Source organism: Suncus etruscus, chromosome 15 (assembly GCF_024139225.1).
Source record: "Suncus etruscus isolate mSunEtr1 chromosome 15, mSunEtr1.pri.cur, whole genome shotgun sequence".
Classification (NCBI taxonomy): Eukaryota; Metazoa; Chordata; class Mammalia; order Eulipotyphla; family Soricidae; genus Suncus; species Suncus etruscus.
The window spans coordinates 90,209,100-90,271,945 of NC_064862.1; the positions used below are offsets into that span (position 1 = coordinate 90,209,100).

At 58.2% G+C, this 62,846-nt stretch overlaps 5 protein-coding genes across 7 annotated transcripts in view; 4 read left to right on the plus strand and 1 right to left on the minus strand.

Moving 5' to 3' along the window:
- The first annotated feature begins 1,356 nt into the window (after nucleotides 1–1,356).
- C15H19orf38 (chromosome 15 C19orf38 homolog) lies at nucleotides 1,357–10,489 on the plus strand. The gene is made up of 7 exons (XM_049788347.1): nucleotides 1,357–1,387; nucleotides 2,177–2,485; nucleotides 4,997–5,089; nucleotides 5,701–5,728; nucleotides 6,812–6,855; nucleotides 8,538–8,575; nucleotides 10,355–10,489. Exons 1-7 carry the CDS (start codon nucleotides 1,357–1,359, stop codon nucleotides 10,487–10,489), a joined length of 678 nt encoding a protein of 225 aa, XP_049644304.1.
- Nucleotides 10,490–11,223: 734 nt separating this feature from the next.
- Nucleotides 11,224–30,516, plus strand: CARM1 (coactivator associated arginine methyltransferase 1). Its single transcript, XM_049788348.1, has 16 exons — nucleotides 11,224–12,223; nucleotides 21,485–21,610; nucleotides 23,753–23,859; nucleotides 24,687–24,791; nucleotides 25,055–25,165; nucleotides 25,651–25,828; nucleotides 26,977–27,067; nucleotides 27,222–27,303; nucleotides 27,862–27,947; nucleotides 28,134–28,223; nucleotides 28,357–28,494; nucleotides 28,590–28,679; nucleotides 28,749–28,861; nucleotides 28,958–29,053; nucleotides 29,272–29,340; nucleotides 29,452–30,516. The coding sequence occupies exons 1-16, from the start codon at nucleotides 11,224–11,226 to the stop codon at nucleotides 29,592–29,594; spliced, it is 2,625 nt and encodes an 874-aa protein (XP_049644305.1). The 3' UTR covers nucleotides 29,595–30,516.
- On the minus strand, nucleotides 29,869–33,843 carry YIPF2 (Yip1 domain family member 2). The gene is made up of 9 exons (XM_049789282.1): nucleotides 33,661–33,843; nucleotides 32,997–33,151; nucleotides 32,807–32,887; nucleotides 32,187–32,274; nucleotides 31,737–31,853; nucleotides 31,492–31,658; nucleotides 31,027–31,209; nucleotides 30,668–30,799; nucleotides 29,869–30,592 (listed from the first exon to the last, which is right to left on the minus strand). The coding sequence occupies exons 1-8, from the start codon at nucleotides 33,689–33,691 to the stop codon at nucleotides 30,686–30,688; spliced, it is 936 nt and encodes a 311-aa protein (XP_049645239.1). The 5' UTR covers nucleotides 33,692–33,843; the 3' UTR covers nucleotides 29,869–30,592; nucleotides 30,668–30,685.
- Nucleotides 33,844–34,082: 239 nt separating this feature from the next.
- On the plus strand, nucleotides 34,083–35,542 carry TIMM29 (translocase of inner mitochondrial membrane 29). Its single transcript, XM_049788754.1, has 2 exons — nucleotides 34,083–34,176; nucleotides 34,274–35,542. Exons 1-2 carry the CDS (start codon nucleotides 34,083–34,085, stop codon nucleotides 34,969–34,971), a joined length of 792 nt encoding a protein of 263 aa, XP_049644711.1. The 3' UTR covers nucleotides 34,972–35,542.
- Nucleotides 35,543–42,597: 7,055 nt separating this feature from the next.
- The window catches only part of SMARCA4 (SWI/SNF related, matrix associated, actin dependent regulator of chromatin, subfamily a, member 4), a 22,774-nt gene continuing 2,525 nt past the window's right edge, over nucleotides 42,598–62,846 (plus strand). Inside the window, exons 1-30 of one of the 3 annotated variants that reach the window (XM_049789058.1) lie at nucleotides 42,598–42,740; nucleotides 46,689–46,938; nucleotides 47,129–47,261; nucleotides 47,359–47,739; nucleotides 47,828–47,926; nucleotides 48,227–48,485; nucleotides 48,775–48,901; nucleotides 49,268–49,441; nucleotides 49,568–49,741; nucleotides 50,983–51,150; nucleotides 51,236–51,286; nucleotides 51,848–51,978; nucleotides 52,072–52,129; nucleotides 52,920–53,041; nucleotides 53,211–53,361; nucleotides 53,508–53,671; nucleotides 53,963–54,029; nucleotides 54,686–54,796; nucleotides 54,879–55,121; nucleotides 55,437–55,550; nucleotides 55,652–55,759; nucleotides 55,978–56,064; nucleotides 56,172–56,218; nucleotides 56,543–56,709; nucleotides 57,276–57,439; nucleotides 59,335–59,562; nucleotides 59,862–59,960; nucleotides 60,244–60,321; nucleotides 61,210–61,428; nucleotides 62,276–62,529. In XM_049789058.1, the coding sequence (XP_049645015.1) occupies nucleotides 46,717–46,938; nucleotides 47,129–47,261; nucleotides 47,359–47,739; nucleotides 47,828–47,926; nucleotides 48,227–48,485; nucleotides 48,775–48,901; nucleotides 49,268–49,441; nucleotides 49,568–49,741; nucleotides 50,983–51,150; nucleotides 51,236–51,286; nucleotides 51,848–51,978; nucleotides 52,072–52,129; nucleotides 52,920–53,041; nucleotides 53,211–53,361; nucleotides 53,508–53,671; nucleotides 53,963–54,029; nucleotides 54,686–54,796; nucleotides 54,879–55,121; nucleotides 55,437–55,550; nucleotides 55,652–55,759; nucleotides 55,978–56,064; nucleotides 56,172–56,218; nucleotides 56,543–56,709; nucleotides 57,276–57,439; nucleotides 59,335–59,562; nucleotides 59,862–59,960; nucleotides 60,244–60,321; nucleotides 61,210–61,428; nucleotides 62,276–62,529 (4,400 nt within the window). In that variant the 5' untranslated portion in view covers nucleotides 42,598–42,740; nucleotides 46,689–46,716. Of the gene's footprint in view, nucleotides 42,741–46,688; nucleotides 46,939–47,128; nucleotides 47,262–47,358; nucleotides 47,740–47,827; nucleotides 47,927–48,226; nucleotides 48,486–48,774; nucleotides 48,902–49,267; nucleotides 49,442–49,567; nucleotides 49,742–50,982; nucleotides 51,151–51,235; nucleotides 51,287–51,847; nucleotides 51,979–52,071; nucleotides 52,130–52,919; nucleotides 53,042–53,210; nucleotides 53,362–53,507; nucleotides 53,672–53,962; nucleotides 54,030–54,685; nucleotides 54,797–54,878; nucleotides 55,122–55,436; nucleotides 55,551–55,651; nucleotides 55,760–55,977; nucleotides 56,065–56,171; nucleotides 56,219–56,542; nucleotides 56,710–57,275; nucleotides 57,440–59,334; nucleotides 59,563–59,861; nucleotides 59,961–60,243; nucleotides 60,322–61,209; nucleotides 61,429–62,265; nucleotides 62,530–62,846 lie in introns of all 3 variants that reach the window. The other 2 variants (XM_049789057.1, XM_049789056.1) reach the window with 2 other exon arrangements.

Consider the following 62,846-nt stretch of genomic DNA (forward strand, 5'->3'; position numbering starts at 1 on the left):
GTGGTTCAAATCTCGGCATCCCATAAGGTCCCCCGAGCCTGCCAGGAGCGATTTTTGAGTGTAGAGCCAGGAGGAACCCCTGAGTGTGCCGGGTATGACCCAAAAACAAACACAAAAGTCCCCAACACACACAGACACACACATTCACACACACACACACATACACACACACTTGTCTAGTCCCACAAAAGCATATGGACATAAATTCACACACACACATTCACTCACAAACACCCACACACACTTTCTGTTTCTTCTCACGATTACATTTCCTCAATTCCTGGATGTTATCATCGCCCCATTCTTTTTGGAGGGGGGTTTGTGTGGGACATCCAGCAGTGCTCAGGGGTTATTCTGGCTCTACACTCAAGAATCACTCATGGAGGGACCAGAGAGATAGCATGGAGGTAGAGTGTTTGCCTTGCATACAGAAGGTCAATGGTTCGAATCCCGGCATCCCATATGGTTCCCTGAGCCTATCAGGAGCGATTTCTGAGCCTAGAGCCAGGTGTAAGCCCTGAGTGCCATAACGACCGGTATTGAACACACTCACAGGGTGTGACCCAAAAACCAAAAGCCAGAGTGACAGCAGAGCCGTAAGGGCATTTGCCATGTATGCAGCTGACCTGGATTTGAACCCACACATTCTATAGCCTCCCCCCAGCCTGCCAGAGCCAGGAGTAACCCCTGAGTGCTGTCAGGTGTAGCCCAAACCCCCCACTAAAAACATATATCACTCATGGTCGATTCAGGGACCCTAAGAGGAACCTGGGCTTGAACCCGAGTCACCTGTATGCTAGGCGAGCGCCCTCCCTGCTGTTCAATCTCCCCACCCCTTTGCTCCCCATTCTAAAGAGCAGCAGAAGGAGGTTCCCGAAAGGGGTGGGTCTCCCCAACACCTTACTCAGATCCGGAGCAGGCAGGCACACCCTCCACCCACTAGCCCGCCCTTGGTGAACACCCAGGCTTTGGGCGTCACTCGCTGCCCAAGTCTGCTGCCAGTGAATCCATTCAGGGTTGTAAAGAAAAAAAAAACGCAAAACAAATCCCCTCCCCAGCCCTGGCATCCACCCTCCTCCCTCCCCCCTGCAAGAACGTGCCTACTTGGGTGCAGAGGAGGATGTGATACGTGGAAGGATGGGGAGAGCGGGTGGGAGCCCCTCTAGTGCCCAGATGTATGTGTGTGTGTGTCTGTGTGTGTCTGTGTGCAACTTCCTGTGGGTGAGGAAATCACTCGTATCACTCAAGCTTCTCCTTTCCCCTCTCAGACCTTGCAGAGTAACTTGTCGGCCGGCCGGCCAGCTGGGGGCCACGCTGGCCCCCCAAAAACACTCCCTGACCTGCTCCGACAGGGACATGTCCTGGGTATTCCTGCTTCTGGCAGCCGGTAAGCCTGGTTTCCCCCCTTTGCACCCCAAGTCTCCTCGGGGCCACAGGAGGACAGAAGGAGGCTGGTCCCTAAAGAAGTCTTGGAAATGTCCCTCAGGAGCCCTGATTTCTCAGGTGGGCTCTGTGCCATCAAAACGAGCACTCCAGTGACAAGAAAGGGACCCACGCCTAATGGCTCAGCAAGGGGGGTGTGCTCTGCTGGGGGTCGGGGAGGCTGGGCTAGGGGCCACAGACTCTCAGCTCCACCCTACCAGACCTCAGCACACACATAGATTCGCACGCGCGTGAACGAACACACACACACACACACACACACACACACACGTAGACTCCACATCCTTCCCTCCTTGCCCATGGCAGACTCATCTCCTCCATCTGCCATGTCTCAGCTCTCCCCCTCTTTCGTAAGGCACCTCTATGAACGCCCCAGGCTCCAAGCAACTTCACCTCCTCCCTGTTCTCCACTTGGAATGTGTTTCCCAGCATTTTCCTGGTCACCTCCTTAAGGAAGTCCTCCAGGGCTGCTGGGTGATGAATACAGAACATGTGGGTGGGTAGATCTGCCTACCCTCTTCCTCCCAGGAGCTAAAATCGCACCCAAGTACTCATTCTTGTGCTCAGCGGGAGGGGGGGCCTGAACCAGCCATCACCACACTCCTGCAGCACTGGGCACTCAACCCCTTACCCTAGCTCTGCATCATGGGGGCGAAGGGGGCAGTGATAGCCATTTCATTTTCTGGGTCCTCTCTCAAAGCTTCGCTCCTGCATCACCTGTCTACACCCACAGGCTCTCTGGCCATTCCCGCGCCCTCGATACACCTGGAGAGACCACACCCCACCAGCCCTGAGGACCCCATTCACATCACCTGCGCGGCCCCCCAGGGCTTCCCTGGGGCCAATTTTACGCTGTACCGTGGCAGGCAGGTGTTGTACCTGGTGCAGGCTTCTGCAGACCAAATCCAGGTGACCTTTAATATCAGTGGGGGCGGCCTCAGCGCTGCGGGGGGCGAGTTCCAGTGCCAGTATGGGGTGCTTGGAGAACATGCACAGCCGCAGATATCCGACCTCAGCGACCCGGTACGCGTGTCCTACCCAGGTAAGACATCCCCCCCCAGGTGGGGGAGAGACTCCCCTTGGGGACAGCACAAACCTATTCCTGTTTTGGGTTTGGTTTGCTTTTCACCACACCCCTAGGTGCTCTGGCAGAGCTTGAGGGGTTGGGGGGACTTGGACTCAGATCGACCGCCATGCAAGGCAAACTTCCTCCCAGAGAATATATTTATTAATTTACTTTTGGTTTGGGGGCCACACCCAGTGGTGCTCAGGGGTTCCTCCTGGCTCTGCTCTCAGAAATCGCTCCAGGCAGGCAGACTTGGGGGACTATATGGGATGCTGGGGAACCAACCCAGGTCCGTTCCAGGTTGGCTGTGTGCAAGGCAAATAAATGCCCTACCGCTGTGTTATCGCTCCAGCCCCAGAGAATATCTTTAATTGGTTTTGTTTTATTGGTATCAGGGCTGAGAGATAGCCAGGAGGTTTATCCTGTTCTGTTCTGTTTTGTTTTGTTTTGTTTTGGGGGTTTGGGGTCACACCCCTTGGTGCTCAGGAGTTTGTTACTCCTGGATCTGTGCTCAGAGATAACTCCTGGCGGTGCTCAGGGGATGCTAGGCACTGCCAGGGATCGAACCCGGGTCTACAGCTTGCAAGGCAAAGGCCTTCTCAGCTGGGCTCTGGCTCCCTTCTGCCCAGGCTGCCTATCCTGGTCTTTCCAGCAAAGGGCGTTGCTGGGTCTCAGAATACAGGGGCCCCCAAGGGGAGGGACCCCTCCAGGTAGAGCATCTCATGGCTGGAACTTTCCTGCTGCCAAGAGAACATTATGTGGCCATCAGGCGCCTACTGTGTAGACAGAGCCGCCTCTGTGCTGACCCATCAATGGCCTCTTCTCTGCCGTGGGCTCCTGTGGTCTCCTGCGGGGAGTAACAGGCGTTGCTCCTGGTCCACAGGAATGTGGGGAAACGGTGTCCCGGCAGCTACCTCTAGCTTAACCAAGAGCCCCTTCCCAGCTCCCCAGAGAGAACCCCTCTTTCTCCAGTGAGGCTCCACCAGGGTTTCTTGAGGTAGGGGTCTCATCATGGAGTGTGTGTGTGTGTGTGTGTGTGTGTGTGTGTGTGTGTGTGTGTGTGTAAAGAGAGAGAGAGTCACAGAGACAGAAATAGTCACACAGAGTCACAAAGACAGACAGACAGAGCAAGAGTGAGAGAGAGAGAGAGTAGGTAGGGAGAGAGAGAGAAGAGAGAGGGAGAGAGAGGGAGAGAGAGGAGAGAGGAGTGAGAGGAGAGAGGAGTGAGAGGAGTGAGAGGAGAGAGGAGAGAGGAGAGAGGAGAGAGGGAGAGAGAGAGGAGAGAGGGAGAGAGAGAGGAGAGAGAGGAGAGAGAGAGGAGAGGAGAGAGAGAGGAGAGGAGAGGAGAGAGAGAGACAGAGACAGAGACAGAGAGAGAGAGATCTGTCTGTCTCTGGGTGAAGCAAGTAAAATGCTTCCACCTACAAATATCTGAAAATTTCACTCAAACTGGCTTCCGCACACACAGATTTACAAATTTGTTTCATCATCTGTGTCAGTTCAGAAGTTTTACTTCAGGTACGGTTTGATCCAGCTTTCAGAGGTCATCAGAAACTTTGGTTGTTGTTGGTGGTTTGCTTGCCACTTTCTCAGCTCTTGGTTCCTCCTCCTGTGTCTTTTTTTTTTTTTTGGTTTTAGTTTTGGTTTTAGTGCTCAGGGGTTACTCCTGCCTCTGTGCTCAGAAATTACACCTGGCAGGCTCATGGGACCATACAGGATGCTGGGAATCGAACCCGGGTCCATCCAAAACAAGGCGAACACCCTACTGCTGTGCTATCACTCTGATACCCTCCTGTGTCTTACTATGAGACAGGCCTTCCCCTTCATGGTGGCAAAATCATGCCCAGCAGTTTCTGATGTTTCAACTTCCTTTTATGTGATGGTTCTTTTTTTTGGGGGGGGGGCACACCCTCCCTGTGTTCAGGGCTTACTTCTGGCTCTGTGGTCCATCAGGGGCATGAACCCAGTTTGCTCTTGAAAAAGGCAAGCACCCAAACCCATCTGTATCAGCTCTCCAGACTTCTGAGGCATATTTTTGGCCTTCATAATCCAAAAAAAAAAAAAAAAAATCCCAGAGTTCTCTCTCATTGGCTCAGTATTGGTCATGTGTTCCGCCTTCAAACAATCATAGTAGCCATGGGATGGGATATGCGAATGATCTTGCTACATCCCCAGGGGAACTTGAGGGGAATCTGGGGTCACTGATGGGTGTTGGTGCCCAAGCCTTAGCACAGTGGTAGGGCATTTTCCTTGCATGCAGCCCACCCGGGTTTGATCCCCGGCATCCCATATGGTCGGTCCCTCAAGCCTGCCAGGAGCCATTTCTGAGTGCAAAGCCAGGAGAAACTCCTGAGCACTGCTGGGTGTGGCCCCAAAACAAAACAAAAATTAGTGATAAGTGATAACCTGGAGAAGCATCTTTGCTCCCTCTTTTTTCTGCCCCCCAACTCCCTGACCTGTCCACTCTCTCGTCTCATTTTCTTGTAGTGCCCTCCTGGATCGTGGCCCTCTGCGCGAGCTTGGCAGGCAGCGTTCTGCTGGTGGCCGGGCTGGTGACCTTGGTCGTGGTGATTAGGAAAGGTAATTACTGAGCCTGAAACAACCTATTGACTGGGGCCTGGGGATTCTGAGTCATTGGGCTTCTGGTTTGGCCTAGGGGCCCAGAGAACCACTTGTGGCTTAGCTGCATGGGTCCCAGAGCTCAAAGATGAGCTACCAGAGGACAAGCCGGCCAAATCCACAGGCGCTGGGAGCAGGGTGGGCAGTGCTGGGATGGAGTTCAGGGTCTGGGGAAGATAGAACCCCCGCTGGCATTCAGGGGCGGCTGACTCGGTGCTCAGAGTTTACTCCTGGAAGGCTTGGGGACCATATGGAATTCGGGGAATCAAACCCGGGTTGGCTGCATGCAAGGCTAACAGCCTCACAGCTGTGCTATCCCTCTGGCCCCTGGAACCCCCTCCCCCCCTTTTTTTGGTCCACGCCCAAACGTGCTCAGAGATTGCACCAGTCTCTGTGCTCAGAAGTGACCCCTGGCAGTGCTCTGAGCGGTGTTTGATTTCAAACACCTGTTGTTTGGGGGGTGCACTCTAGTTGGCACCCTCTCTGTTTGTGTGTATATGGGGATGACTTTCTAAATCTGACACCCATGACCATAAATCTAACCAGTGCTTATTCCTTTCTCTCTTTTCTAGTTAAAATAAAAAATTTGCAGAAGAAAAGGTGAGACTCTCTCGGACCACCCTCCCGGGATGTTCTAGGGGCGGAGTGGCTTAGTGCTTATGTTCCAGTTACTGAAAGTCCTTTTTTGGTTTTGTTTTGAGGCCACACCGAGCAGGGCTCAGTGATTACTCCTGGCTCTGTGTTCAGAAGTTACTCCTGGCAGGCTCTGGGGGACCATATGGGGTGCCAGGGATCGAATCCGGGTCTGTCCCAGGTCAGAGGCGTGCAAAGCAAACACCCTCCCCACTGTGCTAACACTCCTGGTTCCTGAAAATCCTTCTTTTTTTTTTTTTTTGTTTTTGGGTCACACCTGGAGGTGCTCAGGGTTTACTCCTGGCTGTCTGCTCAGAAATAGCTCCTGGCAGGCACGGGGGACCCTATGGGACACCGGGATTCGAACCAACCACCTTTGGTCCTGGATCGGCTGCTTTGCAAGGCAAATACCACTGTGCTATCTCTCCGGGCCCTGAAAATCCTTCTTAAGCTGTGGAGCAAGAATTGCACAGCCTGGAGTGCACTTGCCTTGCACGGAACCAACCCGGGTTCAATCCCCATCATTCCATAAGGTCTCTGAGAACCACCAGGAGTGACCCCTGAGCACCGCCGGGTTTACCCTCCTCCATTGAGCCCCTAAAAAGAAGAAAGTAAATCTAAGTTGTCATTGTAGTCAAATTGCTGGTACTGCAGGGGAGGCAGGCACAGTTCTGAGTCTGGCTTGAGTCTGGGGTCCCTGGAGCTCCTCTGGGGTTGTTGGAATCCGTCTAGAAATCCCCAGTGGTGCTCCCCTGCTCACCCCAGACCCTTTGCAGCCTCCCTCGGCTGGAGTGTGCTCCTGCCAGAAAAGTTCTTTGCAATTTGCTGAGTGCGGTGGAGAATTCAGTTCAGGAGGGTGTGTTGTGTATGTGGGTTCAGGCTTGGCTCTGCCCAACAGCCCCAAAGCTTAGAGGAGATTTCTGTAGCAAATGGGGGGCCGGCATTGGGCTTACTCGGGGGGGGGGGTGGGCTTGGAAGACAGGATTTTCTGACCAGTGGGAATATCCCATCCAACCTGTTCTTTCTTCCCTTTGGAAAATCTCTTTGCAGGGAGCGTGAATCCTGCTGGGCTCAGATTAACTTCGCAAACACAGGTGTGTGCCCCCCCACAAAAAAATAAGGGGAGATTTGCCCCTGAAGTGCCACTGGGCTCACTCACAAATCTGCTATGCAAATGTCTCTGGATGATGGAAAGAAAATCCTCTGGGTAGGGGTCCTGCTTCTCCCCCCACCCTAGCAATTTCATTTAGCACCTTCTCTCTCAGCTTCTTCTGGTGGGGACAAAGGGTAGTAGATCTCTCCCCTCCTCCCTCCTTCATTAAAGGCCACCTCCTCCAGGAAACCTTCCTAGGATGTGCATTTTACTGGGATCTTTAACATGGACATTTTCCTTAACCCTCATTTGAAACATAAGTAATGTCATTCTTTGTTTTTTGTTTTTTGTTTTTGGGGGGCCACACCCCACGGTGCTCAGGGGTTACTCCTGGCTGTCTGCTCAGAAATAGCTCCTGACAGGCCCGGGGGACCATATGGGACACCGGGATTTGATGTGCTGTTTCTTTTTTTTTGTTTGTTTTTGGGCCACACCCGGCGACGCTCAGGGGTTACTCCTGGCTATGCACTCAGAAGTCGCTCCTGGCTTGGGGGACCATATGGGATGCCGGGGGATCGAACCGCGGTCCATCCTAGGCTAGCGCAGGCAAGGCAGGCACCTTACCTCTTGCGCCACCGCCCGGCCCCCTGGGACACCGGGATTTGAACCAACCACCTTTGGTCCTGGATCAGCTGTTTGCAAGGCAAACGCCGCTGTGCTATCTCTCCGGGCCCAGAGCTTGTCTTTTTGTAATGTCATTCTTGACATTTTTGTTTTTGGGGAGTTGGTTACACCCAGCTATGCCCAGGGCTTACTCCTTGCTCTGTGTGGATCCTCTGCGTGGTGCTGGAGTTCGAACCCAGGTCAGCTGTGTGCAAGTCAAGTCGAGTGCTCTGCTCGCCCTGGGAAGTTGACTGAGGTGATCCTAGCTTCTTCCATGCTGGTAGACACTCCTGGGTTTCAAAGGAATTCCCCGTAGTCCAGAGTGTCATCCTGCTGTTTCCCACCAGGGGGCAGCGTTTGCCTGTCTGTGCTCTGAGCTGCTGGGCTGGAGGTGGCAAGAAGGGCCCCCCTCATCTGCAACCCGCACTCAACTGTGTTATGATATGGGGTGGAGGGTCACACACCACAGGACAGTTGCCTCTGACAGCAGCAAGCCGGGACCTTTTTAGGAATTAGGAGATGGGGTGTTGTCCACCCAGGAAGCAACATTTAAAGAGAAAAACTAGGGTTCTTCCTGGGCATCTTAGTGAGTGGAACAAAAATTGAGTGTTTGGGGGGCCGGTGAGGTAGCGCTAGAGGTAACGAGTCTGCCTTGCAAGCGCTAGCCAAGGAAGGACCGCGGCTCGATCCCCCCACGTCCCATATGGTCCCCCTAAGTCAGGGGCAATTTCTGAGCGCTTAGCCAGGAGTAACCCCTGAGCATCAAACGGGTGTGCCCCCCCCCCAAAAATTGAATGTTTGGGAAGTGGCAGTAAAAGGGAAGTACAGAGGCTGGACACCTGTCTTTTGGGGGAGATGCTTGTGGCGGGGAGGCACCCTGAGGATGGAAAGGTTTCAGTGAAGATCAACAGTGACCCGCTGTAGAAGGGACTGAGAACAGAGGCAGCAGGAGAGGGGTCCCTGACCTTGGGCAAATGGGGGAAGGCAGCAGTGGGTGAACCCCAGTTCTTTCTCTTTCAGACATGACCTTCGACAACTCTCTCTTCACTGTATCCACAGTGAGTGCCTTGACACTTGTTTGTTTCTTGCCCTTTTGGGTGGGGGGCATCATCCAGCAGTACTCAGAGGTTGCTCCTGGCTCTGCTTGCAGGAATCACTCCTTGAAGGCTCAGGGGACCCTATGGGATGTCGGGGATTGAACCTGGGTCCAATATGTGCAAGGCAAACATCCTACCTGCTATGCTATTGCTCCAGCTCTTCTTTCTTTTTTGTTTTGGGGCCATACCTGGTGATGCTCAGGGCTTTCTCCTGACTTTGCACCCAGGAATTTTACTCCGAGTGGTACTGGGGTGTTGGGTCCCGTTTACTCCTTGACTGGATCCTGAAAGAGCTCCCAGAATGAGAGAATTGATTTCCACCCCCCTATCCTCTTGGAAGGGGAAGAGACATTGGTAATATTTATCCGCAGCAAATAATGTACACAGACAGGAGGAGGGTAAAGGGATAAGAAGATAGGGTGCAGAGTCTTTTTTTTTTTTGTGGTTTTTGGGTCACACCTGGCAGTGCTCAGGGGTTATTCCTGGCTCCACCCTCAGAAATTGCTCCTGGCAGGCACGGGGGGGGGGGGGGGGGCAACCATATGGGACGCCGGGATTCGAACCGATGACCTCCTGCATGAAAGGCAAACGCCTTACCTCCATGCTATCTCTCCGGCCCCGGGTGCAGAGTCTTTTGTCAGCCTACTACCAGCCCCCCAAAACACCTGGAGTCCGCTAGTAAACTCTACCAAAAGACCCCAGCACCTCGCTCCCAGACTATTTATTAGGCTCTCAACAGCGCCCCCACCTGGAAGGTAGTAGGTGGGACAACAGGCAGATATAGGGTAATCTTATGGAAATGCTTTCATATGTAACACTGGGGAGGGCGACCATATGGCATATTGGGGATCAAATCTGAGTCAGCTGCATGCATGCGAGGCAGGTGACTTCCCCACTGTACTTTCTCTCTGCCCCCAAACTGGTTTTATTTTTTTTTATTTTTTATTTTTATTTTTTGGTTTTTGGGCCACACCCGGCGTTGCTCAGGGGTTACTCCTGGCTGTCTGCTCAGAAATAGCTCCTGGCAGGCACGGGGGACCAAATGGGACACCGGGATTTGAACCAACCACCTTTGGTCCTGGATTGGCTGCTTGCAAGGCAAACGCCGCTGTGCTATCTCTCCGGGGCCACAAACTGTTTTTTTTTTTTTCCACAACTCCATCACCAACTTATGCCAGAGCTAAAATTCTCATCATCCCTCCCACCTTTTGTGTTGTGGGACCCCCAAGGCTATTCTCCACTGACATTTTAGTGAGTCCAGATCTCCTTGTACTTCTTTTGGGGGGGAGGCATACCCAGCAGCACTCAGGGGTTCCTCCTGGCTTGTGCTCAGAAATAATTTCTAGCAGGCTTAGGGGACCATATGGGATGCCCGGGATCGAACCCGGGTTCATCCTGGGTTGGCTGCATGCAAGGCTAAGACCCTAGCACTCCGGACCACCCCCCTATGTGCTTCTGAACATAGGTAGCACATGAGCCAGAGGGGAAACTGAGGCCCAAAAGGTTTGCCCTCTGCACTGGATTTGAGGCTGGAACTTAGGCTTTGGGTTAGCTTTCCCTGTTTAGCAGAGAGGGTGGGAAGGCAAAGTCAGAGGAAGGATCTGGAAGTGGGTCCCTGTATATACATGTTCTTCACATGTGTGTATGTTTGTGTCTTTGTGCGTCGGGTTAAGGGAGATGGTCAGTTTTTGTCATGTGAAAACCCAAGATCACTGTCTTTTCTCTCTTACATGGATGCAGAAAGTGGTTCCAGATGAGGATGTGTTCCCGGGGTCCACCGTGACTCCAGGGGGTTCTGGGCCACGGCACAGGCCCACCTCTACCTCATCCTCGCCTGAGACCCCTGAATTCAGCACTTTCCGGACTTGCCAGTGAAGCCAAGAACAACACAGAGGCTCGCCTGATGCCCGAATGCTCCATTCAGCCACCCCCTGAGCTGCAGGTGTCTAGGATCCACATTCCCTCCAGCTATTTAGGGGTGGCCCAGTGACCCATAACTCATCTCAGGCCACTGAAGAGCTGAAGGGTGCAGCTCATTAGAGAGAATAGGGGTGTGGGTTATGGCAGACCCAGACTTGGGGACTGGACACAAAAGGCCAAAAAAATGGCTTTTGGGGGGGGTCTCAGTTCTCGCAGGGAAGATCATGCTGGGACACCCCTTCACACACAGAGTTCGACCAGGGGAGGGGTCAGAGCTCTTTGTCATCCCCTTTGCTTCCTCATCTCCACCCCTACCCTTCGCCATACAGGACTTGGCCAATCCAGTTGCGTTTAAGGCATTTTTGGTATATTGGCATTTTGGGGAGGGGGATTGTCTTCCTGCTGTTGGCACTCCAATTGGTTTCCCAAGAACACGTGGTGCATGTCCGAGACCCCCGTGGACTGGAGTTATTCAATCTCGCGGGGACCCCTGTATTGCTTGCACTCAGGATGCTTAGGAACTGTAAGGGGCTGGATCCCTAGAATCTGCTGGAGTCCCTGGGAGGGACGCCGGGGAGAGACCTCTGGGGGCGAGTTATAAAGGGGGTGATCCAGGGCACGCGGGGACCACCTGAACCCCAAAGCAAAGACTGGGACCCTGGAGAGGAGGGGGGAGTTGGGAAGGGAGGATGGTGCAACTGGAGAGGGGCATCTGGGCATTTGGCCTCCTGGCTCAGCAGACCTGGACTGCCAGGACTCCTGCGCTGCAGGCGCTGCAGGCAGGGTCAGATCGGGGAAGGCGAGTCCGGCCCCGCAGGGTCCAGCCGACGAAGCCCCGCCCACAAAAGGGTGTTAGCGGTGACCGACCACGCCCCTCCCCAAGCCTCCACACAAAGCGCTGGTCGGTGGGCGTGGCCTACATCCCATGGGGGCGTGCCCACATTGCGTCCTTACTACCCCGCCCCTCCGCGTGCCGCCGCCTCACAAAGCCGGGCGGGGCAGGGTGGGCGGAGCCTCCCCTCGGATGGGGCGTGGCGCGGCGTGACGACGTCACATCCGCTTCCCAACCCGGCGAGCTCCGCCCCGCCCCGCGGAGTCGCCGCACCGGGCCGGCCTGGGGGCGGGGTCTAGGCGGGAGGGGCGGGGTTTCGAACCGGAAAGGGGCGTGGTCTCCGCTCAGGGCCGCCGCCTTCGCCACCTCACAAAGCGGCGACGGTTCCGCCGGGGGCGGAGCTCCGCGTGGGCCACGCCCCTCTTCCGCGCAGTCCCCGCCCTTCCCTCCCCGCGCCGGGGCGGCCGGCAGAGGGCGCGGCGTGGCTGCGCGTGGCCGGCAGGGGGCGCTGCGCGGCTCGGCCTCGCTCGGCGGCGGCGGCGGCGGCGGCGGCGGCCTGGGCCCGGGCGCGGTGGTGGCGGCGGCGGCGGCGGCGGCGGGGCCTGGAGCCGGCGGATCTAAGATGGCAGCGGCGGCGGCGGCGGCGGCAGCGGGCCCGGGCGCGGGCAGCGCGGGCGCGGGCGTGCCGGTGGGCCCGGTGGGCACGGGGCCCTGCTCGGCCGTGTCGGTGTTCCCCGGCGCCCGGCTGCTCACCATCGGCGACGCGAACGGCGAGATCCAGCGGCACGCGGAGCAGCAGGCGCTGCGCCTGGAGGTGCGCGCCGGGCCCGACGCGGCGGGCATCGCCCTCTACAGCCGTGAGTGCGGGGCCCGCGCACGAGGCCGGCCGGCCCGGGGCCGGGGGTCCCCGGACTCCTGGGGGGGTGACCGGGGATCTGGGAGGGGGAAGCGGGAAGCGGGCCCCCCCAAGGTCGGGGGGCGTCCCGCAGGAAGTGGGGGGTCCCGGAGGAGAGATCGGAGGCAGCCCGCGGGCGGGTGTGGCCCCCCGAAAGCGCAGGGGCCGCTCTGAGCAGCACCTGCCCCGTTGTAGGGGACCCTAGGCGCCCCCCAGCCCATCCCGAGACGGGGCGATCGGGGACCCCCCCATGGGAAATTCGCAGATGGGCGCCTTCCTGGCGCCCACCCCGGCGAACCCCGGCTCCCTGGCCTGGCTCGCACCCACCGCACCCCACCCCACCCCACCCCGTCCCCGAGGCCCTTGAGGTGCCTTTTGGGGGGAAGGGGGGTGTCGTGAGAAGCCGGTTAGGTTTTTTTTTTTTCCTAAGCGAGTTTCCAAACTGACATTTCCACGGAGGGGAAACACGAAGAAGGCAAAAACCAAAGCGTGTTGGCTGAGCCGGTAGTTGCTTCCCTGAGCCCCCTAAGTGCCGGGGTTGGGGGAGCCCCCCCCCCCCTGCTCAGCTTTGTCTGGGTCCTTCCCGCACCGGCTTGGGCTTGGGGCCCCTCTGAGGCCTCTTAATGCCTCTGGCCTGGGTGGATTTCTTTATTATTATTCATAATTATTATCATTGCCACCTCACTTTGGGATGGAGAGGGGGCACCCGAAAGGCGGGGTTTGGTGGGGGGTCTTTCAGGGGTCCGGGGGAACTTACCAGCAGGGTGCTCTGGGAGCAGGCCACAGCAGGGCAGGCAGAAAAGTGCCCAGATGGACTTGGAGGGGCTTAGGGTTTCTCTTTATAAAGCTCAGAACCAGCCCAGGGCTCGCTGCTGGCTCAGTGGCACAGCTGGGCCCTCCCTGCATTCTGGACAGGGGAGTCTAGGAAGGCTGAATAGAATAAACGGGGTGCAGTGAATTTCTCAAAGCCAGATTTTGTTCTTCCCCAGGGAGAGAGTTCAGGAGAACTTGGACTCTTCCTCCTGTGGGACCCCTCCTGAAATGTGGGCTCATGGCAGTATATTGGGGAGAAGGTACACCCCCATCCATCCACCACTCCGTCCCCCACCCTGCCTTTTTTATTTTACCTCCAGGAAAGGGGCTCGGTTTTGCCGGCAGAGTGGAAACTCTTAGTAGTCACTGAGCCAGTGGGGCCTAGCTGGTGGGTGACACTACTGATTTTCCCCTCTCCTGGGAGAGGACCGACCTGTGTAGGCCTGTGACATTTTTGGGGGGGCCTGACCTGGGTGCCTGTGTGTCTCCAGCCACCCACTGCTCTGCAGGCCAAGGAGTTTGGTGCCCACCACATCCAAACTTCTACTTCAGCCTGTCTTGTCTGGTCCCCTGACCCCCTCATTCCCCAGACTCCCTCATCATGCTCCTGAGCTGAGCTGTCTCTGTTCGCAATGCACCCCTTTGCTAGGACCAGGGAGGGGGCTCGGCCAGCTCTCAGCCTAAGTATAATGGGAGGTCCCCCCAATTATACCAGGAATCTTCCCTGAGCATGGAGAGCCAGGAGTGGCCCCCAAGAGAGACAGCAGACAGACCCAGGTCAATATCTGGGCTGGGGGACACTTGGGGTCACCTCCCTGGTCCATGTGGGGCATGGACCACATATGGGGTGGGGTGAGGGAAGGTTGTGCTCCCAGGGGCTGGCCACAGTGAGCAGGAGCACCCCAGAAGAAATGCTCAGATGTGGGTGCAGGAGATCAAAGTCCCAGAGTAGGGGGGAGGGTGTGGTTGGGACAAGTCCATGGAGGTGGCCTCGGAGGCCCCATATTGGGGTATCTGGCAGTGGGGCGCCTTGCGGGCAGTGCACCTCCTCATGACTGGGTGTAAGCCATGCTGCTGGGATTTCAGGGGTTCTCTTGGAGTAGACTCCACCCCTGCTGGCTGCATCTTCTCAGCTGGCCTCATTTGGGGGGGCTGCATGCAGTAGAGGAGGGGGTTCAGCCAGGGACACCTCCAAGCATTCCCATGGTGGGATGGGAGGATCTGAGTGTGGGTGGGGGATCCTGATCATGGAATCAGGACATGTGAGGGCCCCTAGCCCCTTGGCTTTCCCCATTCCTTCCCTGGGATGTCTCCACATGGCTTGTGCTTGGGGGGGATGAGTCCTGTACCCCAGCAGGCAGCATCACTATGATGATGTCCCACTGTGTCCCTGGGGGTTGGAACTGGCAGCTTCGTGAGGGATGGGTCTGGGGGTGAGTCAGCCAGCAGGTGAGGGATACTCACCCCGCCCCCAACAGCCATTTTTCTCAACCCCATACCACGCTCTCTGGGGATTTCAGCAGGGTGGGGGCTGAGTTCTCCCCCCACCCCCAAGTCCCCAGTCCCAGCTGCAGCCAGTGTGCTGAGTTTCACTCTGGGGGGAATCTCCTAGTGTGGAAACCCCAAGAAAAACCCGAGAGAGGTGGGGTCACACAGATGGCAGAGTAGGGGGTGAGCTAAGGGAGAAGTGTGATGAGGCTGGGGGGGGGGACTGTGCAGGTGGAGGAGCCCCAAGTTGCATTGCCTGGTGACCAGGCTCTGTCTCCCACTTGACCCTTGTGTGGGCAGATCTGGGGGACAGTGAGGGTGCTTTGGGGATCAGCTGGGATTTAGTTCATTTATTTAGGCCACACCAGCAATGCTCAGGCATTACTCCTAGCTCTGCACTTAGGAATCACTTCCAGTGGTACTTGGGGACCCTGTGAAATGCCTGGGATCGAACCTGGGGCCCACCGAGTGAGTGCCAGGCAGACGCTCTCCCTGCTGTACTATCTCTCTGGCTTGCTTTTTTTTTTGGGGGGGGCCACACTCAGCGGTGCTCAGGAGTGACTCCTGGCTGTCTGCTCAGAAATAGCTCCTGGCAGGCACGGGGGACCATATGGGACACCGGGATTCGGGATTCGAACCAACCACCTTTGGTCCTGGATCGGCTGCTTGCAAGACAAATGCCGCAGTGCTGTCTCTCTGGGCCCTGGCTTTTGTTTTTTTTTTTGTTTTTTTTTTTTGGTTTTTGGGCCACACCCGGCAGTGCTCAGAGGTTACTCCTGGCTGTCTGCTCAGAAATAGCTCCTGGCAGGCACGGGGGACCATATGGGACACCGGGGTTCGAACCAACCACCTTTGGTCCTGGACTGGCTGCTTGCAAGGCAAACACCGCCGTGCTATCTCTCCGGGTCCGGCTTTTGTTTTTTAAATCTAGTTTTGTCCCTCGCCCTTACTGCTCCGCTTTGGGGTTCTGTGCCCAGGGGTGACTCCCGGCGCTTCTGGGGGACCCTTTGGTGTCCCTCTTGCACCTGAGGTCTTTTTAGGGGGTGGCCAGTGGTGGTGCAGAGTTCAGACCGCATCGGGAGCTCAGGCCCTGCAGGGGTGAAGATTCAGCCGAACCACAGGGGCCAGCAAGAGGGCTAGGGTGTTGACCCAGCCTTGGACAAGCCCCTCTGGAGGAAGTCCAGACTAGGCCAGGAGAGGGAGCCCCCCAGACCGGAGAGGGAGCCCTGGGCTTCCCGCCCGTAGCCTCACTCACTCATTTCCAGATCTGCAAGCATTTGTTTTCTTTGTTTCCTTTTGTTTCTTTTTGTTTCTTTTTTCCCCCCTGTATTTATTTTTCTCCTTTCCCTGTTCGAGTTTTTTTCTTCCCGTTTGAGTTTTACCCCTGGTGCTCAGGACTGCCTCCTGGCTCCATGTTCAGGAAACACCACTCCTGGCAGTGCACGGAGGGGGGACCCTCTGGGGTGCCAGGGATCAAACCCTGGCTGGCAGTGTGCAGGGCAAGCATCTACCCTTCTGTCCTATCACTCCGGAGAGGTCCCCCCCTTTCTTTGCTTTCTTTGGGCTTTGCAGACCGTATCTGATGGTGCCAGCCACTGTTTCCCACTCTCTATTCAGGAGTTTCTGCCAGCCGTGCCCAGGGGACCATGGCGGGTTTCCGGTACTCCCAACAGACCGCACCCCGAGTTCCTTTCCCCCTGCACAGCGCAGGTGCTGGAGGTGACAATGGTTTAAAACTCAATGGAGGTGCCTGTCCCTTTACTTGGAAACCCAGAACTGGCTCCCAGCTTTGCTAGGACCCTGGGCCCAGGATCACTCCTCCGATCCCTAGGGATCCCGAAGAAGCCCCGAAGTTGGCTAAAAGTTGGGTCATTTCTTTTTTTGGTTTTGGGGCCACTCCCGGTAACGCTCAGGGGTTACTCCTGGCTAAGGGCTCAGAAGTCGCTCCTGGCTTGGGGGGACCATATGGGACGCCGGGGGGATCGAATCTGTGGTCCGTCCTAGGCTAGCGCTGGCAAGGCAGACACCTTACCTCTAGTGCCACCAAGTCGGCCCCAAAGTTGGGTCATTTCAATGCACTTGACCCCAAGGCAGTCATGTGGCCACTGCTAGCTGCAAGGGAGGCTGGGAAATGTAGTCCAGTGGCCGCTGCTGCCTGAGGCATCAATGGGCTGGAGGTGTTTGTGGGATGGGGGTGTATAGGGGGGTTGGGGAACCAGGTCCTTGGAGTGCGCTTAAGACCCTAAGGTGTGTTAAGACCCTAAGGTGTGTTAGATCCAACTCTGAATTCCACCTGAGGCGTATGGAAGAGATAGTGAAAATCCAAATGTTAGTTCCCTACCAAGGGGGTGTGGGATGGGTTGTTGGGGGGCCAAAGGTTAAAAGGAAAGTAAGAAGGGCTGGAGGGAGAGCTAGTGGGTCGGTGCTGGCCTTGTTCCAGGCATTTCAATCCTGTTATGTGTAGGGTGTCCTTAGGTGGGGTGTTTCTTTTTGTTTGTTTGTTTGTTTTTGTTTGCCTTTTGGCCACTCCCAGCAGTGCTCCTGGGTTCCTCCTGGCTTTGCTCTCAAGAATTAATCCTGGGGCAGGAGAGATAGCACAGTGGTAGAGTAGGGCGTTGGCCTTGGCCTTGCTTTCCAAAAACCAAAAAAAAAAAAAAAAGAGGAATTAATCCTGGGCATCGAATTAATGCTGGGCATCGAAACCGGGTTCACATGGGTTGACCATGGGCAAGGCAAACACCCTCTCAGCTGTGCTATGGGGGGGTGGGGGGGTGGGGGGTGGGAGGACACGAGCAATGGGATGTTTCAAATGCACTCAAGGCTGCTGTGGGAATGAGCTTATGTTGGGGAGTTTTGCCTCCCCCCAGGACTAACCTGTGTGACTAACCTTGTGACTGGGGGGTAAGGGCTGGCCCCAAAGGGCAGGAAAGAAAGTGGGCGGGCAATTGCTTTGAGCACAGCCAAATGGGTTCAATCCCCAGCACCACAGAGGGTCCCAGGAGCCACACCAAGAGTAAGGCCTGTGCACAGCACAGCTGGGTGTGGCCATTCCCCCAAAAGAAAATGATCCTAGGGCTGGTTCTGAACCCTAACCTCCTTGGCTTCCATCTCACTTTCTGTGCAGAGCACTATGGGAGAGCATTGTTGGGGTTCCTGGAGAGCCCAGCTGGAGCTGGCCCAGGGGCTTTGCTGGGGGGCTGGGCTGCAGCTAACACCCCCCCCATTGAGGCCTGGCTGGAATGTGTGCCCATCCCCCCTCATTCTTTTCTGGGAGGTCCTGGTTAGCATATTGGAGCCTCACCTTGACCTGACCTTGTGGCCCTGGCCAGGTGACATTTTCCCAAGCCTGGTGCCCGCTGTAAACCCCTCTGCTCCAACCTCGAGAGTTGGCCAGGAACTGGGGGGGGGAGTCCCTTTCTCCAGACCCCCCACCCAAAGCGGTGACCGTGGCCCCGCGCCTTCGGGGACCGCCCAGGTGTGGGGTACCTTTCTCTGAAGTCTGTGTTGCGGGGAGCTGCTTGGGAAGTTCAGGACCCCCAGTCCCAGGAATATATGGGGTGTCTCCACCTCCCTTCTTTGTTCCTCGAAAACCAGCTCTGGGACTGAAACGGAGGCTTTTCCAGGGCTTGGCAGGAGGGTTGGGGACCCGCAGGGGCGGGGGCAGTCTTCCAATTGATTTTCTTTGTGTGTGTGTGTCTGTCCGCCCTGGCTCCTGGGGGTTCTCCGCCCACGACCCCACCCATACAAAGGCCCCACCCGTGGGGGCCCGCTCCCCACTCCCCTTGCCTAGCCCAGAGGGGCAGCCCCCCTTCCCGAACCCTCCTTTTGTCCTCCCCTTTCAGGCACTTCTAACTCCAGGCTGCCCCACAGATTCAGCTCTGGGTGGCTTTCTCTGCTCCGGTGGGTTGGTTCCCGGCCACAGGGTCCCCATCTCCCCCACGTGCGGGGCAGGGGGCCTCAGTGTCAGACTCATCTCCCCCCAGTACCAGGGAACAGAATGCTCTGTGCCAGGTTTGGGCTCCAGGGGGCGGGATTGAGGGTGTGTGTGACTGAATGATGAAAGGCAGTTGGGGGAGACTCGGAAAATGATCCTTATTTCCTTCCAGATGAGCCCTTCCCCGGGGGGCTGCGGGAGCCCCCAGATTGTGGCTGGTGAGGGCTGTGCTCCCCACAGCCCTGCTCCCCACTGGGACATTTCCTCAGAGGGTCCACACTATTCCCTCTCAAAGGGCCTTGGGATGAAGTCAGTCACCCTGTTGGCCAGAGATTGGCCTGGCATAAAGGGGGGCGGTGGTGGGGCTGGGGCAGTCACTCAGCACTTTGCAGAGGCTTTGATTCCAGTTCCCAGAGGGCTGGAAGTGGGGTAGGTAGGATTCTGGGGGTGCTCTTCTTACAGTGCCCCACCAGCATCTAGGTGGTCCCTGTTGTAGCGCCCTCAGGTAGGGGCGTCCAACCTAACCCCCCCAGGTCCCCAAACTTCCAAACTCAGACAGGCCCTGCTGTGGCTGGAAGCATTCTCTTCACCAGTACCCACACTGTGCCCTCTGGGGGGGGGCACTTGCCAGCTTCTTGACAGTGTATATCCCTTGGGGATCTTTGTAGCCCCCTGATCCACTCTTGCTCACCCACTTCCTTTGTCTGGGGTTGGGGATGCCCATCCTGTGCCTACCCCCAAGTTCCTGCTGGATTTTATCAATAAAGTTTTATTGGCAGCAATTGTGATGGTGGGTGTTGGGGAATGAAGTGAAGTCATGGGATATAAGGCTGGAATAGTCAGGAGTCACCAAACTCAGATACTCAGTCTGAGCCCCCCATTTTCCTTTATTTCTAGGTACTGAGGAAGGGGAGGGAGAGGGAGAGGATAAGAAAGATTGCAGGCTGGAGCAGTGGCACAAGCGGTAAGGCGTTTGCCTTGCACGCGCCAACCCAGGACAGACTGCGGTTTGATCCCCTTGCGTCCCATATGGTCCCCAAGCCAGGAGCAATTTCTGAGCACATAGCCAGGAGTAACCCCGGAGCGTCACCGGGTGTGCCCTCCCCCCAGAAAAACACAAAAAGAAATTGAGGGTCCAGAGAGATAGCACAGCGGTAGGACTTTTGCCTTGCACGTGGTCCCCCCGAGCCTGCCAGAAGTGATTTCTGAGTACAGGGCCAGGAGCAACCCCTGAGCACTGCCGGGTGTGGGCCCTCTCAACAAAAGGAAAAGGAATACGAGGGAAGAGGGAGAGAGAGAGGAAGAGAGAGGAGAAAGAGAGGAGTCCTGCTCTGACACCCATCCCCAGGTTCTAGCCACTGCCTGGAGTGAAGGGATTATCCAGTTGGCTCCCCGCAAACCCCCATTCCTGGAGCACACAGGGGGGGTCACTGATTCACTCCCCCAAGAAAGCAGTTGGGGGGCGGCCAGGAAACGGCTGAGAGCTACAGCCCCTCCACACTGCCCCATCACCCTGTGGGACTGGGTGGGGAGGCCTTGAGCTTGGGGTCCGGGTCCCTGGACCACCCGGAGACCACGGCTGGGGAATGTAGCAGATGGGAACTGGGCAGTGGGAGGAAGACCCCTGCCGTGCCATCAGATCCTCTACCCTGGCTCCTACCCAGCTCTTCCACATGGATTACAGGGGTGCTCCGGGGGGGGGGGGGGGCGGCCCGGGCTGGGTTTTCAGGTCACTAGGTAAACACTAGCGTGCCCTGGCCCGGGCTGGCCACCAGGTACAGCCAATAGTGCAGCTTAGCTGTGGCCCCAGGAGGAGCATAGACCCTGGGCCCGCTTTGGGGTACTTCCTGGACGCACATCCAACTGGACTTGGATACATTTTGTCTTCACCCCTGGGGTGCAGCGCCTCCTTTTTAACTCCAGGCTCCTCTGGGCCGTCCTGGCCCTGCCCACCAGCTGAAACTCACAGACTGTTAGTTTCTGCGCCTGCGCCCTGGTAGCCAGCACTTCTGGGCCTCATCGGTCTCCCAACACCCCGAGGACCTCAGGTCCCCATCAGCAAGTACACTCACATCTCTTTCCCACAGCCCCCCACCACATAGTATCTGGTGTGCCCCAAAACGGGTTCCGGGAATGGGATTTCCCCACCCAAGGGGTGGGGAAAGGGGTACAAGATGTGCTGTGTTCACCACTGGGATGGACCCCCAACCCTTCCCTAAATACGTGTATGTACCCATATAAGTTTATGGGTTTATTTTATTTTATTTTATTTTTTTGTTTAGGGCCACACCCGGCAGTGCTTTGGGATGACTCCTAGCTTTGTGCTCAGGGATCACTCCTGGCAGTTCTTGAGAGAAACCCTATGGGATTCTGGGGATTGAACCCAAGCTGGCTGCATGCTGCAAGGCAAATGCCCTCTCCACTGTGCTATTTCTCCAGCTCCCTTTTAGGTTTTGTTTCCCTTAGAAGAAAGTCCCATGTTTTGGGGGGGTGGCGGGGAAAGAAAGTACCATATCCATTGGGTCTTGGGGGCCTGTGCTGTATCCCTGTCATGCAGGGACTCTGGGAGGCTTGCATCAATCACGCCAGTTGTCCCCCAGGGATCCCATCTTCTCAGCTGCAGTGGTCAGCTTGGAGCTGTGTTTTTGCTGCAGAAGAACAGGTTGCATGCAGACCCCGGAATTCCTTCTCACACCTCTGTGGCTCAACTCCATCCTCATTTGATGACCCCTCTCTTCATGGGTGTGTGTATTTGAGGGGGCCGCAATTAGGATCCTGAACCCCTCCTAAGAATCAGAGCACGTGTGTGTGTTCTGCCCGCTAAGCCCATTAGGGGATGCTGCACTGTGCTGGCCAGTTCCTCCAAGCCAGCCCGGGTCAGCCAGCTCTGGGCTGAGCCAGGCCGTGTTCCCGAGAGCCGGCTGTGCCCCAGAAGCATCAGGGGTCCCCCCCTTGGGGGGACGCTGACGTTGCCTCTCTCTCCTCCAGATGAGGATGTTTGTGTATTCAAGTGCTCGGTGTCTCGAGAGACGGAGTGCAGCCGCGTGGGCAAGCAGTCCTTCATCATCACTCTGGGCTGTAATAGTGTCCTCATCCAGTTCGCCACCCCCAACGGTAAGAGGGGGCCAGGACCAAAGGGCCCCACCTGTCACCTACCTGAGGGGTGTCCCTCGGTTTCTATGAGAATGAAATTGAGAAATCTTGGTTTGTTGTGTTTTTTTTTTTGTTTTTTTTTTTTTTTAATTTGGTTGGTTGGGTTTTGGGCCACACCTGGTGGTGCTCAGGGGTTATTCCTGGTTCTGTGTTTGAGGACCCCATAGGAATGTCCGGGATCAAACCCGGACGGCCTCATCCAAGGCAGATGCCTTTCCTACTGTGCTATTGTTCCAGCTTTGATAAGCCTGTTCTTTTTTCTTTCTTATATTTTGAATTTTGGGCTATCCCAGCAGCATTCAGGGGTTACTCCTGGTTACTTTCTGTGCTTAGAAATTTCTCCTGGCAGGTTCGGGGACCATATGCAATGTCGGGGATCGAACAAACTTGGGTTGATCATGTACAGTGCAAATGCCCTTCCCACTGTGCTATCATTCTAGCTTTGATAAAGCTTGCTGTTCCTAAAAGGCCAAACCAATAGTTAGCAGGGAAGGCACTTGCCTTGCACACAGAAGACCCGATTTCGATCTCCGGCATCCCATAGGGTTCCCTTGAGCCTACCAGGAGTGAGTCCAGGACCAGAAGTACCGCATTTTCTGGCGTATAAGACGACTTTTGAAACAAAAAAAAGTCAACCAAAAATCGGGGGTCATTTTATAAGCCGAATATATCCCGAAAAGTGTTTCAATATGCCGCTAAATGAAACAAAAATAAAATCAGGCCGCAGAGTTTTCAAATCTCTTTCTCGGGGGCTCCCAAACAGTACTCAGGAGATCTGGGGGCTACTTCTGGCAAAACCCAGCTAACTGTGGTGGTGGTTCAGTGCTAGGGTCCGAGGATGGGTGTTGTTTGGTTTATGTAGTGGGGGAGATTAACTGATGCCACCAGGGAATTGCCAGAAAAGGTGCCTATAAGGGACCAATCACTGCAAGGTTGCTCGGACCGCCTCTCTAACTCAGCCAATCCGAGCAGGCTTTTTATGCATGCAAATTAGACAATGTTTTGGACCCGAATCTACACTGTCAAAAGCTGCTCAGATTGGCCAGAGTCAGAGAGGAAGTCTATTACAGTATAACCTTTGAACCTTTGCTTGTTGTGATTGGCTCACTGTGGTACATACAGTTGCAGCACAGGAACGTTCTGTCTGATACAGCGAATATAGGCCTGAACCTATGTTTTAACTGCAAAATTAGGGGGTTGTTTTATATGCCCAGTCTCTTATATGCCGGAAAATACGGTAACCCTTGAGCATTGCCAGGTGTGCCCCCAAGCTAAACAGCCCATTCTGCTTATATTTTAGTGGGGATTCGGGTCATACCCAGTGGTGCTGGGGTGTCTCTTGGCTCCATGTTTAGGATCACTCAGGACAGTTTTGGGGCTTGAGCCTGGATTGGCAACCCATAAGGCCAGCCCACTGTGTGCTGCTCTCTTTGCCACCCTGTGTGGTCTCTCAGTCACTCGTGGCTGTAGTAGTATCACTAGTGTCAATCGCAGGTTCCCAACTGGCACTACCAGTGGTCACTAGTGAGCACCATGGAAGGAATGGTCCCTGGGAACCTCCAGGTGTGGCCTCAAACTCAATGCCCAGAAATAAGCAAAGTGAGGGGCCGGCGAGGTGGCGCTAGAGGTAAGGTGTCTGTCTTGCAAGCGCTAGCCAAGGAAGGACCACGGTTCAATCCCCCGGCGTCCCATAATGTCCCCCCAAGCCAGGGGCAATTTCTGAGCGCTTAGCCAGGAGTAACCCCTGAGCATCAAATGGGTATGGCTCGAAAAAAAAAAAAAAAAAAAAAGAAGAAGCAAAGTGCGGGACTGTAGCGACAGCACAGCTGGTAAGGTGTTTGCCTTGCATGTGGCCAAACCAGGTTCACTGGCCACTGGCATCCCATATGGTCCCCTGAGCATGTCAGGAGCGATTTCTGAGTACAGAGCCAGACGGAATCTCTGAGCACTACTGGGTATGGCCCAAAAATAAACAATAAAACTAAAAAAAAAAACTGAAGAAGGAAAGAAATAAGCAAAGTGAAAGCCGAGAGGAGTGTCCATCTGGGTCTGGGTGTCCGCCTGTCCGTGATTCTAGAATCCTATGATCCTTCACCCCTGCAGATTTCTGTTCCTTCTACAACATCCTGAAGACATGTCGGGGTCACACGCTGGAGCGCTCCGTGTTCAGCGAGCGTACAGAGGAGTCCTCGGCCGTACAGTATTTCCAAGTAGGTCCTCCGTGGGGCCAGGCAGCACTGTCCTGGCTCAGGCCGGGCCTGGTATGCCTCAGTTTCCTTATCTGTGAACCGAGAGTGTTATTTGCTGGCAGGCCTGCGGGCCTCTCAAGTTAGGCTGGCGTACTCTCACTCCACCCATTGGCCCCAAAACTTTCCCCCTCATAGAGTGCCCTGGATGCCTCCCTGTATCTCTAAGGATGTTAGGACTACCAATGCCCATTTTACAGAGGAGAAAAATGAGGCCCAGACAGCATAAGAGACTTGCCCATGTTCACACAGCTATTAGGCCCCAGAGCCAGGCCCACATACTGCCAAATCCTGTGGTCTCTCCTCGTCCAAAGTGTTGTAGACACCCCCACAGCAGCTGTCTGGCACGCTTAGTCCTGGGGTACACTCTGAATTGCACCCCTCTGTTAGTCCTGGGGTACACTCTGAATTGCACCCCTCTGTTCTGGGGCAGGTCCTCCCCATCTCCTGGGTTGCTTCCAGGTCTGCAGGAGGCTGGTGACGTGGTTGTGTTCTTTTGTCTGTTTTGGGCCACGTCCAGCAGTGCTCAGGTTACTTCTGGCTCTGCGCTCAGAAGTTAGGCCTGGCAGGCTCGAGGGATCGTATGGGACGCTGGGGACTGAACCCAGGTCAGCCACATGCAAGCGTCCTACTGTCTGTGCCATCACTATCACTATGGCCTCAGGTGGTTGTGTTCATTCCTGGGGCCCGGGCTGGTCTCACATCCCTTGGGTAGGGCTGGCGCCTGGGTGGGCGCTGTGTGCATGTGCCTGCCTGTGCCCGGTGCCATGGCCCACCTGTGTCTGTCCTAGTTCTACGGCTACTTGTCCCAGCAGCAGAACATGATGCAGGACTACGTTCGCACCGGCACCTACCAGCGTGCCATCCTGCAGAACCACAGCGACTTCAAGGACAAGGTGGGTGCCGTGCCACTCATCCTCTGCCCTGCGTGTCTGCCCAGGCTTAGTCTGCAGGGTCTGGCCTGCAGGTCACCAGCCTATTGGTGTGGGCCTGCCCACTGAGGGACTTGGGCCAGTGGTGCCCGGGATCCAACCCGGGGCCTTAGTGTCTACTTGCCCGACATCTCTTCTGCCCTCATTTGATGCCCTGGGAGACTAGGGCGGGAGGAGCAGGGCTGCGGCTGGGCACCTCTTGATCTCTTGATGTCACCACTCCCCAGATCGTCCTGGACGTGGGCTGTGGCTCGGGGATCCTGTCATTCTTCGCTGCCCAGGCTGGGGCCAGGAAGATCTACGCGGTGGAGGCCAGCACCATGGCACAGCACGCTGAGGTCAGGGTGCAGGGCTGGGGGCTGGGGGGAGTCAGGGTCGGAGGGTGCAGGGTCCCGGGGATGGGCCAGGTCTTCAGGGATAGGAGGATCATCAGACTTCAGGGATTAAGGGGTCAGGCTCGTGGGGACAGTGGTTAAGGCTGTTGCAAGGACTTTGATGGGGGTGGAGATGAGTGCGGAGATTGGGGTCAGGAATACAGGGATGGGGCCTCAGGGCCAGGGGAGATGGGTCAGAATCTCAAGGATGGGGGATCAAAGACTTGGGGGGTGCGGCAGCTAAGTTTGGGGCGCTTTGCTGTCCTGGGGGCCTCAAGCAGACACAGTGGGGATGTCTCGCCTGCTCCCTCCTGAGCCCCGATCCCTGCTGCTGCCTGTCCTGTTTGTAAGTCTCCCGCCTGCTCAGAACCTTAGCTGCCACCTGACGGACAAGTGGGGACCTTCCCAGCCTCACCAGCCTCCCCTTTACACACCTGGCCCACCCGCAGGTGCTGGTCAAGAGCAACAACCTGACGGACCGCATCGTGGTGATCCCCGGGAAGGTGGAAGAGGTGGCGCTTCCCGAGCAGGTGGACGTCATCATCTCGGAGCCCATGGGCTACATGCTCTTCAACGAGCGCATGCTGGAGAGCTACCTGCACGCCAAGAAGTACCTGAAGCCCAGCGGTAGGCAGGGCCCTGCCTGTGGGGTGTGCGCATGCATGTGTCAGGGTCTTGCGTGTGTATGTTACGGCCTGGATGCGCGCCAGTTCCAGGCCTGCCTGGTCTCCCTGTGTCCTTATGCCCCTCTCTGCTCCCTCGGGGATCCTTGAAAAACTATTCCTGGGCAGTGCCGACACGGACCCCCACATGGCTGGCGTGTAGAATCCCCCCAGTTCAGGGTCCAGAGCCCGGAGGCCAGACCAGGGTCCCCGCTGCCTTCCCATGAGCCTTGCTCTTTGGCCTGCAGGGACACCCCTCATCTGAAAGCATCTGCACCGGTGCCCTGGAGGGCGGGAGGGGGCTGGGACATCTCAGCAGCTCCCCCATCCCCACCCCTGAGTCCAGAGGCTCCCCTCCCCCTCGGGCCTGCAGCTGTAGGGGAAGAAATTCCTTCGGGTCCCCCTGACTCAGAATGAGGCGACATCTGGAGGCCAGGTGACTGTGGCCCAACTCCCCCAGCCCCAGGCTTCTGCGTGGGGTGGGGGGCCCTTTGCTTGGCTTCCTGTCCTTAAAAGGGACTGCCTGGCAGAAGGGGGAGCCCCAGGCCCTCCTGACTCTAGGGGACCCTGGGCTCGTGTGTTGCTGTCGCTCGCCCAGCCGGCCTCGCTAGCCCACTCGGTCACCTCTGGGGTCTGTCTCCTTGTGGCGAGCCTGTTGTTCTGTTCTGCCACTGCCATAGGGCCACTCAGGGCTTCTGCACAGAGGGATGGACCGACAGATACATGAGTGAAAGACGACTGAGTGGGTAGGCAGATGGAAAGATACACAGGTGGATGAACAGACTGACGATGCATGAGTGGAAGGACATATTAATGGATGGATGGAAGGAATGATTCATAGGTGAACAGATGAACATTGGACAGATAATGGATGGATGTAGGACTGGAGGGCTCAGGTTGGGGGACCTGGGTGATAGTATCGTAGGGAAGCCATTTGTCTCGCACCTGGCTGAGTGGGCATTGATCCCCAGCACCCAATATGGTCCCCTGAGCCTGTCAGGATTGATTCCGAGCACCATGAGGTGACCCCCCACCACCAAAAAAAAAAAAAAGACTGGAGGTTCTGCAATCTGGTCAAATTCTGATGACAGCTCCCCCATGCCCACACCCCAGGAAACATGTTCCCTACCATTGGCGACGTCCACCTGGCGCCCTTTACAGACGAACAGCTGTACATGGAGCAGTTCACCAAAGCCAACTTCTGGTGAGTGGGCACCCGGTGGTCCCGCCCCACTTGGGTATGACCCGGCCCTGCCTCCTCCCGGGTAGCCCCCCTCACTGAGGCTGTGGACCTGCCCCTCCTGGAGTGTAGTCCCGTGCCCCACTCCTGCTGACCCCGCCGGGCCTGACTTCTGCAGGTACCAGCCCTCCTTCCACGGGGTGGACCTGTCGGCCCTCCGAGGCGCTGCGGTGGACGAGTATTTCCGGCAGCCTGTGGTGGTGAGTTGGCAACACCAGGCACCACGCTCTGGATGTGGGGCTTCCTTGGGTTGGTGCCCAACTGGCTGCCTACCACCCATGTACCCCCGGTGAGCCCTTGCATCTGATCCCTGCCCTGGTGAAAATGCCTAGTAGAGACAGCAGGGTTTGCAAAGTCTGTTATACTAGTTCAAAGGAGCATCAGAGGAAAAGATATTTAGGGGTGCAGACGTTTGAGGCACAGTCTTCATGGGTCAATTTTGGCCATGCTGTGTGCAAAGAAAGCATCCGAACTTCTGTACTTTATCCTTGCCCAAGTATTTTTGTTTTGGTTTTTGGGCCACACCCAGCAGTGCTCAGGGGTTCCTCCTGGCTCTGTGCTCAGGAACCACTCCTGGTAGGCTTGTGGGGGACCATCTAGGTTGCCAGGTCTCGAACCCGGTTTGGCTGCATCTAGGCAAATGCAATCCCTGCTGTTCTATCGCTCTGGCACCCCTCTTGATATTCTGGAAACTGCCCCCCTCTCTGCCTGGAGACTGTGGCCGGGGCCCCCAGCACTGCCCCCCTGTGCTTGCTCAGGACACATTTGACATCCGGATCCTGATGGCCAAGTCCGTCAAGTACACGGTGAACTTCCTGGAGGCCAAAGAAGGGGATTTGCACAGGTCCGGGTCCCTCCCTGCAGGACAGGAACCCCCTGTGGCCCTGCTTCCCCCCACTACAGCCCTGCCTTCCCCCTGCAGCCCTATCTCCTCGCCTACCCTGTCCCTGCAGGATAGGATCCCCCACACCCCCACCCCCAACCCCCGTCCTGCCTACACCATGCAGCCCTCCCTGCCCTCTCCCTGCAGGATAGAAATCCCGTTCAAGTTTCACATGCTGCATTCGGGGCTGGTACACGGGCTGGCCTTCTGGTTTGACGTGGCTTTCATCGGCTCCATGTGAGTACCGTGTGTGTGTGTGTGTGTGTGTGTGTGTGTGTGTGTGTGTGTGTGTGTGTGTGTGTGTGTGTGTGGGGTGGGTTTCTGGGGTTCTGTGGCAGCAACTCCAAGTCCTGCTGTGTCTCTGCCACAGCATGACCGTGTGGCTGTCCACGGCACCCACCGAGCCGCTGACCCACTGGTACCAGGTGCGCTGCCTCTTCCAGTCGCCCCTGTTCGCCAAGGCCGGGGACACACTCTCAGGGACTTGTCTGCTGATTGCCAATAAGAGGTGCACGGGGGTTCTGGTGAAGGGGGAGTGACAGATTGCGGGGGGGGGGGGTGTCCCTGCGATCTGCTCATTGTCCCCCTTCCCGTGCCCCGCAGACAGAGCTACGACATCAGTATTGTGGCCCAGGTGGACCAGACGGGCTCCAAGTCCAGCAACCTCCTGGATCTGAAGAACCCCTTCTTCAGGTAGGCCAGGGCCCGGCCCCCGGGGGCGCTCCCACCGGCCCTGCGCGCCCACGGTGGTCTCTGCCGCAGATACACGGGCACCACGCCCTCGCCGCCGCCCGGCTCCCACTACACGTCGCCGTCTGAGAACATGTGGAACACGGGCACCACCTACAACCTCAGCAGCGGCATGGCCGTGCCAGGTGAGCCCCGCGGCCTGACCTCCTCCTCACTCACTCACGTACACACACACCCAACGCCGACTCCTGATTGTGTTTCCCCGTCTCTCCCCACTCCAGCGCCCCCGCTGGGCACCGGAATGCCCACGGCCTACGACCTGAGCAGTGTTATCGCGGGGGGCTCTGGCGTGGGCCACAATAATCTCATCCCTCTAGGTGAGTGTGACCCCGGAGGTTGGGTGCTGGGGGGGGAAAGCCCCCTCACCTCTTGCCACTTCCTCTCTACCTCCTCGTTCTCTGCCACTGCCCTCCCTCCCTCCTTCCCGAGGCGGGGTGGCACGGGGTGGTGACTAGTGCCCCCCTTTCTTCCCCTCCTTCCTTCCTTCCTTTCCTTCCTTCCTTCCTTCTTCCTGCCACCCGCCCGCCGGCCGCAGCCAACACGGGGATCGTGAACCACACGCACTCTCGGATGGGCTCCATCATGAGCACGGGCATTGTGCAAGGTACCCCGCGCTGTCGCTCTCTCGCTGCCGCTGCATGGGGAGGGCCTGGGCAGGGTGTCCCCCCCTGCCAGGGTGGGACAACCCCTCAGCGACCCTTCCGTCCCCCCTTAGGCTCCTCGGGTGCTCAGGGCGGCGGCAGCGGTGGCTCCAGCACGCACTATGCCCTCAACAGCCAGTTCACCATGGGCGGCCCCGCCATCTCCATGGCCTCGCCTCTCTCCATCCCCACCAACACCATGCACTACGGCAGCTAGGCCCGGCACCCCGGGTCTGGACACGCCCCAACACCGGTCAGCGCCCTCTTTGCTACGGGAACTCGGACACTTTTTTACACGACGTGGCCGCCACCCCCTCAACCGTCCGGCCCCCCACCCCACACACCTCCCCGGCCCCCCAGATCCCCATTCCACCTTTCGGCCCCAGACCGTGTCGTGGCCCCACCCCGGGTTTGACAGCTGTGACAGGCGTCCCACCCCACCCCTTCACCCAGCTCCCCCGGGGGCCTTGGTCCCCACGGGCGCGATGTGCTGCTTTTTTTAATTTTATTTTTTTACGACAAAGAACCAGTGTCAATCCACAGACCCTCAGAGAAAACCCGGCCGGCCGGGCCGAGCCGAGCCAAGCCAGCAGTGTCTCCCCACCGCCCCCACCAGAGGCTCTGCGGGGAACGGGGGTGGTGCCCTGCTGAGCCGGGGGTGGGGCCTCTGGAGCCCCCCGGGCCCCCGCCCACCAAAGGGTTCACCTCACACTTGAATGTACAACCGCCCAGCTGTCGGGAAGTGCCCGGCCTGCCTCTGAGCCCCGCAGGTCCCCGTGAGCTAGACCAGGGCCGGCCCAAACCTCAAAGACGCGGCCTGGAAGGCGCCCCCCTTCCCCTCCTCTGCACCCCCGCCGGAAGGGGCCTGGCGGACACCCCAGTCCCCATCCCCATAAACAAGGAAATGTACGTTTCAGCACAGGCAATTTTCTTCTGCTCTCCCCTACCTGCCCCCTGTTTTTAACTCCCGAATCCAGAGGTGGTGGAGCTCGGGCGCTAGGGCGGACTCCCCGCTCCTCCACCTGCCAGGTGTGTGGCCCAGAGCTCCGCTGCCTTAGTCCCCCCCTTTCAGTCCAGCCTTTATACAAAGTCTCGGAATCACCTTTGCATAGAAAATAAAAGTGTTTGCTTTGTAAGAAGCGTCGGAGAGGCACGATCACGAGGACTAGGGGTTCACCACGACGAGGGTAGGTAGGTGGATCGGCAGAGGCAGGCCTGAAAGAGACACATACCCCAGGAGTCGCCCCACTTGGGCCCTCGCCCACCTCGCCTCCCCCAAACCGTCCTCACCTGCGGGGCCACGACCTCCTAGACGCTGTGGGGTGTCGGCAGGACGGTGGGCAGTTGAACCGCGGAGGTCCCGGACAGGACGGTGGCTGGCTCCGCCTTGTGCTCGGGAGGCATTGGCATGAAGAAGTAATACTGCGCAGGGATTTTAAAAAGCCCAGGTCAGGGGCCGGTGAGGTGGCGCTAGAGGTAAGGTGCCTGCCTTGCAAGCGCTAGCCAAGGAAGGACTTCGGTTCAGTCCCCCGGCGTCCCATATGGTCCCCCAAGCCAGGGGCAATTTCTGAGCGCTTAGCCAGGAGTAAGCCCTGGTCAGCGGGAGGGCGAGAAGGGGTCCCCTTCCCCTGCAGAACACCCGGCCCTACCTTAAAGCCCAGGGCCAGCAGCGTATGCAGGAGGATGACAGAGGCCAGCAGCAGCGCGGCTGCCAGGCGCGTGTCCTCCCGCACCACAGGCCACAGCGTGAATACCAGGCCCGCGGTGGACAGCGCCAGCGCCAGCGCCCCGAACAGCCACTGCAGCCAGGGCACCGGGATGAGCCACAGCACCTAAGGCAGGAGGACAAGGGGCAGGCAGAGTTGGCCCCACCCCCTAGGGGGTAATTGACCTGACCACGCCCACCCCACTGGGCTGTCGTGGCCCAGCCCATTCAAAAGCAGTAAGCCACGCCCCTATAAGGGAACCCTGACTCCGCCCATTCACTCGCAGCGGGAAGCCACGTCCCTTATAAGGGGAACGCTGACCCCGCCCGCTCATAAGGCCACGCCCACTCCCTAGAGGTTCTAGCCAGGTCCTGGTCCCACCAGTGACGTCCCTGCCCGGCGCCTCACCACCGTGGGCACGAAGGCCGAGAGCGAGTAGCTGTAGAGGCAGACGGTCTCCAGGAAGGTGTAGCCCGCCACGCGCTCCCGCACGCCCTGGCGCCAGCGCAGGACGCCCCACAGCCCCAGGGGCACCAGCCAGGCGTAGCAGTAGATGGTCACGCTGGCCACGGTCACTGCAGGGAGGCGGCAGCGTCACCTCTGGGCCTCGCCCACCTGCACCACCGCCCCGCTCCCCACCGGGCTGGGCCCACCTTTGTGGAACTGGGGGCTGTAGTGGATGCTGGGGTCCCGGCGCTGGGCCAGCACGAGGGTCAGGTTGCCGCTGACGGCCAGGACGAAGGCCAGGGTGGCGCAGATCCAGACGGGGCCTGGGGGCGTGCCGGGGTGCTCAGATGCAGGAGTCCTGGCCTCCTTTGTTTTCCTACCAGCATCCCCAGGGCTCAGGCTGCCCCAGGCGCTCCGTAGCCCAGTTAACAGCTCCCACCGCACCCCCACCCGGCACCCTGTTCAGCTTCTCCCACTTACAGCTGAGCCCTGGGGTCCCACCCCCCCACCTCCCTGTTGTCCCCTTGCCTCACTGGAGCACGAGGAGCTTGCCCATGGTCCTCCTCACCCTTACCCCAGACACCGGCTCTGAACACCCTTCCAGAAGGTTCCTCCCCTGCTCCCCCATCCCTTGTCCCGACCCCCAATCCCCTCACCATACAGGTCGGGCCGATTCCGCAGTCGGTGACGCACAAAGTTGTGGCCCGGCCAGGGCATCAGGGAGCCCCTGATGCGGTCCAGCACCTGCAGGTCCCCCCGGGAACATAAGGGGACCAAGCTTTCTGTCCCTCGTCCCCTGAAAGCCACCTTCCCCTCTTGGGGTTTGTAAGTCTGGGCCACACCTGGCAATGCTCAGGACGCAATCCTGGCACTGTACTCAGGCTTGATCCCTCCCTCCCTGGGGATGCTGCTCAAACGACCCCATCATCTCAGCCCCCATCTCTCCATCGCACTTCCCTCTTGTGGCCAGCAGGAGGATCACTGTCCTCCCACCCGCCTGCCTGGACTTAACCCTCCGCCCAGGGACCCCAGGAGACACTGCAGCCCTGACACCCCCACTCCCACACTGCGTGACGCCTCTCCTGTCCTAAGTCCACCTGTCCCCTCAGCAGGGATCCCCCACTGCTCCCTCCTTCCTGCCTTTCAGCTGGAGGCCAATTCCTCAGGTTCCCAGCCCTCATATTCGGGAATTCCTGAGTCCCTTCACTGCAGAACCCCAAAGTGCTGCCTTGACCCACCCATTTGGGGATGGGAGGACAGGCTCAGGGGCCCTCACCTGTGAGGTGTCCACATCGAAGAAGCTTTGGTAGAAGTCAAAGGTCCAGAATCCGGCTTCAGGCTTCTCTTCCTGCAGGAGCTGGAGGTGTGTGGTGTTGGGGGAGGGAGGGATTGGTCAGGACCTACACCCCCAAACTAGAGGTGAGGAGGTGGGGTGGGCTACCGAGATGTTGGGGACTCAGACTCACCGCCACCTTGTCCTCCTCCTCCTCCTCCACCCCGTAGCTGCCACCGCCTGAGTCCATGGTCACAGCTACGTGCCCCTCGGGGGACAGGGCGGTGGTATGGCCTCTGGCCACCTCCTCCGGGGTCTGGGCCAGGAGAATCGTGGCTTCTTGGAACTCTGGGGAAGGAATTGGGGGTAGGGTGCTTGGAAGGTGAGGAGGGGAGATGGCTCTGAAGGAGGGTGTCAGCATGCAGATGCAGGAGCCCCAGGGTGTCGACCCCCAAAAAAACCATAGCAAAAAAAAAAAAATATATATATATATATAAGGAAAATAAAGAAAATTGTGAGAAATAGAAAATACAGGACACAGGCATGTTGGTGGTGGTGGGGAGTCGAATGACCATTCCGGGCACCCTCGGCTTTCCCCCCACCACAGGCTGGGTCTGGATTCCAATAATTCGGGGGGATGTGGGCGTGTTCCCGATGGGGTGCAATTTAGGGCAGGCTGGGGGGAGCCCACCATGGGGCCTGAGGGGGGTGTGACGCAGGACAGGTTTTCGGGGACCGGGAAAACGGGGATCCAGCTTGACAGCAGGCGCTGGCTTGAGGGGGGACACAAATGCAACCCCACGAAGGGGTCCCGTGCAGGGGTGCGGGGTGAGGGTCCCCCAAAAGCCAACACTCACCGCGGAACACCAGCTCCTCCGCCGCAGCCATGGTCGCCTCGAGACGTCAGCGCATCCCCCGCTGACGACAGAAGCCCGCTCAATCCCCACGCCCCCCCCAAACCCAGGGACTGCCCACCCGCACCCCCCGAAAGGCCGTCAACCCGTTGCTAGAATCTTCTTCGGCGCTGCCACCGCGCCCCCCTTTCCACTCACTCCCCCACCCCTACGGCTCCCCGGGGCGGGCTGTCGCTAGGGCTCTGTGCGCATGCGCCGCTCTAAGCCACGCCCCGTACTTGAATCAGACAGACGCTGTCACGCCCACTTCCGGCGCGGTGCCTCCCGTTTCCCACTCCGCGGGAAACCACTTCCGGAAACGCGGAACTTTTCTACCGCGGCGCTGGCGTTTTCTCTCCGGAGCACGGACGCGTCACCGGAAGGTGATGGCGGCGGCCGGTTGGAGAAGATTTTGGTCCCGCAGCCCCGACGCGGCGGCGGCGGCGGCGGCGAAGAAGCCCGGAGCCTGGGCGCGTTTGGGTGAGTCGGCGGTGGCGGGGCCGGGGCGACGTCCCGCGGCGGCCTGGGCTCGCTCTTACCGCCTCTTCCCTTCTCCGTCCCTCGCTCCCTCCCGCAGGTATCTGGGCCCGGGCGCTGCTGCGGGACTACGCCGAGGCGTGCGGGGACACGGTGGCGGCGGCGCGGGCCCGGCCCGGGCGATCGGCGGTCTACGCGGGGCTGCTGGGCGGCCTGGCGGCGTGCTGCGCGCTGTGCCCGGACGAGGCGGCCTTCGAGGCGGCGCTGCTGGACGCGTCGGGCTCGCTGCTGCTGCTCGCCCCGGCCACGCGCAACCCGGCCTCGGAGGAGCTGGTGCAGCGGCTGCTGTGGCTGCGGGGCCGCGGGCGGCTGCGGCTCGTGCAGCTCGGCCCCTGTGCGCTGGTGTACGAGGCGCCGTGCGACGCCCAGGCCAGCCTCTACCAGGCCCGCTGCCGCTACCTGCAGCCCCGCTGGAGCGACTTCCCCGCCCGGGTGCTCGACGTGGGCTTTGCGGGCCGCTGGTGGGTGCTGGCCGCCCGCATGCGTGACTGCGACGTCAACGACGGCGAGTTCCAGCACCTGCCCGCGCACCTCCGCGTCGTCGGGCCTCACCAGCTGCGCTCCGAGTTCAACGAGCGGCTCTTCGAACAGAAGTACCAGCCCGTGGTCCTCACCGACGACCAGGTGGACCAGGCGCTGTGGGAGGAGCAGGTTCTGCAGAAGGAGAGGAAGGACCAGCTGGTGCTGAGCCAGGCGGACTCCATGGTGCAGGCGGCGCAGGACCAGGGCGACAGATGAAAGGGGGTGTGCCAAGTAGAGGGTCATGCGCTCCACGCCATGCCAAGGGCTCCTCGGGGGCTTTCAGAGGTGTTGCACCCCAGAGATCTAGTGCCCGCTCACCGGTTCCTTGAAGCCAGTGGAGAAACTTCTGGATATGGGACCGGGCTAGCAGGATGCCAGGACCTAGATCTCACTGCTCAGTCGGATGCTTAGGTTTTGGGTCCGCATTCCTCTGGGATCCACATGAACATGCGATGTGGAACTATTTCTCCTCTTTCATTATCCCTGTCAGTGTTGAGTCTCCCCATAACCCTTTGGCTGTTGGCGCCAAGGAACAGGCTAGAAGTTTGTTTTGACCACAAAAAGTGCTATTTTTACTCCCAGGAAACTATCCCAGGACTCGTGGATTTCACAGGGACTCGCAGCAGGATCCTCTGGCATGGATATGGGGTGTGGGAGAACATGCTGGTGAGATTTTCTGTCCCGGGCTCGATCCCCGCCATCACATATATCGCATATGGTCCTCTGAGCCTGCCAAGAGCGATTTCTGAGCCAGGAGTAACCTGGCTGAGCACTGCCAGGTGTGGCCCCCAAACGACTGCAGCAATAAAAAGCGATTTGCTGATCCAGTACTGACTGTGGCTGCCACGATTATGGTTCCGTGGTTCAGCCAACACAAACAAACAAACAAACGGATTTGCGGATGGGCTTCATGGGCATGGCTGGTGTCTGGGCTGTGGCAATGACTATTTAAAAAAGAAAGGTAGCAAAAAAAAGAAAAAAAAGAAAGGTAGCAGAATATTGTACCACACAGCCAGGTTTCCTGGGGCTCCATAATAAAAGCAGGTCATGATGAAACTTAATATTTTTGTCCTGGTGTGTTTTCTGAGCATGGCAGACAGGTGCTTGTTTTTTGTATCCTATCTTGGGGTGCCAGGGTGTTTTAAGCACTTTCTTTGTGTGTCCATCCTCCAGGGTTTGTATCCCCAGCACCATATATATTCCTTTCCCACCCAGCACCACCTAGAATAGACCTTGAGCGATTCTGGTGCCCGCCCCCCCCTCCCCCGACAAAAAATAAGTGCATAAAGCCCCGCAGAACACGAAAGTTTTTCCTCCTTGAGCCTTTGTCTTTCATTTCACCTTTCCCTGCTCTGGCAAGAGCTTTCAGGCTGTTGTTCTCAGAGTGGCCAGCAGAGGGCGGCAGTCTTAAGTGCGCCGTACTTTAGCCTCCGGCGCTGGGACTGAGGCTCTCAACAACCAGGCAGAAGGGGGCTGGAGTTGGGGCTGCTCAGAGCCCAGCTCTCCCTCCCTGCACCGCCCGCGCTGCCCACCAGCCTGAAGACTGCAGACTCTAGAATGGTCAGGCTCTAGGGCTGGAGCAATAGTAGTACAGCTTACCCGGCATGCGACGGATCCGGGTTGGATCCCCACCCAGCACCTCATAAGGTGCTCTGAGTCTGGAGTCAGATCTGAGCGCAGTCGGGTGTGTTCCATGGACAAACCAACGCAAAAGAAGAGTCGGGCTCCCATCTTTCCCGGGAGTTGTATTGAGTTGAAAGAACACTCCTCACTTCCTCCCCAGCCTCCACCACGATAGGGTCTGGCCCACAACAATGAGCCCAAAGCAGGTTTCTGACCTGCTCTGCCCAGACTGGAAAGTTCTCCTTCAGCAGAAGGATGAATCAATGGTAAAAGTATATTATTTGTAAATAACAAGGGGGTGGCAGTGGTAAGAATTTACAGCAAGTAAAAAGCACTTGACTTGATGCTCAGATTTGATCCTTCCCACCCAGATGGTCTCCCAAGCCTGATAGAGGTGATCCCTGAGTGCAGAGTCAGGAGTCAACCCTCAGCACATCCAAATGTGGCCCCCAAATATAAAGATGTATATACAGCCTTGGGAGAACCTGTTTGGTTTCCTGTGATCAAGGCAAGTTGATTTACCCCTTAGTAATAACTCTCTGACCTACCCATGGGAGATAATATAGCAAATAGGGTGTACTCTGGAGGGTCTGCTAACACTGCCAAGAGTGGCCCCCAAAAGAAAGATCGTTTGAGGTCGGAGCGGTGGCACGGTGGTAGGGCATTTGCCTTGCACACAGATGACCTAGGACAGACCACGGTTTGATCCCCTGGTGTCCCATATGGTCCCCCAAGTCAGGAGCAATTTCTGAGCGCATAGGCAGGAGTAACCCCTGAGTGTTGTGTGGCCCACCCGCCCCCCCAAAAAAAGATTGTTTATTGGGGGCTGGAGCAATAGCACAGCAGCAGGGTATTTGCCTTGCAAGCGGCCAAACCATTACAGACCCACGTTTGATCTAAGCATCCCATATGTTCCCTCAAGCCTGCCAGCATCTATTTCTGAGCACAGAATTAGGAGTAACCCGAGTGCTACCAGGTGTGGCCCAAAAACCAAAAAAAAAGTTCATTGTTTTGCTCATAATAGCTCATAAACTAGAGAGACCATCTGGGTAAGGCTTTGCCTTGCATGTTGTAGACAAACTTAATCCTTGGCACCATAGGGTTCCCCAAACTTTGCGGGACCCAGCCTCTCAGCAGTGCTGATGTCACTCAAAACTTTCCCCACAGAGAATTCAAACTTATAAACCTACTTCAAGGGCCAGAGTAGCCGAGGGCTGAGCACCTGGGGTTTTTGTTTTGTTTTGTTTGTTTTGGGGCCACACCTGGTGATGCTCAGGGATTAGTTACACCTGGCTTTTTGCTCAGAAATCGCTCCTGGTTTGGGGGACCACATGGGACACCAAGGGATTGAACCGCGGTCTGTCCTATGTCAGCGCACGAAAGGCAAACACCCTACAGCTTGTACCATCGCCCTGGTCCTTGAGCACTTGTTTTGTATGAGGAAGACTCAGTTTAATTCCAGGCACTGCTGAGCACAGCCAGGTGTAGCCTAAAAGACAAACAGCAGTTTTGCCAATGGACTTTTTTTGAGAGAGGCAAATTATTGCAAAGGAAAATCCGCCCTGGATCCACCTTTTCTGCTCTCCTATAGTTGTTGGCGGGAGGGTGTGGTGTTATCAGGGACTGTTATGTTGGGCCCGCCTAAGCCTGGACCTTTAGTCTCTTTTGCGGGTAATAAGTGATTCTGACCAGGCAAAAGTTTACCCTTGGAGACAGGGGATTTACTTCCTTAGCTGGGATCACAAGAGCTATTCCCTGGGCAGAGCGTGAAGCCTTTAGTGTGCTCCAGCTTCTCAGGCCTATGTGGTCGGGCAGCTCATGTCTGTTTCTGTCCTGTGAGTTTCCATTCGCAGGGGAGGCACAAATGTTGGGGTCCGCGAGCCTAATTGCTGGAGCTGGAGCGATTGTACAGCCGAGTAACATGCTTGCCTTACACGTACCAATCATTTTTTTATCTTGGCAGGCCCATAGGGCACCCCCTGAACGGAGAGATGCTTGCCTTGCACACTGTGGCTGACCCACAGCAATTGGGGATCAATTATTTGCCATCCCACAAGTTCCCCCAAGCCTGTCAGGAGTAATTCCTGAGTACAGAGTCAGGAATCACCCCCTGGGCACCATCAGATGTAGCCCTAAAAAAAAAAAAAAAAAAAAAATGTCGGGACGCCCGGGTTTAATTTTTGGCTGGGGTTTGGGCCACCCAGTGGGCTTGGAGCTGTTCCCAGCTTTAGGCGTGGAGAAGTCGCTCCCAGCGGTGTCCCGGGACCCTTAAGTGGCAGTCTCTTGCATGGCACCCCTGTCCCATCCCTTTCTGCTCTGATCTCAGAAGCAATAAACGCTTCACCGCACAATCGACAAAGCGTCCCCGGCGTCCTTCCCTCGGTCCTGCTGTTTGCAATACGGAGCCCAAAGTCTGACACGGAGAAGACCCGCTCAACCAGGGGTCAGCTGGGCCCCGGAAACTGCTGATCAAGGATGGTAGGAGTCCCGCGCGTGCGCACTGCCTCCCCTCGCGGCAGGCGGGCGACCTCTGCGCACACGCGACCCCACTCAGCATCCCTTTGACTTTGAAACCCGGCACCTGGTCTGGGGCGCAGGAAAAGCCGCCCCAAGCTCTCTAAGGGGCCGGGTCTTGCTTTCCCAGCTACCCAGGGCGATTGGGGTGATGAGAGTGAGGAGGGGAAGGGAGCCTAGAGTTGGGGGTGCAGTATGGAAGGACCTGGGTGCCCCACCCCACTGCTGGAGTAGCTGAAATCTTTTTTGCTCTTTGGAGATTTTATAGATTGGAGGTGATGCAGACATAAGCGAGACCCCCCCCCCATCTTTTAACTGGCTGGTTCTGGAGAATTAACCGCATTCACATGTGCAATGCACCCCAATGTTTATTTTGCACAACTTAAAGCCTGTCCCCCAGGTACTCCTTGCTCTGTTTTCCCACACCCCTGCCCTCCCACTTTCGCTTCCTTTAGGGGACACCGGACAGCTAATCATCACAATGCATCTGTCTGTGCTTGTTTTTATTATATTTGAGGAGGATGGGGCCACACCCAGCAGGGCTCAGGTAATATTTCTGGTTCTGTGCTAAGGCCGGGGGGTGGGTGGGTGGGTGGGTGGGGTGTGATCGCGTGCTGGAAATCTAAACAGGGTAGACAACAAAAAGAGCAAGAGCCTTAACCCCTGTTCTATCTTTTCTGCTTCGATGACCCCCATTGATTTTGGGGTTGTAGGCATGCCTTTCAGTTATCTCTCTGGGGGGGGGGTAAGCCCCCTGGCACTCCCGTTGTTTCTCCTTCATCTGATGCAGGAATATTATTGTTAAGTCTTTTTCTGTGTCCCTGCTTTGGGATTCACTTTGTTTCTTTTTCTTTTCTTTTTTTTTGGGCCACACCGTTTGACGCTCAGGGATTACTCCTGGCTATGCGCTCAGAAATCACCCCTGGCTTGGGGGACCATATGGGACACGGGGGGATCGAACCGAGGTCCATCCGCTTGCAAGGCAGACACCTAACCTGTAGCGCCACCTTCCCGGCCCACTTTGTTTCTTTTTGGGCCACACCCAGTAGCACTCAGGGGTCACTCCTGGCTCTGTACTCAGAAATCGCTTCTGGCAGGCTCAGGGGACCATTTGGGATGCCAGGGATCGATCCCAGGCTGTCCTGGTTCGGACAAATGCAAGGCAAACGCCCTACTGTTGTGCTATCTCTTCGGCCCCTATATACTTTTTTTTTCTTTTTTTGGTTTTTGGGTCACACCCGGCAGCACTCAGGGGTTCTTTCTGGCTCTACGCTCAGAAATCGTTTCTGGCAGGCTCAGGGGACCATATGGGGTGCCAGTGACCTTCTGCATGAAAGGCAAATGCCTTACCTATATGCTATCTCCCCGCTCCCCCCCATATACTTTAGTGTATACCCCCAAACGGAATTGCTGTCATATGACCATGGAAGTTTTCAGGAGAGATCGCCCATCCCCAACCCCTTGGTCAGGGCTTTCCTGTAGTGCCACCAAGGATTACCTGAACCCTGCTAGCCATGCTTGAAGACCTTCCGGGTCCACAATCTGTGGTTTTTGGGGGCCCCTGAAATATTGGGGATGGAACCATGCAGTCCTGACAGTCCTGGGTTTGGTCCACCACCGTTTCTCCTACCCCATTCCTTTATTACCCTTGGGGGCGTGTGGTGGGGGTCGCTGCCAGGTTGCTAGAGGGCTGCTGCTGGGTTGATTCTTGAAGCATCTTGGGGTGATCAGGTCATTGGAAACAGCAGCAAACAGGGACAGACATAGTGGTCTTGAAACAACCAGTTTGATTCAGGGCACCACCAAGAGTCTCTCCTGAGCAACCCCCGGGAATAGCCCTAAACCAAGAGCAGGGCCAGTTAGAAGCCAAGGCGGGGGCCCTGGCGGCCCTGCATCTGTTCCAAGGTCACCCCGAGGAGTTCGTTGTGGGAAAATGTGAGCAGGTACACAGGTGCCTGGCATGCTCCAGCAGGTCGCTCCGGTTCAGGCCAGGAGGACCTGTCGGGTGGCAGAGTTCTGCATGCCACGCCCGCCCAGGCTTTCTCTGCAGAATGAGGTCAGTGGGAGAAACGAGAACCTAGCAGGGGAAAAGAGAAGGTGAGGCAAGCAGAAAGGGACTGGCAGGAGGCGGGTCAGGGCATGCCTGGCTTCATCATTTCTGTTCTGGGTGAACCTGTAGGCAGGATGGTTATATGTGATTGTACTCATGTATTTTCTTCCTCTGTCTCCTTTCTTTAGTGAAGCAAGGTTTTTTTTTTTTTTTTTGGAGGGTCACATCAGCCGGTTTTAGGGGTTACTTCCTCGCTCTGCAATTCAGGAATCACTCCTGGAAGGCTTAGGGTACTCTAACCAGAGATGAACCTTGGCTGGGTAAGCACTCTATCTGTTGTGCTATTGTTCTAGCAAATAAACTTATTTATAAAGATGTGAAAGGGAGGAATATGGTTGGTTTGTGTTGTTTTACATGGGGCCACATCCAACTTTGCTCAGGGCTTACTCCTCCTGCCTCTGTGCTCCGGCATCACTTCTGGGATGCTGGAGACTGAGCCAGGGTGGGCCTTAGGCTTGGAGTCGAGCTTTCAAACCATATCTGAGAGCTGCCAGGAACTCTTGCCCGCTCTCGTCTGAGTGACCAGACTGGGCTGGCCAAGACCCCCGGAGCTGGCAGAGGTGCTCCCTTTCTCTTTTAGGGGCCCACCTGGTGTTGCAGTGAGGAGCCAAGAGACTCCAGACCCTCCTGAAAAAAGAGGGAGGAGGTGTGCCAATGATGGGTGGTGCTGCTGGGCCTGAGAAATGCAGAGAAATGAAGCCCTTGGGTGCATGCTTGCATGGCTGCAGAACTGGCAGGCTCAAGAGTCCAGCATGGACCAGAGGGCGAGGCACTGGGGGCGTCACACCCGGGAACAGGGTTCAGCTCCCCCCAAGCCCTTCACCCTGAAGCCTGCCCAGGCGATCCCCACAACTGTCGTAAATTTCCTTATATTTGGGGAGCAGGGATCATACGTAGCAGTGCTCAGGGATCACTCTGGGGACTCTATGCAGTGTTGGCGGCTATGGGGGCGTCATATGTGTGTGCGGCATGTGCCCCTGACACGTGGTCTCGGGCTCGCAAGACTTCAGCCTAAACTAGCCCTAACAGGGTGGGAGCCTGTAGGAGGTTGGCATCCAAGACAGCCAGCCAGCCGCCCTCCGCCTTGGCCTCACCCACCGGGCGGGGCCTCCAAGTGGGGGGGGAAACGGCCCTTCCCGAGACACAGCAAGCCACCCAGGCCCAAGCCTGCCCTCCCGCAGCTCTCAAACGCGGCCTCCACGCCTCCCTTCGCTGTCTCGGGGTCCCACGTCCCTGCCATCACCACCATCCCATCCCATCCTGTGTCCAGCCGCCGCCGCCGCCGCCGCCGCAGTGGCACCAACTCTGCGCACGCTCAGTAGCGCCGGGCTCAAAGTCCTTTTTGCGCAGGCGCCGAAAGAGCCGCGCGCGCCCCGAGGGCCCCGCCCACCTCCCTCCCTCCCTCCCTCCCGGGCGCGCGCGCCTGCGCCTCCGCTTCCCATTCTCCCTCACCGCCCCCGCCCCCCGTCGCGGCCGTCTGCGCAGGCGCGCTGGGAGCGGAAGGGCGGGCGCGCGGCCGCGACGGAAGCGAGCGGGGGCGCGCTCCGCGGGGGCGCGCGGCGGCGTGTGGCGGGGCGCGGGCGCGCGCGCGAGGCTTTTTTTTTTTTTTCCCTGGGCTCGGCGGCGGCGGCGGCGGCGGCAGCGGCGGCGGCGGCGGCTGCTCCTTTGTTTCCTGAGGCGCGGCTTGACGCCCCCTTGTGCCTCGGGCCCCGCGCGCAGGCACCGGGGGCGGCTCCCGGTAAGGGTGGGGGCGCTCGGTGCGGGCCCGGGAGGCGGGCGGGAGGGCGGTTTGAATGGAGCGGCGAGGTGCGGGCGGCGGGCGCGGGCCGCGGGGCCCGGGCTACGGCGGCGCCCGAGGGTCAAGACTCCGCGGCTCGAGGCTCGGCCCGGTCGCGGACGAACCCGGCGGCGGCGGCGGCGGCGGCTCCAGGGCGGGCCCGGCCGGGGTGGGGGGGGGGCGGGAGCCGGGCCGCGTGGAGGCCGCGCGCCCCCGCGTGCGCGTGCTCGCGGGGGCCTGGGGGACAAAAGCGGGCGGTGCGGTGCCACGGGGGGGACCCGGCCCCCCACTCCAGCGCCGTCGTCGGGCCCTCGACGGCAACAATAGTCGCGCTGGGCCCTGGCTTGGGGGAGGCCCTGCCTTTCTGAACTCGGGGGCGCCCCCTTGGAAAGCTTTCTGGGGCTTTGGGGGGGTCCCCAAGGGGCACCCCCAGATGTGGCCTGCATCACTGACCTCGAATTCCGGGGTTTCAAACAACCGGGTCCTCCTGGATCGTTTTTTTTTTCTCCTCTTTCCCTTCCCCTTCTCTCTCTCTCCCCCCCACCACCATGGCTTTGCAAATGTTTGGCTGTGAATTGGGGTGCAGGAAGGTCGGCAGCAAGTGGGGGAACCCCTGGAAAGGAAACAGCACTGTTTTGTGTTCCTGCCTTTTAATTTTTCTCTCTTTCTCTCTCCCACCCCCCACCCCCCCCATCGATTTTTCCGGACTAAGGCCTTTATTACATTGAAAAAGGAAATAAAAGCCAACTCGTTGGAAGAGGCACATTCGGATTCCGTCTCAGTCCCAGTGAATTCTTGGGGGGGGCTAGAAGCACTTAGGGAGCCTCAGAGACGCTCCTCCTGGTCTCTAAGCCTTGTGACCCGGGTCAGTGGCTTAGTCTCTTTTTTTCCTTTTGGGTTTTGTTTTGGGAGCCACACCCAGCGGTCTCTGGCCTTAAAGGCCCTGCCTCTGTGCTCAGGGATCACTCCTGGTGATGCTCGGAGGACCCTGTGGGATGCGGGGAATTGAACCCTAGACTTGCTCGTGCAAGGCCAGTGCCCTCCTCTCTGGGCTATCACTTGGCCCCAGCAGCTTAATCTCTCTGCACCTTTGGTTTCCACCTTTGTGAAATTGGGGTACAATGTCAAGGGTGGAATTGGAGCAGACCAGGAAAGTGGTTTCTGGCCTGTGGGCAAAACACCCCCCCCCTTACTATTTGGCCCGGTTGGTCCTGTCCTATCGCTGCACTCAGGGATAGTGGTAGGTGGCAGACAGTTGGTGTCCCTGCCCTGTGGCCTGTCATTTGCCCTCAACAGCACCCTTGGGAAAAAAAGGAGGCAAGTGGGGACTTGGATGAGGGAGGGAGGAGGGCTTCCTGGAAGAGACTGCTTGGGGAGGAGGCTCAGGCTTCTGAGCCCTGGACTGTACTTGGCCCTGATCTTCACTGGGGAGTGATTGTCGGGACACCAGAGTGTGTGTGTGGGGTCAACCACTTTTAGGGCTCGGCACCTGGCAAACTGGTTTTCAGTTTGGGCCCATCTGGGCAGTCCCCTGGTGCTGCCTGGCTTTGCAGGATGGGCCTCACCTAGGTCCTGGTGGGACTCGGAGTCCCAGTGGTGCTGGGGTTGAGCCCTTGTTGTCCACATGCAGAGCCTATGATTAGCCTTTGCCCTCTGTCTCCCTGTCGTGAATGAGGGTGTGTGTGTTGTTGTGTTGGGCAAGGTCTGTGTGAATGAGAGAGTGTGTGTGAGTGAGTGAATGTTGTGTTGTCACAGTTTGAGAGGTTTCTAACTCATCCTCTACGGGGGGAGGCCATACCCTTCACTCAGCTCCCCTTGGGGCGCCTGCTGGGGGTGACCCTGAACCTATTTCTATTTGGTCTCTGGCGTCTGTCAGCTGTTCTGGCCTGCATCCCCTGGGATGTCCCCTTCTGTCGTCTCCATGGTGAGTCAGGGAAGCAAGATTGGCCCCTATTCCCGCACCCCCAGATCAGGAGTTTAATCCTTGATATTTGTTTTGTTTTGGGACGACACCCAGCGGTGCTCAGGGGTTACTCCTGACTCTGCACTCAGAAATCCCTCCTGGCAGGCTTTGGGGACCATATGGAATGCCGGGAATCAAACCTGGACCTGTATTGGGTTGACTACGTGTAAGGCAAACACCTACCGCTGTGCTATCTCGCCGGCTCTATCCCTGTTATTATCGAGTTACTGGGGGGTATCGTGGAGTTTGGGGAACCCACACAATGTGGGCCATGTCAGGGATATATAAACCCAATATAAACCTGCTGGCTTCCTTTCCTTTCTGCAGTGTCTCCCTCAGTCTGGAGGGATCCCCAAAGATAGCACCAGGATGGGGAGAGAGAGGTACAGGCACCTGGGTGAGAACCAGCATTTCTGTCTGAGCCTAGGGGTGACGCACCCTTGTCCTTGGGGGCACATGGCACCGGCAATGGCTGGACATGAACAGCTTTAGCCCTGGTATGAGGGTGTGTGTTTGGGGGGCAGCCCTGCAGGCTATGAGATCCCCCACACCCCATACTCCTGAAGGGTCCCAGTGTGGAGAGTCATGGCAGGGGGACCCTCCAGCCCTTGATGACAAACAGGACCTGGGCAGGAGCACCCATGGGTCCAGCCTCTCCACCATCATAGCCCCCTGCCCGCTTCAGGGTGCTGTGGACAACACTTGCGGGAACGGCCATGCTCTTGGGGCCCAGTTCCAGGGAAGGTTATGCCTCTGTGTCAGGCTTCCTTGACAACATCATTTGTTATGTGGCGCCTCGGGAAATAATTGATCCATAGTGAGATTCAGGACCACACCTGCTGGTGCTGGGGGCGACTACTCTTGTCTCTCTGGTGGTGCTTAGGGATCACTCATGGCAGGCTGGGGGTTGGGAAACGACCCTATGGGGTGCCGGGATCTCAGATCTGCCACCATGCAAGGCGAACATTTGCCCTGAAACTGAGTCGAAAAGGGTCATTGGGGCTGCAGATATACTGGGGTGAGGCCTGTTCTGGGCCCATCTCTGCCAGCACACGTGGTTCCCCCAGCACGGCCCCTGTCCAGACCACCCCCCCAACAACCCACCAGCCTCTTGGTAGCAGGGAGCTGTCCACAATCCCCTCACTCAAACCCAACATCACTCAGACCCCTGAGCATCGCCCAGTGTGGCCCCTCAAATCTTCATGCTCGAGGACTCGGTGAAGGCTGAGGGCTTGAAGGGTCTGGACGGGAGGAGCTAGGGTCCCCAGCGGTGCCCAGAATTGTGCCCCCTTTCCCTGGGGTCAGTCTTCGAGTTGAAGAGATGTCGCCGGCTCATTGGTGGGGGTGGTGCCAGCGGTGTCCCTGGAGACCCAACTGCGACAGTGACAGGGAGGGGAAGGAGTGGGTTAACTTGGGGAGCTGGTTGGGGTCAGTTCTGCTTTCTTGAATGTTGCCCTCCCCTTCCCTGTGGGTGCAGGAAGCAGGTGGCTGGGTGGCAGTTGCTGTCTCACCTGTTTGGGGTTATCTGGGGTGCTGCTGGTGGGGCATCACGCCCCCTTCCCACCTCTCACACCCAGCCCCTGCTCCTCACGGGGCTTTCTGAGACCTTCAGATCCTCAGTCCCCAGGCGGGGTGCTCCAGAGATACCCCAGTGATGATGGCCTCTTTTGGGCTGGCCTTGAGTCGTGACCGTCTGTGCCTTGGGGCTTCCCAGCAGGAAGCAGCTCTCAAATGAGTGAGCCCCAAGAGAGCTACTGCAAAATTGTGTGTTGGTGGGGGGCTTCTGTCCAGCCCCAACTCCACACTGGCCCTGAACACCTTGGGGTGTGGGCTGGAGCTGAAGAGCAGATCTGCCCTGAGGGGTTCCTCCCAAGGAGGGTCGTGGATGTGAGTCTTGGGAGGACTCTGGGTCTGTTCCAACTCTGGGTGTTCCTCCCCTCTTGCAGGAGACAAGCACACTCGGCTCCCCTGGAGATGTCCACTCCTGACCCGCCACTGGGCGGGACCCCTCGGCCCGGCCCTTCCCCTGGCCCTGGGCCCTCCCCAGGTGCCATGCTGGGCCCTAGCCCTGGGCCATCCCCCGGCTCGGCCCACAGCATGATGGGACCTAGCCCAGGCCCCCCATCAGCAGGACACCCCATCTCCACACCGGGGCCTGGCGGGTATCCGCAGGACAACATGCACCAGCTGCACAAGGTATGGATGCAAACCCCACCTGGGTTCTGCACCCCGATTCTCCCCTCCAACCTACATTGTCCCTATCCCTCATGCAGCACCCCTGAACCCAGCTCTGGTCTCAAGGTGCCTAACAGGAGGTTATAGGCTGGGGGGGTAACTGGATGGGAGTGGGGTATCCCCATCTGACCTGCACCCCTTTGGCCCCCAGCCAATGGAGTCCATGCACGAGAAGGGCCTGTCCGACGACCCCCGCTACAGCCAGATGAAGGGGCTGGGGCTGCGGTCAGGAGGCCATGCTGGGATGGGGCCCCCTCCGAGCCCCATGGACCAGCACTCGCAAGGTACCAACCACTCCAACCTCTACCAGCTTCACCCAGAACCCTCTCCTTTCCCATTCCAGGCATCCCCTGACCCTCCTGCCTCCCTCCTGACCCTCAGGTTACCCCTCGCCCCTGGGCGGCTCCGAGCACGCCTCCAGCCCGGTGCCCGCCAGCGGCCCCTCCTCTGGCCCCCAGATGGCGTCGGGGCCCGGGGGTGCCCCGCTGGACGGCGCCGACCCTCAGGCCTTGGGCCAGCAGAACCGGGGCCCGACCCCATTCAACCAGAACCAGCTGCACCAGCTGCGGGCGCAGATCATGGCCTACAAGATGCTGGCGCGGGGGCAGCCGCTGCCCGACCACCTGCAAATGGCTGTGCAGGGCAAGCGGCCCCTCCCGGGCATGCAGCAGCAGATGCCCGCGCTGCCACCACCCTCCGTATCTGCCCCTGGCCCCGGTGCTGGCCCCGGCCCTGCGCCCCCCAACTACAGTCGCCCCCATGGTGAGGAGTGGCCCCAGCGTGGTGGTGATGGGGAACCAGGGAGCTGCAGGACCCACTCATGACCCAGTCTGTGCCCCCACCCATTTAGGCATGGGCGGCCCCAACATGCCCCCCCCTGGACCCTCGGGTGTCCCCCCCGGGATGCCAGGCCAGCCCCCAGGAGGACCCCCCAAGCCCTGGCCTGATGGTGAGTATGGGGAGCTTATCTGGAGGTAGGTGGTCCCTAGAACCCTTAAGCAGGAGAAAGGTGCTTCATGTTCTGAGGGGTCCCAGCTGCACCCCAAGGGTACACCCATGTTCATTTGGATCCTCATATATCTGAAGGCTGAGCTGGGCTGCAGGGCGGAAATGGGGCCAGCAGCTCCAGGAGAAATGGACAAGTGGACAGGCGGACAGACAGGCAGATGGATGAGCTGATGGAGGGACTGCGCCCGCAGCTCCCAGGCTCCTGCTCTGCCTGACTCTGTCTTGTCTCCTCCCATCCCAGGACCCCTGGCCAATGCTGCTGCCCCCACCAGCACGCCTCAGAAGCTAATCCCTCCTCAGCCCACGGGCCGCCCGTCCCCCGCACCCCCCGCCGTGCCACCCGCCGCCTCACCTGTGATGCCGCCACAGACGCAGTCCCCGGGGCAGCCAGCCCAGCCTGCGCCTATGGTTCCTCTACACCAGAAGCAGAGCCGGGTCACTCCCATTCAGAAGCCGAGGGGTCTGGACCCTGTGGAGATCCTACAGGAGCGCGAGTACAGGTAGGGAACCCCTCTCGGCCCTTCTTCAGTGCCTCTGGGGTTGAGGTCCTGAAAAAAGTGGGGAGAATGGGCAGATCAGGGAGTCCATTAGGCGGGGCACTAGCACGTTAGGAACATTGGGTTCTCAGGCCCTCCATCAGCACTTAGGGGTGCCTGGGCCCTAGGAGGTCCCCCCAGTCCACACCCCATACCAGTTCCTGGATAGCCACCACCTGTAGGCCCTCAGCAGATAGCGTGGGAGACTGGGGGGCACATACCCACTCACTCAGGCCGCCCTTCCTGCTCCCAGGCTGCAGGCCCGCATCGCGCACCGGATTCAGGAGCTGGAGAACCTGCCCGGCTCGCTGGCTGGAGACCTTCGGACCAAAGCCACCATCGAGCTCAAGGCTCTCCGGCTGCTCAACTTCCAGAGGCAGGTGGGTGGGCGCCCAGCGCAGGGCACAGGGAAGGGCCCACCCTGTGTCCCACACACATCACAGCACCAACCAACAAAATCGTCCCTGCCCTTGTCTGGAAGAAAGAGGCCGGAGATAGCACAGCGGGGAGGGCGTTTACCTTGCACGCAGGCAACCCAAGTTCAATCCCCGGCATCCCCTAAGGTCCCCCGAGCCTGTCGGGAGCGATTTCTGAGCACAGAGCCAGGAGTAATCCCTGAGCGCTGCCAAGTGTGGCCCTAAAACAAGTGCTTGAGATGGGATGGGGGAAACCGTACAAGGCCCCAAGGGCAGTGGAAAAATCTGGGCCCTGACCATGACCACGGCCATGCTCATGGCCACCCGCAGCTGCGACAGGAGGTGGTGGTGTGTATGCGGCGGGACACGGCCCTGGAGACGGCACTCAATGCCAAGGCCTACAAGCGCAGCAAGCGCCAGTCACTGCGAGAAGCCCGCATCACCGAGAAGCTGGAGAAGCAGCAGAAGATCGAGCAGGAGCGCAAGCGCCGGCAGAAGCACCAGGTGGGCGGCCCTGACTTGACCCTGAACCGCTGCCCTGAGCCAGCGAGGATGGGCCAGAGGGGTAGTATGGAGAGGTTCCTGTGGGTTCCCGCCGGCAGCGCTCTCTCCGTGTCTCCCACTCCCTAGGAATACCTCAACAGCATCCTGCAGCATGCCAAGGACTTCAAGGAGTACCACCGCTCAGTGACTGGCAAGGTGCAGAAGCTGACCAAGGCCGTGGCCACCTACCATGCCAACACGGAGCGTGAGCAGAAGAAGGAGAACGAGCGCATCGAGAAAGAGCGCATGCGCCGGCTCATGGTGCGGGGAATGGGGCAGGGGTAGATGGGAGGGGTAGATGGATGGGAGTTATCCTGTGGGGCCTGAACTTTGCAGAAAAAATTAGGCTTATGGGCTGGAGTGATAGCACAGCAGGTAGGGTGTTTGCCTTGTACGCAGAGATCAGGGTTCGATCCCTGGCATCTCATATGGTTCCCTGAGCCTGCCAGGAGTGATTTGTGAGAGCAGAGCCAGGAGTAATCCCTGAGCACCGCCTAGTGTGAACCAAAAACCATGAAGGAAGGCAGGGAGGGAAGGAAGGAAGGAAATAAAACAAGGCTAGGACCGGAAGTGATAGCACAGTCATAATGCATTTGCCTTGCACAAGGCCAACCCAGGGGGGGCCGGAGAGATAGCACAGCAGTAGAACATTTGCCTTGTATGCAGAAGGACAGTGGTTTGAATCCCGGCATCCTATATGTTCCCCCCAATCACCCCAAGGGGTGATTTCTGAGCGTAGAACCAGCAGTAGCCCCTGAGTGCTGCCAGGTGTGACCCAAAAATAATCAAAAACAAAAAAAACTGCCAACCCAGGACAGATCCAGGTTCTATTCCCGGCATTCATTATAGTCCCCTGAGCTTGCCAGGAGCGATTTCTGAGCACAGAGCCAGGAGTAACCCCTTAGTGCTGTCAGGTGTGACCCCAAAACCAAAAAGAAAACATGTCTTAGGTGCAAAGTGTCACAATTTTTCTTCAGTGTCAGTGGCAATCCTATTGCTGGGAACCAGCCACCCTACTTTTAAAACCAAAGGTATTAGGAAGATGGGGCCAGAGAGATAGCATGGAGGTAAGGCGTTTGCCTTTCATGCAGAAGGTCATCGGTTCCAATCCCAACATCCCATATGGTCCCCTGAGCTTGCCAGGAGTGATTTCTGAGCGTAGAGCCAGGAGTAACCCCTGAGCGCTGCGGTGCCTTTTGCAGCACAAATGTCATTTCAAGGACTACACATTCCAGTTTAGGGAAGTTCCTACCGACCAATTCTAGGGAGAAAGCCAGGTTCGCCTCCAAGTGGTTTCCCTTCAGCCCCATTGGCTGTCTCGGCGCTAGAAACAGGCCATCCTGCTTTCAGAGCCAAAAAACACCAGAACCGTGCTTTTCCCAGCTCAGGTGTCACTTCACACGGCACTGGAGACCAGTTCGGGGGATGTTGTGCTCAGAGAGTTGGGTTGGGGTTCCCCCATCCTGGGTGCGCCCTGACAACCTCTGCACCCCTGGTTACAGGCGGAGGATGAAGAGGGTTACCGCAAGCTCATCGACCAGAAGAAGGACAAACGCCTGGCCTACCTACTACAGCAGACGGATGAGTACGTGGCCAACCTCACCGAGCTGGTGCGGCAACACAAGGCAGCGCAAGTGGCCAAAGAGAAGAAAAAGAAGAAGAAGAAGAAGGTGCAGGGCCGGGAGGGGAGTTTGCGCGTTGCTGTCCGAGGCCTGTCCTGTCCTTCGCTGATCCGACCATATCTCTCTCTTCCAGAAGGCAGAGAACGCTGAGGGCCAGACCCCCGCCATTGGGCCGGATGGGGAGGTGAGGCTGTGCTGGGGCTTCTGGGATTTGGGGGCCTTTTCCTGGGGCCAGAGCAGAGCCCTGGCTCAAGGGTCAAGGGGTGAGCAGGACCCTTCTGGGATCCGTGTCTCACACACACACACACACACACACACACACACACACACACACACACACACACGAACCTTCCTGGGGCCAGAGCAGAGCCCTGGCACACACACACACGACCCTTCCTGGGGCCAGAGCAGAGCCCTGGCTCAAGGGGTGAGCAGGACCCTTCTGGGATCCGTGTCACACACACACACACACACACACACACACACACACACACACACACACACACACACACACACGACCCTTCTGGGATCCGTCCCACATGTGCGACACACACACACACGTCCCACATGTGCGACACACACACACACCTCCCACATTGCCTGGTTTCGCCCTGGGCTGTGCCCGTTCACTCTCCTCTTGAGGTCACAGTGTCTCACTTTTTGGGTCACTCCGCTGTTATTTTTTGGGGGGGGGGGAGTTCTCTGGGCTCTGGGGTCACCCATGGAGCAATGGTCCCACCTGCAGCCCTTGGATGAGACGAGCCAGATGAGCGACCTGCCGGTGAAGGTGATCCACGTGGAGAGTGGCAAGATCCTCACTGGCACCGACGCCCCCAAGGCGGGCCAGCTGGAGGCCTGGCTCGAGATGAACCCGGGGTGAGCAGGGCCCAGGGGGCAGCGGGGTGGGGGGATTCCTTTGCCCTGGTCCTGAGGGACCCCCTGAGACATTGGCTGCTTTCTTGTGTCCAGGTACGAGGTGGCCCCGCGGTCGGACAGTGAGGAAAGCGGGTCCGAGGAGGAAGAAGAGGTGAGTGTGTCTGAACCCTGGAGCATGTCATGAACCTCCCCCTCAACCCCGTGGTGAGCTCCAACTATGCTCTTGAGCCTGCTGGGCTACCCATAAGAGTCCCAGCGCATGGCCTGGTCCTCACCTGAGCTGTCAGGATGAAGGCAGAACTCAAGAGTCCAGTGCCCATTTGTCAGGGTATCTCCCTCAACCCCCGACCTGTCCTCTAAAGATTCTTTGTTTCTATTTGGGGCCCATGTCCAGCGATGCTCAGGGCTGACTCCTGGCTAGAGCTTTGGGGGTCCCTATGGGGAGACGGGAGTCACACACGGGTCCAATCTACATACAGGGCAAACCCTCTCCCCATTGTGCTCACTTCAGCCCTGAACAGTCTACTCTTTTTTTATTATTATATATTTTTAATTTTGGGGGGCCACATGCAGCAGCGCTCAGGACTTACTCCTGGCATTGTTTGGGGGACCCTATGGGATGCCGGGGATTGAATCAGGTCTGCTGCGTGCAAGGCAAATGCCCTCCGTGCTGCTCTGTAGCTCCGGCTCTGGCTCCATCTGCACGTTCGACTACGTCAGGCTTAGCAGTTTGACTTTCCTGACTGTTTGCCCAATTTTGCCTTGGTTATTATGGCGATGGATGGGGGTGGAGGTTTGACTGCAGAAACGACTTTGTTCCAGAGGATGGAAGTGGGGGAGACGGGCAGCGTGGGCAGGAGGCTCCCTCATCGCTCAGGAGGATGAAGTGGGGGTACTTCTGAGTTTGGTCGCAGTGACCAAGGGCCGTGGGGTCCCCGCAGGAGGAAGAGGAGGAACAGCCCCCGCCTGCACAGCCACCCGCACTGCCTGTGGAAGAGAAGAAGAAGATTCCAGACCCTGACAGCGACGACGTCTCCGAGGTGGACGCGCGTCACATCATCGAGTGAGCTCGGGCTCCGGACGGATTCCCCATGCTTCTTTCCATGGGCACCCAGACACCCCACACACTCCCACCTGTCCCCCTTCATCCCATGCACGCCTGGCCATCCTCCTGCCCCAGCTCTTGGAGAAGGTTGGGGCGTTTCCTGACCACCACCCCTGGCCTCTCCCAGGAACGCCAAGCAGGACGTGGATGACGAGTACGGGGTGTCACAGGCGCTGGCACGTGGCCTGCAGTCCTACTACGCGGTGGCGCATGCTGTCACTGAGCGCGTGGACAAGCAGTCGGCACTGATGGTCAACGGCGTGCTCAAGCAGTACCAGGTGGGGTTTCCCTGGGCCCTCCGGACCAGGAACCAGCTAGCTCCCCAGTTCTCCCTGGGTGGGTGTCTGCAGCAGTCTGGGGGCATGGGAGAAGCTGACCCAGCACCTCCCTCCCCCTCCCCGTCCGTTGGTCCGTCTGTCCGCAGATCAAGGGCCTGGAGTGGCTGGTGTCTTTGTACAACAACAACCTGAACGGGATCCTGGCGGACGAGATGGGCCTGGGCAAGACCATCCAGACCATCGCGCTCATCACATACCTCATGGAGCACAAGCGCATCAACGGGCCCTTCCTCATCATTGTCCCCCTCTCGTGAGTGCCCCCCCCTCGTTCCCCTGCTCTGCACCCTGTGCGGCCCCTCCCTCTCACATTCACAACCCTAGCTGGGTCCTACCCTGTGGCACCCAGCCCTTCCGGGTGTTGATTTCCACCCACTCGCTGTTGCACCTGGAATTTGCCCAGTTCTGGGGTCCGGGGACTCTCCCATGCGCAGCTCCAGTTGCCTCCCAGCTCTCCCCATACTTGTAACCTGTGTGAGGACCCCCACACCATCCCGGGACCCCTCCCTGCATCCACCTTAATGGCCTTACCGCTTCTGTGCAGGACACTGTCCAACTGGGCGTATGAATTCGACAAGTGGGCCCCTTCGGTGGTGAAGGTGTCCTATAAGGTAGGAGGGGTCCCCGTGGTTCTGGGGGTCAGTCCCTGCTGAAGCGTGATATTGGGTGGGTCCCTGAGACTTTTCTTATCGCCGCTATCCCTGGCTTCACGCCTACGATGACTTGGTGCACAGATAGGGGGAACCTGTCTGGGTCCTGGTGGTCACTGGCCATTTCTCACCTCCTGAACGGGACCTCCCATCCCCCCAATATTATGGGTGCAGGGTGTGGTCTTTGGGGTGCTCGTCTTTGAGACTGGAGGATTTGTGCATCTCCCTGACTCTGGGTACGCAGAGGCCCGTAGCTGCCGCACATCTGCGGAACCAAACCAGGAAGACCTATAGGCAGCTGAGAACTGCTTGGCCCTTTGACCCTACAGGGGTGCAGAGGGGTCCCCAGTGCCTGTGGATCCCCAAGGCAGGCACAGGTTTGGTGTGCCTGTCTTGCCTCCACTCCTTTTTTTTTTTTTTTAATTTTGAGCCACACCTGGTGATGCTCAACATTTACTCCTGGCTATTGCTCAAAAATCGCTCCTGGCTTGGGGGACCATATGGGATGCCGGGGATTGAACCATGGTCCATCCTAGGCTAGCGCAGGCAAGGCAGACTCCTTACCCCTTGCACCACCGCTTTGGCCCTCCACTCCTCTCTTGTTCTATCCCCCCTAGGGCTCCCCGGCTGCCCGGCGCGCTTTTGTGCCCCAGCTCCGCAGCGGCAAGTTCAACGTCCTGCTCACAACTTACGAGTACATCATCAAGGACAAGCACATCTTGGCCAAGGTGTGTGCTGGGGGGTCCAAGGGTTGGGGGCGTGGGGAAGCAGTGTGGGAGCCAGCCTGCTGAGTTGCCCGCCGGCCCGCAGATCCGCTGGAAGTACATGATCGTGGACGAGGGCCACCGCATGAAGAACCACCACTGCAAGTTGACACAGGTGCTCAACACGCACTACGTGGCACCGCGCCGCCTGCTGCTCACGGGAACCCCGCTGCAGAACAAGTTGCCCGAGCTCTGGGCGCTGCTCAACTTCCTACTCCCTACCATCTTCAAGAGCTGTAGCACCTTCGAGCAGTGGTTTAATGCGCCCTTCGCCATGACCGGCGAGAAGGTGCGGCTGGCCTAGCCCCCATAAAATAAAGCTTCTGGGGGGGCCAACCCCGAGCACAGTGGGGAGGGCACAGGCCTGGCCTTCTGGTGCGAGGCTGACCTAGGATGATCCCCCGCACCCCGTAGGGTACCCCTGGAGCCCTGCCAGGAGGGATCTTTGAGTGCAGAGCCTGGGGGTGCTAGATGGGACACCAGGAATGGAGACCATGTCCCTCAATGCTGCTCTGTCTTTGGCCTTTTGGGAAGCATCTGGGATGACCTTGGAGGTGTGGGGACCAAGCCGGCAAACCTTCACACTGGGCACCCCTGGCTACAGGTGGACCTGAACGAGGAGGAGACCATCCTCATCATTCGGCGATTGCACAAGGTGCTGCGGCCTTTCCTGCTGCGGCGCCTCAAGAAAGAGGTGGAGGCACAGCTGCCCGAGAAGGTGAGGCTGCTCTGGCCTGGGAAGGTCCTGCCCTGTCCTGCACTGCCCCGGCCCCCTCTCCTCCCCCAGTCCACACCCCGGCCTGAGCATGTCGCCCACAGGTTGAGTACGTCATCAAGTGTGACATGTCGGCGCTGCAACGGGTACTCTACCGCCACATGCAAGCCAAGGGCGTCCTGCTCACCGACGGCTCCGAGAAGGACAAGAAGGTACCCGCACCACTGGATCCCTGTTTCTGCCCACGTCCCACACCCATTCCACGTGCTGCCTATAACCCAGGCTCATGCTTTCCGGCCAGCCACAGCCTTGCCCCCTAAGCCTCTCTCCCTCTTTCCCATAATCCCTCCACGACCCTCTCTGTCCGTTCCTCACCCCTGCCGAGCCCACTACCTGTAAGCGAGCTAGCTAAGGAGTCTGTTCTCTGCAGGGCAAGGGCGGCACCAAGACACTGATGAATACCATCATGCAGCTACGAAAGATCTGCAACCACCCCTACATGTTCCAGCACATCGAGGTAACCCCCTGCCACCACGCCTGCATATCAAAGCATATCGAGGCGCTCCCATCCCTTGCTCCCCCCACCCACCGCGGGGCCCGCCCCTGACCCCCTTCTTCCCGCAGGAGTCCTTCTCCGAGCACTTGGGCTTCACCGGCGGCATCGTGCAGGGGTGAGCTGAAGGTTGTGTGGGGTGGCCAGGAGGGGACTCAGAAGCCACATACGTACGTAGCCAGGCCCAGATCCAGACCTCGGAGCCCTGAGGGTTGTTCCAGGGGTGTGAAGCCTCAGGGGTCACAGACACATAATTTGGGGTGTTCTCAAGTTGCTCCTGGCAGTATGGGGGCCCGTACCAGGGAGCTACCTCCCAGTCCAGCCCTGCTGCTGTCTGCATTTCTCTGTGGTTGCCCCTGCATCTCCTGGCCGTGTTGTGAGCCTGTTTCAGGGGGGCTAGGCAGGGGTTGCTCAGGCGCGGCCTCTTCTCCCTGCTCTGTAGGCTGGACCTCTACCGCGCGTCGGGCAAATTCGAACTGCTGGACCGCATCCTGCCCAAGCTGCGGGCCACCAACCACAAGGTGCTGCTGTTCTGCCAGATGACATCACTCATGACCATCATGGAGGACTACTTCGCCTACCGTGGCTTCAAGTACCTCCGGCTGGACGGTGAGGACTGTTCTCAGGATGGGGGTCGGTGTCGGGACCAGCAGCGGAGGAATGTTCCTGTCCCATCCCAGCAGAAAGGGCAGGGAGCGTGGAGGCGCCTTGGGTTTCAGGCATAGTGGGATCCAGGTGCCTGCATTGGCACCGGCTCTGTTTGAGCTTCCGCCTCCAGTGTGTCCCCACTGGAGATCCCTTTCCACCACTTCTGTCCGGGCTCCCCAACCTCAACTCAGGTTCCCTCTTCTCACCAGGCTCTGGGAGATACGAATCCCCTCCCTCTCTACCACCCCATTGATCGTGGGGCTTCCAACACCCAGGAAAATATTGTCCCAGCTCCCCTGTGGGGCCACAAGCCACAGAGGCTCAGGAGGGAGGTGCATTTCCCAGGGTCCAGGGGCTGGCTTGCCTGCCTCCACAGCTACCTTGCCCATGTTGTGCCACGCTGGGGTTCCTGGGAACTGCTGAAACCCCCCAGAGCCGCCACGGAGCTCTGAGCTGCGACCCCAGACAGCTGACCCCAGGCAGACTCTTCCCTTGCCCGTCCAGCGCTCACCCTGCCCCTCCTACAGGCACCACCAAGGCGGAGGACCGAGGAATGCTGCTGAAGACCTTCAACGAGCCGGGCTCTGAGTACTTCATCTTCCTGCTCAGCACGCGTGCCGGTGGCCTGGGCCTCAACCTGCAGTCGGCGGATACCGTCATCATCTTTGACAGCGACTGGAACCCACACCAGGTACCCAGGGGGCCTCTTGGTTGCCTCCCGTCCCTGATGCCCTATCATGCTTGCCTCAGGTCCTACTGGATACATGGGTCCTTTGCCACCAACAAATGTCCCCTGGGGACTTAGAGCGAGGTCAGAGGGAGATGTGCTCTGATTCATCCCTGACACTCCAGTAAACCCTCCTGCCCCCCAGCTCTGCTAGTGAGGCCCCCAAAAATGAGGGTCAGAGAGATGGTACAGTGGGAAGGCACTGGTCTCCCACAGCCGAACTGGGTTTCATCACTGCAGCATCCAAGAGGGACCCCTGAGCACAGAGCCTAGAGGAAGCCCTGAGCACCATTGGGAGTGGCCCTCAACAAAGCTAAAATCCCAGCCCTGAGTTTGAGTTGGGTGCAGACCTCCCGCCTCTGCTGGGTTTCTCACCTGCATGCATCTTGCCCAGGTCTCTCCCCAAGCCCCCCAGGATCTAGACAGTAAGGGCGGTTGTCCTGTACCCTGTTTCCTGGCTAGAAGGTTGGGGGTCCTCAGGGCTGTTGGGATCATGCAGGGTCACGAAACAACCCTTGCTGGGCACCCACTTTCTCCATTAGGGATCCACGTGGCTCCCAGGAAACACTACAAGAGTAACTTGTGGGTCAGTTGGGGTGACTGTCTCCATTTTCAGAGACTCCTGATCCCACCTTCAACATGACTCCACTCTGATCAGCCAACGATACTAGGTTGTCACTGTCCATCCCTGTTGCCGACCACAAGGTGGCGCACAGGCTGCTCCCCCCACCCCCTGCCCCACTGCCCTGCCCACAGACATATGAGCGCTGGCAATTGGCACTGGAGTGGGGCCTCTGTAAGGGGCCCTGCCTCCCCCTGCAGGTGGAAAGTGGGGAACCTGCAGTTTCAGGGCGCAGACTCGGCTCTGCCCAGTGTGTGACTCCCGCGTGCTCCAGGGCCCAGACACCTGCACCCCTCTAGGTCTGGTAATGTAGAACATAGACCCCAGATCTAGGGAGAAATCTATGGGCCACCCCTTGGGGCTGTTCAGACACTCATACCATACACTCACACTCACACGTAAATTCACACACTCATGGGGTCGGAGAGATAGCATGGAGGTAAGGCATTATTTGCCTTGCATGCAGAAGGTCAGTGGTTCGAATCCGGCATCCCATATGGTCCCCAGAGCCTGCCAGGAGCAGTTTCTGAGCATAGAGTCAGGAGTAACCCCAGAGCGCTGCCGGATGTGACTCAAACCCCCCCAAAATATTCACACACTTACATACACCCTCATCTCATACATACATACATGATGTGACACACATGCACACATGTAGACTACACACACACACACACACACACACACACACACACACACACACACACACACACACACACACACACACACACGACGTGGAGATCGCTCCAAGCACTGCTGTAGAGACTAGAAACTTGAGTATCCCGCCCTGGACTTCCCATGCAGATCATGCCCTGACCCCCCCCCCCCCCCGAAGCTTCCTCGTCCATCTCTGGGACCCCTTTATGCCCAAGGACAGCTGCCCTAGGTTCCTGACATCTGTGCCCTCGACTGTGTCCTGTGTATCTGAGCCACCCCCTAGGTGTGGTTTCCCCGCCCTAGAATTTTAAAAAGAAAAGGAAGGGGCCGGAGCAATAGCACCATAGCCATAGCACGGTAGGTTTTTGATCTTGCAAGCAGCCGACTCGGGACAGAGTCAGGTTTAATCCCCAGCATCCCACATGATCCCCCGAGCCTGCCAGGAGCAGTTTCGGAGCACAGAGCCAGGAGCAATCCCTGCGTGTCGCTGGATGTGGCACACAAACAAAAAAAGAAGTGGGGTAGCTTGAGGCAGGAAGTCGGTTGCCTGCTTTGCAGTTGACTGACGTCCCTTCCCCAGGACCTGCAAGCTCAGGACCGTGCCCACCGCATTGGGCAGCAGAACGAGGTGCGGGTGTTGCGTCTCTGCACCGTCAACAGCGTGGAAGAGAAGATCCTGGCAGCCGCCAAGTACAAGCTCAACGTGGACCAGAAGGTGATCCAGGCCGGCATGTTCGACCAGAAGTCCTCAAGCCACGAGCGCCGGGCCTTCCTGCAGGCCATCCTGGAGCACGAGGAGCAGGACGAGGTAGGCCGCCGCAGCCGACGTGGCGCCCAGCCGCCTGCACTTCTGGCTTTTTGGATGTCCTTTGTGTGTTTTTTATTTTTGGTCCTTTTTTCACCTTTTTGAATTTTTCTTTTGACTTTTTTTTTCCTTTTTGCATCCCTTTGGAGTAAAGGGAGTCTGGGCTGATGAGAACAAGGATGAAGTACTTGGCTTTTTCTTTTTTTTTTTTTTCTTTTTTTTTCTCTTTTTCCACAACAACAATTCAAAGGCGCTGGTCCGATTGCCAGCCCGGGAGACTGAAGTCCTGTATCTATCCACAGAGCAGACACTGCGGCCCGGGCAGCGGCAGTGCCAGCCTCGCCCACTCCGCCCCTCCGCCCGCGGGCCTCGCCCCCGACCCGGAGGAGCCACCTCTAAAGGTGAGCGGGCTGCCGCCGTCTCCAACCCGGCCAGCCTGGGTGCCAGCGCCGCCGCCAGGCCCGCAGGGCCCTGGTCCCACGGAGCGAGCGTGAGCGTGTGCGTGTGCCCCCCACCCCGCGGCCGGCCGCACCCAGGCCACCAGCTCGTTGTCCCCTACGGACCGACGGACAGACCGACAGACCAACCGTCCAAGGACCACTGCGGCGTGGCTCACCACTGAGCCCGTGCCAGCCAGTCCGGCCCTGTCCCCCACCGCTAACCCAGTGCTCTGTCATCTTGTAGGAGGAAGATGAGGTGCCTGACGATGAGACAGTCAACCAGATGATCGCGAGGCATGAAGAGGAGTTTGACCTGTTCATGGTGAGTGCTGGAGACGGGGACACACAGACGGACAGGCAGGCAGACACACACTGGTGACAAGACAGACAGACACACACGTACACACACACACAGATCTACAAATGGGCCCCAGGCAGACAGACACACATCTACAGATGGGCACCCTGGACAGACATACAGTCAGGCCCCAGAGAATCAGACCACACCTTTGAAACACACACAAGGGGCTGGAGAGTTAGCACAGCGGTAGGGCATTTGCCTTGCATGCAGAAGGACGGCAATTCGAATCCCAGCATCCCATATGGTCCCCCGAGCCTGCCAGGAGCAATTTCTGAGCATAGAGCCAGGAGAAACCCCTAAGCACTGCTGGGTGTGACCCAAACAAACAAAAAAGAACACATCACATAAACTCACCCTGGACAGATAGGCCATCCCCATGCTGACATGCATGACAGCATGCTGGCAGACATGCTGACAAGCCACGGGTAGAGACAGACAGCATCACACATAACACACCCTGGACAGACAAACACACACAGACCCAGGTAGACACACGCATGCATGCATACCTCCATGCAGGCAGACACACACACGGCCCTCAGAACAGACACAGACACATCCACTAACAGAAGCCCAGGGGACCCCATCCCTGCGGCCTCTTCTTCCCCAGAGGTAGCTAGCCCTCAGTGCCCCCACCACGGTTTGTGCATGGGGTTGGTTTTGGATTTTAGGGGCCACTTAAAACATGCTCTGGAGCGCAGGCCAGGGCTCTGCACTCCAGCCCTCAGAGCTGATTTGGGGGTGTAGGCGGGCTGGGAAGTGTTCCCAGGGGTGTTCAGGGATCGACCTGGCACTATACCACCACCTCCCACTAACCCCTGCTTGCTGGGGCCGTGTGCCCACCCACAGCGCATGGACCTGGACCGCAGACGCGAAGAGGCCCGCAACCCCAAGCGGAAGCCGAGACTCATGGAGGAGGACGAGCTGCCGGCCTGGATCATCAAGGATGATGCCGAGGTGGAGCGGTTGACGTGCGAAGAGGAAGAGGAGAAGATGTTCGGGCGTGGCTCGCGCCATCGCAAGGAGGTGGACTACAGCGACTCACTGACTGAGAAGCAGTGGCTCAAGGTACAGCTCCCGAGGCCCCGAGGGGGTAGGGGGACCTGGCCCAAGTGCACCCAGCACCTGGGCTAGAACCTTCTCAGATTCGGGGCTGGAGCGGTGGCACAGTGGAGAGAGTGCTTTCCTTTCGGGCAGGCCCACGTGGGCTCAATCCCAAAGCGGAGCCTGGAGGAAGCTCTCTGCACCTGAGTGTGGGTTCCCCCCAAAAAATACTTAGATTACTCCAAACATCCTTCCTGTCGTGGGGGTCTGTCATGGATCCCATAGGCCCCACCTGGGGGATCTCTAGAGCCCATAGCTGCTCTCATTGTCGGAGCCACTTCAGCCCTGATGTCCCCCTCCACCACACAGGCGACGGGTCGCACCCTGAAGTGCTCAAGGGTCACTTCTGGTGCACCTGTTTGGCTTTGGGTGTCCCCTGAGCCTGTTGAGGAGAATGGAACTGTTGGATAGAAAGTACAGGGTCCCTCATCCCAGCAGCTGTGGGCACCCTCAGACCCTCTCTCCGAGTCAAGTTCCCATAGGCCAGCTGTGCCCTATCTACTTCCAGCCTCGCTCAAACCCTATCTGCCAAACCCTGGACATGGGGTTCCCTCTGGGGTCTCCGAGGTGTCAGGGGTAGCAACTTTGGGGGTTTGTGATAAACACTTTCTGCCTGGCTTGGACACGCTGCTGACCCTTTCTGGGAAGTTCCTGGGGTTCACTACCCCTCAAGTGGATGCTGGACACAGAGGGTTGTGTGTCTCCCCAATTTTGTCCTGTGGAGGGCCGGTTCCGGGGGATGGGGGGCATCCAAGGCTCCTGGCTGGCCCCTGGGTGCTGGCTGTCCTATTCGCCACTGTCGACCCTGAAGGCCATCGAGGAGGGCACGCTGGAGGAGATCGAAGAGGAGGTCCGGCAGAAGAAATCGTCGCGCAAACGCAAGCGGGAGAGCGATGCGGGCCCATCCACGCCCACCACCAGCACTCGAAGCCGGGACAAGGACGAGGAGAGCAAGAAGCAGAAGAAGCGCGGGCGGCCGCCGGCTGAGAAGCTCTCGCCCAACCCGCCCAACCTCACCAAGAAGATGAAGAAGATCGTGGACGCCGTTATCAAGTACAAGGACAGGTAGGCGGGAGGGAATGTGGAGGGTCAGGTTAGTCCTCTCTGCCATCACCAGGAAGAAACTGCCCCTGGCCCAGTGCAGGGGGAACATCGGGAACTTGCCAGGCCCAAACTTGTTGGGGGCCACGCCCTGCAGTGCTTAAGGCTAACTTATGGCTCTGCATTCTGGGTCATTCCTGGTGGTGCTCAGGAGACCCTATGGGATGCCAGTAATGGACCCACTTTTGCCCTCCATACTGTGCTTGTTACCTTGGTCACACCGGCAGCGCTCAGGAGTTCCTCCTGGCTCTGTGCTCAGAAATCATTCCTGGAAGGCTCGG

Excerpts from the sequence above, each read along its gene's own strand:
- TIMM29 (XM_049788754.1), top strand. The coding sequence starts at position 34,083 with ATGGCGGCGGCCGGTTGGAGAAGATTTTGGTCCCGCAGCCCCGACGCG. Across the intron at positions 34,177-34,273 it reads CGGAGCCTGGGCGCGTTTGG|GTATCTGGGCCCGGGCGCTG; the intron begins GTGAGTCGGCGG and ends TCCCTCCCGCAG.
- C15H19orf38 (XM_049788347.1), top strand. The coding sequence starts at position 1,357 with ATGTCCTGGGTATTCCTGCTTCTGGCAGCCG. Across the intron at positions 2,486-4,996 it reads GGTACGCGTGTCCTACCCAG|TGCCCTCCTGGATCGTGGCC; the intron begins GTAAGACATCCC and ends ATTTTCTTGTAG. Across the intron at positions 5,729-6,811 it reads AAAAATTTGCAGAAGAAAAG|GGAGCGTGAATCCTGCTGGG; the intron begins GTGAGACTCTCT and ends ATCTCTTTGCAG.
- CARM1 (XM_049788348.1), top strand. The coding sequence starts at position 11,224 with ATGGTGCAACTGGAGAGGGGCATCTGGGCATTTGGCCTCCTGGCTCAG. Across the intron at positions 27,948-28,133 it reads AAAGAAGGGGATTTGCACAG|GATAGAAATCCCGTTCAAGT; the intron begins GTCCGGGTCCCT and ends CTCTCCCTGCAG. Across the intron at positions 29,341-29,451 it reads GAGCACGGGCATTGTGCAAG|GCTCCTCGGGTGCTCAGGGC; the intron begins GTACCCCGCGCT and ends GTCCCCCCTTAG.
- YIPF2 (XM_049789282.1), bottom strand. The coding sequence starts at position 33,691 with ATGGCTGCGGCGGAGGAGCTGGTGTTCCGCG. Across the intron at positions 33,152-33,660 it reads GGAGGAGCTGGTGTTCCGCG|AGTTCCAAGAAGCCACGATT; the intron begins GTGAGTGTTGGC and ends TTCCTTCCCCAG. Across the intron at positions 32,888-32,996 it reads AGGAGGAGGACAAGGTGGCG|CTCCTGCAGGAAGAGAAGCC; the intron begins GTGAGTCTGAGT and ends ACACACCTCCAG.